General features: G+C 38.0%; 1 protein-coding gene and 2 pseudogenes across 1 annotated transcript; all 3 read left to right on the top strand.

Moving 5' to 3' along the window:
- The first annotated feature begins 37,894 nt into the window (after positions 1-37,894).
- On the top strand, positions 37,895-38,818 carry LOC109680961 (melanoma-associated antigen 10-like). Its single transcript, XM_074063615.1, has one exon. It carries the CDS (start codon positions 37,895-37,897, stop codon positions 38,816-38,818), a length of 924 nt encoding a protein of 307 aa, XP_073919716.1.
- A 2,329-nt stretch (positions 38,819-41,147) lies between these two features.
- LOC109680959 (SH3 and PX domain-containing protein 2A pseudogene) lies at positions 41,148-43,256 on the top strand (annotated as a pseudogene).
- A 17,667-nt stretch (positions 43,257-60,923) lies between these two features.
- Positions 60,924-61,961, top strand: LOC109680960 (magnesium transporter NIPA2 pseudogene; annotated as a pseudogene).
- Positions 61,962-72,089: the final 10,128 nt, after the last annotated feature.

The following is a 72,089-nucleotide window of genomic DNA, read 5'->3' as shown; positions in this document are numbered from 1 at the left end:
CCATAATTCATGGGGTAGGTAAATAATAACAGAATGACAGAAATCTCTAATAGTTTTGGAAACCAAAGATGAGAATATATCCATATGCCTGAGAAGTGAAAGTGGAAAAAATACTTCTAGCTCAAAGAAGTGAGAGATTGAAAGAAATGTCCAAATCTAAATACAGTTGATCACATGGAAGTAGAGAGTAAAACTGTGGTTATTTGGCTTGTTGTCAAAGGACATGAAATTTCAATTCATTGTACAACATAGTGACTATAACTAATGTGAAGTCTAGATGCTGAGTGTTCTCACTACAAAAATGGTAACTTTGAGGGTCATGCATATGTTAATTAGCTAAATTTAGCCATTCTACAATGCATAAATTCTTTAAGCATTGTGTTAGGTATGATAAATACACATAATTTTATCTGTCAAAAAAATTAAACAAAAAGAAAAGAATATCCAAGTGGTCTGGAAAGATGGACCAGAGAGTCTTAAATAATTACCATGCTCTATGTTTTTGTGCCAGGATAGTGAATGAAAGCAATTAAATGTTTCCCATGCTTTTAAGAGGGACAAGGTAGTATCTTGAAAAGAGTTGGCATTAGAAAAGCCCAGAGGTTGGGATTCAGGGATGATATAGAAGTGTTCTGCATGAATCAACCACACTAAGGTCCAGATAGGATGCATGTCTCAGGAGACGTCAGATGGACACAGCATGGGGAATATAACAAAGGTCTTAAATTGATTAACTTCATGCCACATGCAAATGAAGTGCAGTTACAGAAAGTTAGTACTTCACTTTTTACTCAGTCTAGCACTAAGAACAGACATTCATATACCAGCTGTACCAATAAAAATGTTGCTCTGTCATACCAATTTGCATTCCAAAATGCTTTTTGAATGGAAGAGGAAAGAGTGGAGTTATAGCCAAAATGGTAAGAAATAAGCATCCCTGGAGACCAATCTTCTCTGTTCTGCAGAAAGGCCTTTATAGTACATGTGAGAACATAATTTTCTTCAAGGCCAATAAAAGTTGAAAATCATTGATAAAGGGCATTGTTCCACTTGAGAGCCAGAGTATGTAAATACTTTGTCATTAATTGAAATATAGTCCTAGAGACTGACCTCTATAACCCATTCTACAATAATGCTGAGTTCAGCTTAAGACCACTTCTGTTTCTCGATCATTCATTGCAGGTTGTCATGCTTTTGAATTCTTGAAACAACAGGGAACTTGAACTCATTTCAAACATCAAGTCTGGCTCTGTATTATTCTATCCTCCAGGATTAATCTTAAAAAAGAATATGAAAGGAAGACTACAAGAAAGGAAGGAAGGAAAGAAGAGGGTGAAGGAAGGAAGGTAGCCAGGGAAGGAGAGAAGTAGAGGAGTGGAGAAAAGGAGGATAGGAGAAGAGAGGAGAGAAGAGGGGGAAGAAACTAACCCTAAACCTAAATTGTTAGGAATCATTGCATGTCTGAAGATTGCCAACTATTAAAAAATGTTACTAGAAGGTCAAGTAGCTAAAACTGTTTCTGAAAATCATCTGGACAAATGGAAAATTATTCTGGAAAATATTTATTAAAACAATAATGACAATACAGTGTTTCTTCTACCCTTGATCTCCCACACTGTATTTAAGTCAGATCATGTTTTTCCGTTGAGGAAAACTTGGAAAGCTTTAAAAAAGACAAATAATGAAGACATTAAATGGTATGTGCATTTCTGTCCAGAAATGTGATCCTTTTTTAAAAATCAGGTTTATCTTAGTACAGTGCCTGGAACATGTAAACATTACAGAAATATTTGGTAAATGAATGTATGTTATTCTGAAGTTAGTATTGCAGCCTTCATTATTAGAGAGCATTTACATGTGGAGAGAAGAAGGCTGAACTGCCAGGGAGTAACACTGGGAAGTGATATATAAAGTAGATATGATGCTATCCAAACTACTTGTTTGCCAAGCTGTGATAAGGTTTATTAAATATCCAACTGTAGTACAGCTCAATTTACGTTAATGGTATAGTCATTAATATTTCTCCTGTTAACATTCATTAGAGGAAATCGCATGTAAAGGTAAGATCATAGTCCTGGTTCAAATTTGGATTCTGTTACTTCCTAGTCGTGTGACCTAGGTCGAATTTATTAACCTCTCTGAGCCTTAGATTCTTCATCTAAAAATATAGGAAAAATAGTTGGACCTATTTACAAAGGTTGTCATGGGAAACAAATAAGTTAATACATATAAATATTTTAGAACAGTGCTTAGAGTATAGTGTGTACTCAATGATTACTATTGCTGGTAGAAATTCATGGAATTGAACATCTAGGATCAAATTTTAGACTTTCCAATAGAGAAAACATTGGACTTTACTGAAGCTAATACATTTTTAGCATAGACTATTAAAGGTGAAAGAGACCTTAGACTCATGGAACCCAATATCCTTGTTTTTAAAAAGAAAACATTGATACATAAAAAGGCAAAATACCCTTTACAGAATCATTCAAGTACACAGATGCAATTTTAAGGCAAAAATCCAGGTCCTCACAATCAGAAATATGCTTAATTGATCTTTCCTTTAGCTACATATTAACCGTGGTGTAACTTCTGTGACCAGTTTTGGTGGCAATGCATTTGGAGCAAGGTAGTCAAGGACACCCTAATATTCATTAGAATCCCCAATAGATGACTCCTGGATAAATATACACAGGTTAGAAACTGAGATTGTTATGTAAATTCAGCCCAGGACAAGTATGTTAGCGCTTCTGTCCCCTCTCCTAAACCAATTGCTGATAACAAACCCTTCTGATAAAAAATTTCTAGAACTGCAACTGACTACTGCTGTCACTGACTTGCATGGAATGGAGATTTCAATCTAATTTCAAGAGTAAATCATTTATAAATTTTTCCTTTTCTGGGTCACACACGATTTTAAAATATTGACTAGATATGAAATATTAGTATGCATTCTTATGAGTGGGGAAATGGTGTTATGACTGAAGACTGATTTACATGTCATTTTCTCCTCTAAGTGATAGAAGTGAGATTACAGCTGGGATGAGCAAACATTCTAATTCAAGTATCAGGTCCCCGGAGAAAGAAGATTAGTGTTAGTATCAGTTAATTCCAGAACTTTGGCATATTAAGCATGCATACAACAGTGTTTATAATAAAAGCATTCACTTTCATCACTATCTCTAGTCCTATTGATTGAATGACCACTTCCTTCCTATGGAGGAAATTGCCACTCCGGTTCCCTGTGGAGATGAGCTGTAATTTACTCAGTGGAGTGGCTTTACAAAATTTATCAGCACTGCCAATGTGGCTATCTTACACATTGGGAATAACTTCTTTTTGTTAAAATCTCACTGAGTAGATGATATCTATAGCCTTTTCAGTTCCAGTATCAAGTCATATCATTTAATTATATATACAGCTAATCTTTCTTTATTTCCCTTCAATGACAATGATTTCTTCTTGTGCTTAAAATAATACTGCTTCTTGATTTTGATTTTTGACCCAGGAACACATGGACTGTACCTCAGCCAGAATGGTCTGCCAATGGAGACTTTTGAGAAGATAGCACAAAAGATTATTACTTAACTTGATCCTTTTAGGATTAGTAGGAGAGAGAATATCCCCAGCACATGTACAGACGCATAAAAGCAAAAGGGGAAAACATCTTTCAGAAATGTAGAGTTCACTATATGTATCTATTTAAATGTAAGCTGTAAGAACTGAGCTGGGGTGAGATCTTGGAACCTTTTGAAATTTGTTAAAAAAAAACTTGAATGCTATCCTGGAAGGTTATGGGAACCTTTCAAGAATTTTGAATAAGAAAGTTATCATGGATAATCTTTTTTGAGGGACAGATCAGGAAAGAGAAGGAGGTGGATATAAGTAAGTTTCATGCTTTTAAAACAAAGCCTTTCAAGGTAAAAAGTATCATTACAAAGTCAAGTGAATGTAAGTTTTCTGTCACAAAATGAAAACTTTATCAGTGGTAGAACATATGCTCATTAAAAAGAGCTAGAAAAATTCTTATTTCTTATTATCCTTATTTTTGACACTTTTATATCACACGTAAAGAGATCACCATTTTTCCATGGCTTATTTTACATTTTCGTAATGAATACTATGCCCTGTATGAATTGTGCATCATCCTTCATATTTTAACTTACATCTCTTTTGGCTCAGGGCTGACTATACTTATTCAGCTCAGGTAGTATCTGTATCTTTATCTTGCTTCTCATTATTTAAGAATACAAAAAAGGTACAATATGTGTAATTAAAGAAAACCATTTTCTTTGCTGCTGTTATAGCCAAAGGAAACTGAGAGAGATCAGGATTTTAAATAGCAGCATTCCAATTGCATTGTTACTGTGGAAAGACTGGCCTGTACTTGTAGTGTAAAAACAGCCTCTGAGGACATTTTCTACCAAATAGATCAGTGAGTAAATTTCTTAGTATAGGCCACAATATCACCTAAATTTCTTTATATCATTTGAATAGTTGTACAATGTTCCCATAGGAAGACATTTGAAACCAGAATTAAACCTTGGCTTGGTGGAGACATTTCATTATTCAAATGAAAGGTGAACTGATGATATCAAGATATAGTTCATATTAATTTGGTTTCATCACAAGGTTATAATATAACCCAATGTTTCAATATTTCTCTCATAAAAAGAAATAATCATCAAGTTCAATACTTATGCTACTTGTATATGTAGAGGAAGTTAATTAAAATATCAAATATGAATCTTCACTTTAGGTTAGAAATAACAATAGAAATTTCCCTAATGTTTATAAGAATATTAAAAATTATACATCTTTAATTGTATTTTGATTTATTTTAACTTATTCAACAATATTTATTTATTATCAATATGTGGTACTCATTATACTAGAAACTATTCATACAATTTTGACATATATGGTTTTCATGGATCTTTTATTGTACTTAATAAGTGAAATAACTACTCATAAAAATTTCACAAAGAAGTATCTCACTCTGTTTGAGGTCAATTTTATTAAGGTAAAAAAAATGGTTACATGGCACGTTAGAACAAAGCCTCATCTAGATGAAGGGGAAAGGCTGGCCCAGGAAAGCTTAATGAAGGAATGTTACTTACTCTGAGACCCACATCACTAGTCCCTGATTCAGTAAAGGGCATTGAAGATGAAGGGAACAAGATGTATAATATCCTCATGGCAAGAAAGAAAGGCACTAAAATCAGAATAGAGTGACAAGTACAGTGGGTGAGGAGAACTATGAGAGAGGGGTATGGGCATACCATATAATGCCTCTTGGGTCACGTTAAGAATGTTTGTCTTGTGTAAGGGGGATGAACCACTGATGATTTTAAGCAAGCAGTTGTTCTGTCCAGTTTTGAGATACTGTAGTTGCAGTGGGAAAAGTGGATTTAAGGGTCCAGAGCAGAAGGTAGATCAGTTACGAGATTATTTCAGGTGACTAAGGGAAAAATAATGGTAGCTTAGGCTAGAAGTGTGACAGTGGAGACTAAGAGGAAGGCAGACTCAAAAGATATTAATAAAAGATGTTAATAAAGTTATTGACATAACTTCATAATGAGTAGGAAATGTTGTGGTCAAGCAAAGTGTGCAGAAAGACTCTGAAGTTTGGAGTGGAACTACTGAATGCACGTAATATGGGTGCTTCAAAGACTCCTGGATAGAATGCTTCCATAAAAAAAGGATCAGGGTTCATTTGGAAATAGAAGTTATAGTATATAGAAATCAAGATTGGTACAAATTTTTTGTAAATTATAGCCCATATAGCCACACTACATATTAAAATTAAAATGTCACTTGCAAATGCCATACATAAACATATAATTTTTTGTTATAAGCAAAAATGATTAATTATTAACCAATTCATTGATATATCGCATTGATTGTACCATCTGTTACTTTTCTATCCATCTCTTCCAGTATTTCCCTCCATCGTCCTTCCTTTGCTTCTTCTATTTCTTCCTTCCTTTCCTCCCTCTCTCTGCACATCTATGGAGCATGTATTTCCTATTGTGAGAACAGGAATTTTCCTAATAATTTGTCTATTAGGAATCATGCCTTATTCTAGGCACTGGGTATCCAATGGTAATTTGCTCTTTCCGTGGACCTTAAAGTCTATGAGGGTAGATGCTTTAAAGCAAAGACTAAGAAAGAAGTAAATAAATATTTGATTATATCTGTGATAAGTAGCCTAAGGAAATTGTATTAGGTGCAATAAGAGCCAGAACCAGCATGTTTAGTCACTTGGCATACAGAGGATATACTTAACCATGTGGTGAAATTGCCCATTATCTTCTGAACTGTGTTTCCTGGAGATAGAACAAAGTGGATTATTGTTATTATTTCTACAACAGACATTAACATGCAAGAAATAGTCATTTCCTGTATCTTCCTTTTCCTAGAATGAGTAATTATAATTCTGGATAAAAACATAGATAGCCTCAGCCACCCTGGGTTTAGCTTCCCCTTTGTCTGTAATCCTTCATCCTGTTGATCACTCTCTCTCCTTGGCCCCAGCCCCATCCTCAGGCTTGGCCTCCTAGACAGTGTGGACAGTAGTCACCCCAAGAGAAGGGAAGGACCCAATACATGTTTTTGAAGTCAAGGAGAGAGGACAAAGACAAAGAAAGGAAACATTTAATATATTATGTTTTGGACTGATGTACTATTGTTTTTTTCAATGCAGTCATTTGTGAGACTGAACCTTAGGTCACCAGCTGGCCTTCAAACAAGTTATATGGTTTATGTCCAGGATGAGAGGGAATCACAGTGTGTTAGGGAAAGATATTTCAATCATTTCATGCTGCATACTGTCTTATAGTCCAACAGCATTTCTCATCTCCATTGACACAGTTCTCCTCATAGCAGTTTGAAAGGAATATAATGGTACTAGGAAAATATCTTCCACCAGATATAAGATGAAAGAAGTGTTCACTGGAAGTGCACTACTCCTTCTGTGTTGCTCATCTGCCATGTTCTATTTGCAACCCTTTGTAAGCTTAATGGATGCCTGTTGTATCTTTTGAATTGCGTTGAAGATTTTAAAAACCCTTGCTGAACTTTACCTTTATGCATATAAAAATCCCTTAAATGACAAACCTCTGTTCCTTTTCCAGAGATAGAAATATTTTTTCACAAAACTACCCATTTTCTAAAAGATTAAAAATCCTATTAACTTTCTAGAAAATATACTCAGTTCTTCAAATTGCACTACAATATTTGACTGTACAAATACAGATGCCAAGGACAAAGCTGATTGACATGGGAGCAGGAGTGAAAATAGCAATCATGCTTCCCTAGGCATCCTGATGATATTATTATTCAATACAGAACTGCATGTGCAGGGGGGTTCAAAAGTCCCAATATTGCATGCTTTCATTCCTGTTCAAGAGGTGAGGTATTTCATACTTTTGCATTATTTTGTACTCTTATATCCCTGCATTTATGCAATAACCTTTAAGCTAACTTGATGTATCCTGGAAGTTTCCAGTGGTCCCACTGGCCAACATTGTAATGAATCCTGTGATAAGGCTCCTTTTCTAAGGACAACTACTTTACACTCACTCTCCTCCATCTGACCTGGAAGGCCTGCAAGTTACATTTTCAAACCTCTGGTTCAATTCAGTCAGTTAATATGCACTATTATTTGCCTTTTAAATTCAACTCAATGTTAAATTACTACCAAAGATTTTATATTCTGCCAAATAATATTTTTATGTTACCAACCTAATCAGAAAGTCCCAGTTCAATCAGACTTTCTCAGAGCTGAGCTACAAAATGTCCTCTTATTCCAATTTTTAATCTCAACTTTGAGAGAAATATGCAGAAAGGCTCTATAGGAAACAGTTAACCTAGCAGTGATTTTTACAACAAAAATTAGTTTCCAAAAATTTTTTCTAAATTTTAAAAATTCACCTCAGGTAATAAGAATGCAACAGTATTTGTAGATAGATTTTTGCATAAGGGGAGTCTCTTCAGATCATGTTTTTCCCCTGGGAAAGAAAAAAGGAAACTGACAGACTGAGCACTGAGTATGCAAGTGATGGGCTGGACATTTTCACTGACCTTAGTAATTTAACCTCATTTGATTTTCATAGCAGCCCCTTGAGTTAGTTATTATGCCCCTCTTTTACAGTGTAAGAGCATATACTCAGAAAAGTTTAGTGGCTTTCCTAAGATCACACAGGCTGCAAATGACAGAGTTGTGTTTTGAATCTATGTCTGATTCCATGTCTATGTTCCTTCCACAGCATAGCAATGCCTCTTTATTTCTTGAGCAGGTTGCTTTCTTGCTCCTAGTTAACTTTATAATTTAACTAAATGTCAGCTTTCCAGACTCATGTTGTTTCTTTCTCAAGTCATTCTTCTTATTGTTCAGTTGCTATCTACATTCGTTTGAACAATGGAAGAAGATTAAGACCAGGTTCACCAACCTTGAACATTCATCTGTTCTGTGATTCCCTGCATTTTGTCTGCTTTTTTGTTAGTCCAAGAAAACAGCTCTAAACCTATTCATTATACTGCAAAATCTTTCTCTATCCCTCAATTGCTTAAGCAATTGTAAAGGAAGTGACTCAATGAAATTGCAGGAGAAAATCCATTCTTGTCAATTCAATTATTATTTTTTAATTTTTTAAAAATAAATATGCATTGCTATGTTGCCTGGGCTGACCCTGAACTCCTGGGCTCAAGAAATCTTTTTGTTGCAGCCTCCTGAGTACCTGGGAGAGTGCCTGGGTAAGTCTGTTTTTAAATTGCTGGAACAGAAATCATTAAATGAGAAAAGCACAGAAACATAAGTCCTTTGAACTAGAAGGCAGTTTAGAGATAATTTCCAAGGAAGAGGAATAAGGTTCACCTTGACATGTTGACTGTGAAGATCTGGAAGTGGCTGCCTGGATTGCTGAGGTAAGGATTGTGAGGCTTTATCTGGGTTTAGGTGAAAAGGTGCAGTGAACAATTATGAGCATCTGTCATGGCTGGAAGAGTAGCTAGTAGAAATATGTTTTCTCCAAATGTAACTTTTCTCAATTTATTTTAACCCTCTTTGATTTCAAGGTGCATAAACTGAGACCCAGAGAGAGAAAATGATTTATTGCCAATTCCATAGCCACTCAGTGGCAGTGTTAGAATTGGAACCTAGGTCTCCTGCTTCATAGCTTGATGCTGTTTTCACTAGGTTGTCCTGTTTTAAGTCGGGCTCATTACCTTGAACATGAATCTAAGCATAGTATGTTATTCCTTGGTCATTTTGAATGAGTTTATCACCAATAAGCAAACCAGATCTCTTAAGTTCTCATATCACTAGGGGTATAGCAAGATTTGCTTCCTCAATTGTAACACTGATTATCAATGCTATGAATAAATTAAGAATAAATATTTGCTTTCAGAGATTGTGACACAGTATCTATTCATGTTATGAGATTCATGTGCATGCATTTTCAAATTAATATCCTTTCCAATATTGTCTTGTATGTAACCTCCTTGCTTTTGGGGGGTGCTGGGGATTAGCCCCAGGACACCACATTTATTATAGTAAAATCATTGTTATTCCAGGGCTAAAGTATAATGGCTTCTCATAGATCTATAAAATTTGAATGGATTCATGTCTCAAAACTGTGTGTTGCTTTCCCTTTCTCCTTCTTTGGTGGTAATTATTTAATTTCTGCCTTGTCTGTGTCGGGTCACATCTGTAATAGCTATGATATTCTCCTTTTAACATATTGACATACTGTTCTTCCCTCCTCCATGAAAGTTTCTTTGCTACATATAAAGAGAAGTTTATTTCAGGTGTACCTCTATCTGAGCACATAACTACTTGTTTTTCTTTCCACCATTTCTTCATACTAAAATGGAACATGTTGAATTAGAGTTACAGCATGCTTAATTTTCATGCAATTATTTATGCAGTTTGAGCTGAATTCAGCTATTCTGAGCTATCACATAACTACTTGTTTTTCTTTCCACCATTTCTTCATACTAAAATGGAACATGTTGAATTAGAGTTACAGCATGCTTAATTTTCATGCAATTATTTATGCAGTTTGAGCTGAATTCAGCTATTCTGAGCTATCAGGCACACAATAATATATTATTGCCTCTACAAAAGCTCTTTCCCACAAATGCTTTCTTTTGCTTTTTCTGGAAAGTGTTCCATTCAATAAACTATTTAGGTGTAGATGAATTAAGGTCTCACCCTACTGTACTTCAAACCAATTTATTTTTTAATCCTACTCAGAAATAATGTTTTAGATGTTTTTCTTATCTGATGAGAAGGTTTACAATCTTCTCATAGCTTCATTGTCTCTTTTCAGTGCTTTAAATAGCATACCTTGTTAGTTGATAATTGTGTTATCTAGGACTTGTTAACAAAAACATGCACAGTATCATCTTCCTTCTTTTCTCTATTTCCCTTCTCCTTGAGAATCTAGGAGGAGCACTGCTTTAACTTCCTGTGACTAGTGCAAGAAAAGACCACAAATTCATAACTTAAAAAACAACTTCAATGTGTTATTATATATCTGTGAAGGTTAGAATTCCAAATGGTTATCAACTCCCCTAAAATAGGTATGTCTGCAGGTTTATGTATGTTTCTGAAGGCTCTAGGGAAGAATCTGTTTTCTTGCCTTTTCCCAGTTTCTATGGCTCCCCATATTCCTTGAGTTTTCACTCCTTTCCATATTGAAAACCTAGTGTAGTCTCTTTTATGATACCAGGTCTCTGGTTCTGACTCTTTTGCTTAAGGAGTCTTGTCCTTACCCTGATCCCAAGTGGAAAATTCAGGATAATGTCCCTACCTCAAGATCCCTAACTAAAACATGGATGCAAATCCCCTTTACTATGTAAGGTAATATACTTGTTATTTCTGAGAATCAGCCAGGCTATCTGGGAATTTTAAGAAATTGTGGGAATCTTTGTGCAGTCATTATTCTCTCTACTATACTGACTTATAGCAGGTTACGATACCATACCTGTGAAGTCACATGTCTATTTTACAACATTGAAAAATGTTATCAAGAATAGCTGAATTCAGAATAAACATAGGCTTTCAAGGAATCTCTTCACTATATACATACGGAATTAGACTTCCTTGACTATACATTTAATTAAGTTGAATGAAGAAATTCTTTCAACTGAAGCACATATATCATCCTTTTTAGCATTGCCATTAAGTAATTTTCAGAGCGTGGCAAAAAACATATTCCAATGACATTCACAAAATCAGTTTCCACCTACTTGCTTTATGCATGTCATTGTGCCAATGAACACATTAAATGTCATTAGAATCTTTGGAGATGGACTTTGGAATTGCTTATCAGAAAGTCCTGAATGAACAAAATATTTTTAATACATTCTATCACAGTAGGAAATTGCATTAAATCTTATCTGTAAATTCTTTCTAATTCAACTTTATTTTAACTAACTTACTGTGTATTTTGTTTCTCCAAATACATTATGAAAGAAATAATTTCTGAGTTTACATTGTAATTTACTTTATTAAGCTAAATGACTATGATGAGGAAAATACCTCTCTGTTTTTGTTGTTACTATTTTTAATTTCTTCTATATAATCAAAGAAACTTAGGTCTTAAGGATGACTACAGACATGAAAACAGAGAATTTTCCCATGATGGCAGGACCAGATCAAGCACTAGGTTAGTGGTTATTGATTGCTTCATTAACTGACTGATTCATTTATTCAAAATTTGTATTGATTGGTTATCAACTAACTGCCAAGCGCTATAAGGAAGGGACGATGAGAAAGAAAAAGACAAAATCATATAATACCTGTTTCTTTGTGAGGCTTATAATTCTCCAAGTAAGAGATTCAAGGATTTCTTTGGTGGTGTCTCTAATGAGCACAATCACCAGACAACTGACAAAGCACTTTATTTAGGCCCGTCCACTAAAAAAAAAAAAGAAGAAAAACCTAGAAAATAAATCACATTGAACATAGTTTGCGTTAATTTTCTTTTTTCATTTTTCTTTTATTATTCATATGTGCATACAAGGCTTGGGTGTACCCTTTACATGCATTATTCCATTTGATTATTCACAACATATTTTATGAGGGAATTATGTATTTCCCAACACACTTCCTCAAAATGGAAGGTTAATTCCAGAACTTGAGCTACATCTAGAGCTTTCCATCTCCTGCCTTGATGCTAAAACAAACTGTAAGCATTTGATGAAAGATGCTGAATCTTAGGATGGCATTGCCTTGCTTGTGGCTCACTCCCAGACATTTCAGTGGATAAACATTAAAAAGAAAACTACTTTGGCAAAACTCCCGAAATTCATTCTCTGGGGACACTGCTGATTTCCAGGAGAAAGGTGTAGACACAAAGCCCCTGAGGAAGGTTGATTGATGTTCTGCATTATGATTTATAATCATGGGGAATTGTTCTTTTAAAAGACAATGACAAAGAGAAACCTTTTAACGTGAGCCAGATGCAGCCATGATTTTGATTAAATGTTTGCTGGTAACCATACCTAGGTGGGAACATCTGCCTACGGACAAGCTTCCTGGAGTTTTAGCAGGTGGATTTATGTAGGAAACACAGCTCCAAGTGCTTTTCCTGAGGATAGAAGTTAGGAGGAAAAAAACTCACTTATTTTTCCTCCTTTTTTTTCATTCTTTCATTTAGGGTTTCTAAGTAAATGTTTTCCCCTTTTCCCTGCTTCCCCAGCTTTGGCTTTGCAGGTGACCAGTAAGTGTTGGGGCATGTATCTGAGTCACATGTATTTAGGCATGTTGGTTGGTATAAGACTAGATCATATGACTATGATAGCAACCCACTTCTAATCTTTTTCATAGATACTCATACACCTGAACACACACACTTCTCTCCTTTCAGAATTTCCTTATAAGGTGTCTTACAAGTTTATATTTAGAAGGATGGTTCATTATATGGTATTTGCAGGAAATTTTTCTGTTGGTTTTTCTGGATTCTTCTGGAGTCTAGGTCAAATGTAACTGAGCAGTCCTTGGGCAGGAGGTCTTTACTTGCTTCTCAGACTACCATATAATTACAAGGTATAGAAAAAAACAGCCCTAGGTATGTCTTATACTTCAGATAAATACTCTGGACTACAGTTTGAGCTGGATAATTCCTCAGGATTAATTTCATCTTGTTTCATCACTTTTACTTAAGTCACCATAATGCAGATTCTCCATCATTACTTGCACTTATCCACATATTGTCTACCCTTCACAAAATTAGATCAAATTTCTTATTATCATAAGCCTTTCTTCTTCGTCCTCTGTAACTCAGACTCATTAAGAGACTCCCCAGTAACTGCAAATGCTTTTCTCAATGTTCCCTTTATTTCCTTGTTCCAACTTTAAAATGGCTATGCTCAGAAAGGACCACTTCCTCTGTACCTCTCTTAAGTGAACACTAATTTTCCTCAAATACTGTAGAGGCTCCAATTATGTAGCTGCTTTGCTCCTCATTAACACTTTAAAACCATTTCTGTTTCTTTCACCTTCAAAATCCAGAGTTTATTTGAAGTTCATGCTATTGGACTATACCTTTCATCTGCTGTCCTCCCACTCAGTTGTCCTCATTCATTAAGCATTTTAACTCTGGAGTCACCATCTTCCTCTCCACTTTTACTACTGCCTGCCAGGATTGCAGAGGTTCTTGACCCAAAAGGGCTCAGGAACAGAATGAACAGACAAGACAGAAATGGAGAGAACTAGAAGGCTGATGATCAACTGGCAAATTTTTATTTTTGCATCAGGCTTATAAGCAGTACAAAGAAGGAAGTTATAAAATGCAAGAAGAACTTCTATGCCTGGGAAACAATGCCCTTGCTCTAACCTCCCTGGTTTCATAAACAAAACCTGGACCTCCCTAGTTTCATATACACAAAACTCAGACCTTAGTTACCAAGGACATGTTGCCCTGTTCCTAACCTTTCTGCCTTGCTCATACTAAACAAGTACCTACAGGTTATTAATGTCTCTATTCTCCAGACAAAGGAGGCCACTCCATGTTCCTTTAAAATCCCTACTGAGAGACATGGTGCACCTACAGTCTCCAACTTTGTCTGGATCCTGCTAAGTCACAACAACCTTGTCAGATTGTGGCTCATGGCTCCCAATACCTGCCACCATTTTGGCAACTTCAACACCTTTGTGAATATTCAGCAAACATTTATGGCTTTTTAAATCCTTCACGAACTCATCCCCAATGATATTCCTCCTCCACTCAATTTAATGCTCATGATCTAGACATTATAATTCTGAAAAATTGTACCAACTCTAAGGTACTGATTTTAAAGCATACTTATTTTTGTCTGCCACTACCTATCCTTCCTGCCAAAATATCGCCCTCACTCAAACACTCACACACCCCAATTTCAACAGTTTTCTTTGAATTATCCAATCTTTTAACTCTCCTATTTTTTCATTACCACCTGTCTTTCTCATACCTCACTTCCACATCAATTTAGAGTTCATGTTCATAGTTTTCATCAGTTACTTGCATAACATTCATCTCTCTGCACAGTCTTCCACTATAGTGCTTTACTAGTAAAACTGTGACCATTGTTAAACCTAACTATTTACCTGCTTTGGTCCTGTACATAAACAATGGATGTTGCTATAGAAATTTACAAGACTGAAAATTTGCTCATCATTCCTCTAGACAGAGTCATAATTTTTGATGGTAACAGTCTTTGTCTTTCTGCAGTTTCTTTGTTAAAGAGCAAACATAATTAGGGAGATGGTATTTGTTAGGTTGGGACGATCAATCAGTACAAACTCCCAGAATTCAAAGTAGCAAGCAATGAAGTATAGATGCATTCACTTTCCAAAAAAGGAACCAAAAGCCCTTGCAGAAGAGGAAAGATCCTGAGTGAGATGTTCACAGGGATTATGAGGAGACGAAAAGGGGGTGATCACACCCAGGGAAGAGTTTGAGGCAAAGGGTGTTGACTATAGAAGGGGCTTTTAATTTTCCCCAAATGCACTCTGTTATAATTGAATGTATGGGATACATTGAATAGTTAAGAGACAGAGAAGCATGGTGCTCAGAAGGTGCTGTAGCTAGTGTTGGTTCAATATGGAAGCAGTTGTTGAGAATCTGCACAATTTTAGTTCAGACACAGATGAACCAGTACAAGTGTCCAAGCCAAAACTACAAGTGGCCTGGGAAAGGGGAAGCAAAAGTCCAAGCATGAAGAGAAGATCACAGAAAGTAAAAAGTCAGATGATTGCACTTGTGGACCTCCTTTTCTTCCCCTTAAAGGCCAATCCCAGAATCTTTCCTTTTCCTTATCAGGCATAAATCCCTCTTTCAACAGACATTGATTATCATAATGTCCCTTCCATATATTCCCCATTTTCCCCAAAACCAATGTCTTACTGTAGTGTCCTGTGTCCTTGACAGATGAATAACTGATGAAGAAAGCAAACGCTGTTCTTCAAACAAATTCACAAAAATATAGGAACAGAAAGAAGCAAATGGTATTGGTGTTTATCTGCTGCAGATCACTTACTATCCTCACCTGCTACACCCCCATCCACCACACAGGTCAGATTAGCCTGGGATGGTCAGATCCGATTGGCATGAGGAACACTTGCCAGGGCCAGTTAAAGTTCATCTTCCAGGAGAAACACTTACTGGTCTTACTGCAGCCCTGATGCCAGGTAGCTTCCTCCGTACCTCTGATGCCACTTCTCTCTCTCTCTCTCTCTTTCTCTCACTCACTCATTGCTGCTTCTCCACTTCTTTTTTTATGATGTTAACATCTGAGAAAAGGAAGACCAGACCACTGGAAAGAAATTCTTTGTTGGGAACTGATAAGGGGGAACCAAAGGGGAGCACAGGAGAGCTTCTCCCAGCTGCTCAAAAAGTAAGCTGGCGACTCTGCTCTGTAGCAAGAAGGAGTAGGAGAGGAGGCTTTCTGCTCTAATCATGGCAGTCCCCTCAGGGTGGCAACCAATTATGATACAGTCAGTCCCTTATGCAAATGAAGGACTGGGTTGACACCAATCACAGGACTTCTGTTGCATCACAGGCTGCCTCTTACCTCTGTCCTGGGTAGAAGTGGCAGTCATGAGTCCAAAGTCCACTTGAAACTGCCTGCAAGCACATTGCCTTATGGAGGTGGACTGGTGCTTATGGTGTTGAAGTAAGGGCAGACTGTTTGTCTGATTCACAGTTCTAAGGCAAATAAAGTGTTACTTCCAACATAAGATGTGTTTGAACTTGGCTCAAGGAAATGAATCTTTCCTTGATACCACTGTTTGTGTACCAACCAGGTGTTTGTTCCCTTTCTATAGAGAACTCCAAGAATGATTGATAATCTTTCAGTATACAAGTCTTTTGGGTAATCTCTCATGGAGGAAGAGCAGTTGTGATGGAACATGCTGAGGACACATCCATAAAGGAATAAAACCACAAGAAATTTAATAAAATTCATCTACTCAAACTCTGAATCCTTTGTCATTGTAAATGAGGCTTGAGCTTATGAAGGGGAAGGATTTCACCACAGTACAATCTATGCATGTATAGAAATGCCACAGTGAAAGCCCTATGTACAATCTGTATATGTTATTATAAAAACTGGCAATTAAAAAAGAAAAGATCATTGCACTCAGAGGTTATTAGAGAAATCTCCATGATACTCTTGTGGTAAAGGCAAGGACTTATTTTATCCTGGCCAAAAGGGAGGACCTTAAACATAAGTATACAGACTTGATAAGGATTTATTAAAAAGAATCTTATAAATATGAATAGATTAGAGGTAAATTTGCTGGAAGTATACCTAGTAAATCCCAGAGCATACAGCGTTGAAAGTTTCCTGGTAGAGCTATGAATGTGGTGCAGTGATATGACTCACATTGGCAGTACAGGGAAAATACGGTCACATCAGCCTGAAAGGATTTTAGAAAAGGCATCCAATAGGTACTTTTGAGGAACAGGACACAACATAATGAATTGGTTTACTATGGGTAAAGGCTTTGTTGAAATTAATCTACCATATGACATACCGTAAATGAAAGAGAGAACAGGAAGTAGTGTGAGAGCACACTTTGGGAGTTGTTCATAAATGTTGAGGAAATTCTCCCTTTCTCTACCAGGAGCAGTTAAAACTGCCCTTCCTTGAAGTTGCACCGTCTCCCTGTGGAATTGTGAGGTCAGGTGGCTTTGTGATGCCTAAGCCTCCTCAGAGCTACTATTGGCTAGAGGACGTTCCTGCTGGCCAATCAACGGGCAAGGGCGTGGCTGACCATTGTTAAGGAGGGTTATATAGAGAGAAGCCAGGTGCCCAGGAGGTGTTGTAGCTAGCGCTGGCTCAACATGGAAGAGGTTATTGAGAATCCGAAGAGTTCTAGCTCAGACTCGGATGAACCACATACTAGTGCCCAAGTCAACACTGCAAGCTTCATGGGAACGCAGAAGCAAAAGAACAAGCATGAAAAGAAGAAGACAGAAAGTAGAAAGGTCAGATGATCACACTTGTGAACCTCCTTTTCTTCCCCTTAAAACTCAACCCCAGAATTTGTCCTTGTCTTTGTCTGGCATAAACCCCTCTTTCAACTGACACTGATTAGCAGTGTCCCCCTTCCCATGTATTTCCCCCTTTCCCCCAAACCAATGTCTTACTGTGCATGTTCTGTGTCCTTGACAGGTGTCTAAGCTGCTGAAGAAGGCAAATGCTGTTCTTCGGTCTTGTTCACAAAAACGTAGGAATGGAAAGAAGCCAATGATATTGGTGCTTTATTACAGGATGGATAAAAAGAATAGTAAAAATCAGGAAGAGGAGGACCAGACTGAGATAATCTAAGTAGGCCTTAGGTTTCCCAAGCCTAATGTAGACCAAGAGCTAGGAAAACATGTTTCATGTTCAATTACAGCCTTGGAAAAGTTTTGTTGCATATTGATGATTAAAATGTAATTAACAACCTGTGAAAGAAGTTGTGTTTACCTATGCGGCATTTTTTGATGGTGGCAGAGGATGGGAAGGGCCAGGTATGGGAGAATGGAGAGAAATGGGGGCTCCCAGAGGTGGGGGTTGACACCCAGGTTGACAGTCAGTACAAGAGGAGGCCTGAAAACTGAAGACAAATTCCCTCAAACTTTTATTCCACTGGTGAGGACAGAAAAGCCTGGTGTGTAATGAAAGGTTGATGGTTTGGGACAGTAAGTGGGGAGAGCTGTGACACCTGTGGTGTGGTAGGTCTATATCCATCCTGATTCCACTTGTGCTGTTCCACTGCTGCTGTAGCCTGTTTTCTGTTGCTAAAAGTGATCACCGTAGACTGGGTAATTTAGAAGGGAAAGAGGTGTATGGAGGCTGGCAGGTAAAGGGGCCATGCATTAGCATTGGATGAAGGCCTTCTTGCTGGTGGGGACTGTTCAGAATCCCATGCCATGCCCGTCGTCATGTGGTGAGAGAGGCATTAAACAAGAGTCAGGGCCAAGTTGTCTTTTATAGCAGGTAACCCATTAGCCACCAATTCTTTCAGTCCACATTCAAAGCACACAATTTACCTTTATCTGAGTATTCTATGGGTGGGATATTTTCCACTCCTGTCCTCTTACATGTTCTTCATAGACGAGATATTAAGGATATCTAGAATTTTCCAGCTGCCCTACTATGACATCACACTGATGACACCCTCTTCTGAGGAGATTGCTGTGACACATTTTCTCAGGACATAAAATTCTTCTTGCATGAGGTAAAATGTGGGATGGTTCACTGCCCCTATGCCCTGTGCATGGTGCCACTGCTTAATTAAATTTGTGAAAACTCTTTGGTTTACATAGTGGTACTTCAGTTGTGACCATGTCAACAAACAGCTTTTACATTCTTTAGCACTGGCATCATAAAAGCAAAGCCTATGTTTTTTAGACAATTTTTGGATTCTGGACTCAATGTTATTATATTCTTCACGCACAAATTTTATTTGAGTTCATTCCTTCTGTTCTATGCAGATTCGTTTGCATTGTATGGGGCTGACTTCACAAAAGACTATGAGATAGGGGTGATAACTAATGATTAATATAAACTATATGGCTTTATTAGGCAGAAAGTGGTGTCAGCTAAGCTTAAGAGAAGGGGTTAATGTGAAAATGGAGTAGCATATCTCGAAGTGTTCTAGTTAACATTTTCTTGAGGGGTAAAAGGAGAAAATTGAATAAAAATACACACATATACAACACTTCCCTGAAAAAATGATGATCTTACGATGTATTTACTTGCTAAAATATTGTTAATATCAAGGATTATGGGTGGGTTAAGCGTGACCTGTTTTACATAATATTGTTGTATTTGTACTGGGTCTATATTTCACATATGAGAGAAATCATGTGGCCTTTGGCCTTCTGAACCTGGCTAACTTCACTTAAGTTTATTTTCTCCAGTTCCATCCATTTGCCTACAAACAACAAAATTTCATTCTTTATGGATAAATAAAATTCCATTGTATATAAATACCACATTGTCTTAATTCATTCATCAGTAGTGGGGCATCTTGGCTGTTTCCATAGCTTAGCTATTGTGAGCAATGCTGCAATAAACATGGGTGTGCAGGTGTCTTTATTGTAACCTGAGTTACATTCCTGCAGGTATATCCCTAGGAGTGGAAGTGCTGGATCATATGGCCGTAATATTTTTAGATTTTTGAAGAGCCTCCATACTGCTTTCCATAGTGGTTATACTAATTTACATTCCCACCAGTATTGTATGAGGGTTCCTTTCTCCCACATCCTTGCCAACATGTGCTGTAATTTGTGTTCTTAATGGTAGCCATTCTAACAGGAGTGAGGTAGAATCTTAATGTGGCTTTGATTTTGTTCAGCATTTCTCCATGGGTTTTTTTGCACTTCTTCCTTTCAAAAAGCTCTGTTAAGTTCATTTGCCCATTTCTCATGTTTAAAAAAAAATCATTGAAAGAGTTGGGCATGGTTTGGCATGCCTATCAACCAAGCACTCAGGAGGCTGAAGCAGGAGGATAATGAATTTGAAACCAGCCTGAACTACAATAGTGAGTTCCATGCCAGCTTGAGCTTATCGCAAAGTAAATTAACTAAAAAGTAATGAAAATACGTAAATAGTTAGGAGAGTCACTATACCCAATAGAATATATAGATCACCAAAATGCCCAACATCATCTACTAAGGAAATGCAAAATGAAAACCAGAAGATCACAACACACAGTGTTTACAGTGATTAAAATCCAAAACTCTGAAAGTATCCAATGCAAGATAAGATATGGAGACCGGGGATATTTATTCTTTGTTGGTTTTATTTGTTTATTTATTTATTTATATTAATATTGGGGTTTGAATTCAAGGCCTCATGCTTGCTAGGCAGGTGTTCTACCACTTGAGTCACTCTACCAGCCCTTCATTGTAGGTTTTAACAAAAAAAATGTTCCAATCTCTTCAGAAGATAGCATTATCCTATTTATAGGCCATTCTGAAAAAAGTACAACTATAAAACAGAAAAAAGTCTTCACTACTAAAGGTTTCAGAGGGAGTGTTGTAGCTGAGTAAAAAGGGATCACAGGATGTATTTGAGACCGATCAAACAGTTTTGCATTTTCTTTGGGTCATGCTCTTACTAAAACTCAAGCTTATATTATAGTAAACTTTAATGTATGTACAATTTAACAAGTAAACCAGAAATTTTAATTTTAAATGAATCATTGGATCTCAAGAGAATAATATTTTTTACAGGGACAGCATGTAGAGAAAGACTTTGACATAGTCTGTATGAGAGGTGATGATAGTCTCATTCACAGAGTGGTAATGGGATAAATGGATCTATACTAGATAGTATGTTGAGGGTACAGAACTACTGTTTTATTAAATGAGGGCTGCAGGTTAGAGACATGATGCATCTCAGTAAAAATTTTACCACATTTGGTATTAACAACAACAAAAATTAAGCCATGATTTCTATTTGCTCACAAATTATTATCAGACTTCAAGCATATTTTATAACTTCCAATTCCAAGATAGATTTATGGTAGTTTATCTTCTGGAAAAGGAGGACTTCTTCTTGGCATCACTGGAAGTTCCAAGCCAAGTATGGTGAAGTACGCCTTTATTTCCAACACATGGGGACAATCTAGCACTGCTTCCCAGTCAGGGCCTAGTCAGGCCTGTTCAGATTGTCTGTAGTCAGTACAGCAAAGTCCTGTCATAAATTTCTGGAATACTACTGTCAAGTTTATATGTATTGTAGTCTTAAAAATGAAGATATTCACAGTAGGAGGTGGAAAACCAGATCACTAGTGCAGGTAACTTTGCCCCAAGCTAGTATTAAGTTTCTAGTCCTGCTTTTTGGAAGTGAAGGACCATGTTGCCTTTTCTTCTCTTCCTCCTCCCACTCAAAATATCTCCAATTCCCCTGTATCTGACTTGACCAATGCCCCAGATGATATCAATCCTTTCTTTCTCAGCCTTCTTGATCCCTTAATTGGCCCATATTGCTGGCTTTCTTCATGATAAAATATTAGAAGATCCACTTTGCTTTTTTGTATAATTTTTCTATGTTTAAAAAATTTTAAATAGGTATATTTAAAAGAGTTACTAATGATCCTGGAACAGATTTGTTTATCTAGTGTGAGGGAGGGTTCCAGTTTCAGTTCATTTTCTACATGAATATAGACTTATTCTATGGTAATTTAAAAATCTTTCCTTTCCACACTGCTTTGCACTTGCACATTTTTCATAAATCAAGGATAGGTATACAAGTGACGTAATTTTGTGATTCTCTATTAAATTCTAGTCATTTATTTGTCACTCTCTACTGAAAAATCACAAACTGATTATTTAACTTTTTGACAAGTTTATTACTTGGTAGGGTTACTATCTTTAGCTTCCATTTTCTCAAGAATATCTTCGCCCCATTTGATCCAGCAATACCACTCCTGGGGATATACCCAAAAGACTGTTACTCCAGAGGCACCTGCACATCCATGTTTATTGCGGCACTATTCACAATAGCCAAGTTATGGAAACAGCCAAGATGTCCCAGCACTGACGAATGGATTAAGAAAATGTGGTATCTATACACAATGGAATTTTATGCAGCCATGAAGAAGAACGAAATGTTATCATTCGCTGGTAAATGGATGGAATTGGAGAACATCATTCTGAGTGAGGTTAGCCTGGCTCAAAAGACCAAAAATCGTATGTTCTCCCTCATATGTGGACATTAGATCAAGGGCAAACACAACAAGGGGATTGGACTATGAGCACATGATAAAAGCGAGAGCACACAAGGGAGGGGTGAGGATAGGTAAGACACCTAAAAAACTAGCTAGCATTTGTTGCCCTTAACGCAGAGAAACTAAAGCAGATACCTTAAAAGCAACTGAGGCCAATAGGAAAAGGGGACCAGGAACTAGAGAAAAGGTTAGATCAAAAAGAATTAACCTAGAAGGTAACACCCACACACAGGAAATCAATGTGAGTCAATGCCCTGTATAGCTATCCTTATCTCAACCAGCAAAACCCCTTGTTCCTTCCTATTATTGCTTATACTCTCTCTACAACAAAATTAGAGATAAGGGCAAAATAGTTTCTGCGTTTCTGCTGGGTATTGAGGGGGGAGCGGGAGGGGGTGGAGTGGGTGGTAAGGGAGGGGGTGGGGGCAGGGGGGAGAAATGAACCAAGCCTTGTATGCACATATGAATAATAAAAGAAAAATGAAAAAAAAAAAAAAAAAGAATATCTTCGCTATGTTTGTTCATATGTATAAGTATAAATTTAAGAATCCTCCTATGAACTTTACACACATTCACATGTAAAACCTCTTGGCTTTTTTAAATTGGGATTGAAGTTAAACTATAGATTAATTTTGGGGATAAACATGTTTATAATAATAGATCTTTATAGTAATAAAATATGATATTTAATATTTTATAGGGTTTAATAATATTTCTAAGCAACACTTCTATATTTTTCTGTAAATGCTTTAACAACTTTATGTGAATTTGATATTTTGATATGATAGGTTATATGTTATATTTTCCTTTTCTTTTCATTATCTTTCTTTCTGCAAGAAAACCAAGTTCAGTTTTGGTGTATTGATTTTGTACCTGGAAATCTTATATGATCATTATGAATTAAATAGCTTAACTTTACTTCTTTTGGATTTTCTTTATACCCAGCCTAATCATCTGTTATTCACAGAAGCATTGTTTCTTACTTTCTGATCCTTATCCGTTTTATTATTTTTTGCTTTGCAATATTACACTGGCTACTCTCTGTATTAGAATGTTGAATAGAAATTGTGATAGCAGGATTTCTAGTTTGGTTACTATTTTCAAAATAAAGGGCTTGATTTTTTCCCATATCAACATGACTTGTAACTGATGGTGTCAACTTGATCACTTTGCTGAAGTAATGTTCCTAAAATTTCTCTACAATAGTCATTATATTTTCCCTGTGTCATGCAATAATCTTTGAAAGGAGAGAGAGACACAGAACCTGTCAGTCATCAAAATGAATACTCTAAGAGAGATCTACAGAGATCCCCTCACCACATATAATGAATGTCGCACAGTATCCAAATTCTCACCTGCTGTCATTCCTGGGAGGCCCTGAGACATGGCGACCCACTCTGGCATCTGATTTCTAGTTAGGGCAGGGACAAGAGAAGTGAAGAACTTGCTTCCAGTTGTCCTACTGTAGATCAGGAGAGGTGAGGAGACTTTATCAGTAGAACATAAAGGAAGAACATGTGAGACATCCTATCCCAGAAACAAGAGGAGCCTTCTAAAACCCAGCCCTGCAGACAGCCTTGGAGATGCCAGGCAAGGTGGTCAGGCAGATGTTCTAGCTGCTTTATTTCCTTTTCAGGAGTTTCAAGGAAATAAGAACTTTAGTCTGAGGGAAGGAGACCTCCCAGGGCTGACAACCAGGACAGGCAAGGATAGAGCCTCTTATATGTGTAGTGGTCTCCTTCTAGGTCCTCTCCCTGAAGATTGGCCAAACCTAGGACAACTTCCTCCTCTGCATCTTCAGATCAGGAAAAGGAGATGTTTCAGGTCATGGAGTGCTGTGATTACTTTGAGGAAGACAGAAGGCCCCACTCATCTCAGATATAGGGTGCCAGAGTCCTTTCCTGTCTCTGGGGAGCCCCATTGCTGCATAATAGATGGATGTGATGCTCCCTCTCTTCCACTTGAATCATCTCAGGGAGAGAAGAATCCTTTTCTGTGAGGAAAGGATTTACATACACAGAGAGAAGTAAAGACAAAAACCATGCAAACAGTTGGAAACTGAATAACTCATTGCTTAATGAACAATGGGTCATTGATGAAATAAAAGAGGAAATTTAAAAGTTCCTGGAAGTCAATGAAAATGAAAACACAACCTACCGGAACCTATGGGACTCAGCAAAAGCAGTCCTGAGAGGAAAGTTTATAGCCATGAGTGCATATATTAAAAAGACTGAAAGATCCCAAATCAATGACCTAACGATACATCTCAAACTCCTAGAAAAACAAGAACAAGCAAATCCTAAAACAAGTAAAAGGAGAGAAATAATAAGAATAAGAGCCGAAATCAATGAAATAGGAAAAAAAACCCAAACAATTAATGAAACAAAAAGTTTGTTCTTTGAAAAAATAAACAAGATCGATAGACCCCTGGCAAACCTGACTAAAATGAGGAGAGAAAAAAACCAAATTAGTAGAATCAGGAATGCAAAAGGGGAGATAACAACAAACACCATGGAAGTCCAGGAAATCATCAGAGACTACTTTGAGAACCTATATTCAAATAAATTCAAAAATCTTAAAGATTTTCAGGCATTGCCAGTAGTTAAGGTTAGGACTCTCAGGAAGGATGAAAGTTATCTCTGAGGGTTGATAGAGTTCCTCCTCCTTATGGCATCCATACTCTGCCAATGCTGTCAGCTCTGGGAGGCTGGAACCAGTGTCCCAGGATATGATTTATTCTCACATGCTATTTCCCAACTTCCATCTGGGGATTCTAAGGGGTGTGACTTCACATCAACAGAGGGAGGAGTCCTTGGTCTGTATACTCATCAAGGGAAGAACCAGAGGAAAGCATGTTATACCCTACCTTCACAAATATAGGGGTCACCAGCTCCACAAAGCTATGGAAATCTTCTCAAATAAGTGCAAGAACCATAGTGACTTCTTTTTTCATTTCCCGAGGTCCATGTCCAGAGTTTGACAGAGAGGAGTTTTTGTAAGCAGACTGGACTCCCCCCATTGCAGGGTAGATGGCCCAGCTGTGCCTTGGAGAAATAATAAAGGGAAGGACAGTGAGGGAGGACTAAGGGTCCCCCCACTACAGATTTTGGGGAATGCTAGCCCAGTCATGCTCTAGCTCTTGTCTCAGGGAGGCTCCAGGCAGGGTAGCTTCTTCCACTGGTCCATGTTGGGGGTCTGAGGTAGGAGAGATTTTCTGTGAGGGACTGGACTCAGGGCCACAGGGATGCAGGCCTCACTTTGGGAATCATCATGTGGAGGATGCCTGGAGAGGTCAGTGAGCCTCTGCCACCACAGATGCAGAGGAAGCCATTCCCACCATGCCCCAGTCCTTGTCCCAGTTTGTGTGTTTCCCGAGGTACATGTTTGGAGCCTGAAGGATGGGAAGTTTTTGTGGGGGAGCTGGACTTAGGTCCACAGGTGCGTAGTCCCTACTGTGTCGAATCTTCACGGGGAAGACACTGAGAAAGAACTGGGAATTTTCCCTTATTTAGAAAGAGCAAGCACAAGCCTTGCTTACAACAGGGATGTGCTGTTTCCTGACTTGTATCTGGGAATTGTAAGGGGCGTGGCTTCACATAAGCGGTCAGAGGAGTCCTAGGCCTGGCCAATAATCCAGTGTTGGATCCTAGAGAGGCATGGTATCCCCTCCGTGTACATGTAAAGCACACTCCAGTTCCAACCTAAACCTGGTCGTAGTCTCTGAGAAGCTGTGGAGGTAGGGTTGCATCACATGTTGTTTTTGGAGTCTGAGGGAGGTGAGGCTTTCTGGGAGGGGCTGGACTTGGAGCTGCAGGGGACAAATCCTGGCCTTCGAGAATTATCAAAGTGAGAACTTTGAGGGAGGTTGGAAAACCACTTGTCCCAATAGATGTTGTGTGAGTCAATATCATCATGATCCGGACCTTGTCCAGGGCTCTAGACCTTCCTGTCGTCCTGAGGGAGGGGAGGCTTTCTGTGAGAGGTCTCAGGAGAGGAGTACCGGCCTTGAAGAATCATCAAAGGGAAGACACTAAAGAAGAATTGGGAGCTTTCTCCACATCAAATACAAGGAACGCTAGCTCAACCATGCTCCAGTACTCCTCTCGTAAGGTTCTAGACACTTGGTCATTTCCTGTGCCATTTCCCTAGATCCATATCAGAAGTCTGAGGGAAGGGGATCTTTTCTGAGGGAGCTGGATTTGGGTCACAGGGGAGGAGACCTGGCAATGGGGAGTCATCAAGTGAGAATGCGCAGCTTTCCCCTCCTTAGATATAGCAGGTTGCAGCCCTGCTGTATTCTGCTTGTCAACTCACAAATCTTCAGGGTCCCAGGTTGTGCTTTTAACGGACTTCTGTGTGAGGATTCTGAGGGGCGTACTTCACACCAGTAGAGGGAGGAGTCCAAGGCCTGGCCAATTATCAAGGGGAGGATGGTAAGGGAGGATGCAGAACCCCTCCCCCCACATATATAGGGGCGCCATCTCAACAGTGCTCCAACAGTCCTCTCAAGAAGGTTCTTGAGGCACAGTTGCTCCTTATTACCATTTCCTGAGGTCCATGTCAGGAGTCACAGGGAGGTGAGGCCTTGAAGGGGTAGGCTCAGGGCCATGGGGTGGGAGGTCCTTGACTTGGGGAATGAAAATGGGGAGAACGGTAAGACAGGATTGGGAGCTTTCCCTGTGTCTTCATATAGGTAGAGCCAGCCGGGCCATGAGCCAGCCCTTGGTGGGTGGGGGTTTCCAAGCAGGGTGGCTTCTTTCCCTGGTTCACTTTGTGAGTCTCAGGGAGGGGAGGCTTTTGGAAGAGACTGAGCTCTGGGTCACAGGAGAGGAGGCCAGGCCTTGGAGAATCACCATGGGCAGGACATTGAGCAAGGACAGAAAGCACCCCCCATTCCCTGTAGATATAGGTGACGCCATCCTGCCACGCATCCACCCTTCTCCTGGGTGTGGGGGGGTGAGGGTCCAGGCAGGGTAACTTCCTCTTGTGGTCCATGTTCTGAGTCCGAGAGACAGGAGATTTTTGTAAGGGGCTGGACTAGGTGCTGCAGGGGAGGGAAGACAGAGAGCCTCTATCCCTACATATTGTAGGGGGCGCCATACCGCCATGTACTGGCCCTTGTCAACCAGGGGGCTCCAGGCAGGGTGGCTTCTTCCCCTGGCCCATTTTGGGAGTCTCAGGGAGGGGAGGCCTTTTTAAGGGCCTGGGTTCTGGAACACAAGGAAGAAGGCCATGGCCTTGGGGAATCAACATGGGAAGGATGGAGAGCCCCTTCCACCACACATGTAGGGGGCACCATGCCACCATTTGCTGGTTCTTGTGTTGGGGAGGGGTGCTCAGGACAGGTTTGCTTCTTCCCCTAGTCCATGTACAGAGTCTTAGGGAGAGGAGACTTTTGTAAGGTACTGGGCTCTGGGATGTAGAAAACAGGCCCGGCCTTGAGAAATTATCAAGGGAAGGATGTTAGGGGAGGTTGGTGAATCCCTCCCTCCCAGAAATAGGGGCTCCATATGGCCATGTGCTGGCCTTTGTCCAGGTTGGGAGGATGGAGGATCCCAAGCAGAATGGCTTATTCCCCTGGTCTATGTCAGGAGTCTAAGGGAAGAGGGGTTTTTCCATGGGGGCTGGGCTCGGGCAGCAATGGAGGAGGCCCAGTCTTGGTGAATCACCCTGGGGAGGACACTTGGGGTGGTGAGTGAGTCCCTCCCTCCTAGATATAGGGGACACCATTCAGCCATTCGCCACTGCTTGTTGGGACATGAGAGGGAGGGGTACTCAGGCAGGGTGATTGCTTCCAGTGATCCATGCATGTTTGGAGGTTAAAGGAGAGGCTTTTCTGATAGGACTGGGCTCAGGGCTACAGGTCAGGAGGCCAGGCTTTGGGGAATCTTCCTGGTAAGGATGGTGAAAGAAGATCGATAACTCCTCCCCCCATAGATATAGGAGGTGCCACACCACTATGGGCCAGCCCTTATGGGGAGAGGGAAGGAAGGCTTCCAGGCAGGGTGGCTAGTGTGGCTTCTTTCCCTGGTTGACTTTGGAGTCTGAGGGAGGAGAGGCATTTGTAAGGGACTGGGCTCTGGGCTGCAGGGGAGGAGGCCTGGCCTTGGGGAATCATCATGGGGAGGATAGTAAGGGAGGATAGAGAGTACCCCTCCAACAGATATAGGTGGCACTATTCCAGCCAGGCTCAAGTGCCAGGATCGCAGAGGTCCTTGACCTGAAAGGGGTCAAGAAAGGAATGAACAAGACAGGACATAGGAAAGGACAAACTTACTCAGGAAGGGAATGACAAAACACATATCAAGAGGGCCAGAAGACTGATGACCAACTGGCAAAATTTTATTTTCTTCAGTCAGCTTTATACAAAAGAGGAAGAGACTTAAACATCAAAAACACTGAGACCTAGTTACAACTTTTCTGTGTTTTCCACCCTGCATTCTTACTGCCAGTGTCCTTGACTAAGTATAAACTTCTTTTTAGTCAAGGCAAACTATTTAGTGTTCCTTCCCACCGTGATAGAGGCATGGTGCAACTGCAGATTCCAACCTTGTCAGAATGCTGCTAAGCCACAGTGACCTTGTCATCTGCCAATTTAGCAGATGACTTCTTTACTGGATGAGGGGGCAATCTCTGAGTTATTTTTATCCTTTCTACTCCTTGGTTGATTTCGTCTACCACTTTGGGCATCACCGGAGAACTCATGATATCTTACCAATCTTTCTGGAATCCAACTAGGAGAATCAGCTTCCCTGGGGAAAATACAAAGAAAGCTTCTACCCAACCTTAACACAGGGTTGGGGTCCATCCTGTGGATATTTCCACATGAGCAGAGGATGAGTCTGTTTAGAAAGGCCCCAAAATCTTTCTGCTGCTGACTGTCCCTGTTTATCTACATTTAAAAATTTAAAACAAAAAGAGTGTGATTAAGTCTATTAGCAGGAGTGGCATACTCTATTTCCCCTTTTTGTTTCAATAATTCAACTTTAAGGGTCTGGTGTGTACGTTTAACAGTACCTTGACCTAACTGACACATCTATATACATGTTTATATCTATATACATATCTATATAGAACAATGAATACAACAAAGATAGAAATGGCATTTTTTTCAAGTGAACAGTTAAAGCAACAATTTTTTTGAGTTATTGTCTCAACAAATATCAAAGAATATATCAGAGGATATATTTTTTGACAATAATGATATTAGGATAGAAATCACTGGTTAAAAAATGAAGGTCTTTAGCTACCTGAAATTATATAAAAATAATTTAAATTATTTGTATGTGAAAAAAGAAACAATAGAAATTTAAAATCTTTTAAAATAAAATACAGTACAATATGACAACACTTGATAAGGCAATTGATAATCTTGCTATACATGAGAAAAGAAGAAAGGGTGAAAAATAACTGTCTAAATATTAAAATTAAAAAATGCACACCTGGTTAAAGAAAGTGTAATTAATAAATTAATAATATTAATTAAAAAACAAAGCGAAAATCAAGTTAAAAGTTGGTTTACAAAAAATGTAATAAAATTAGTAAAATTCAGCAAGTATGGTTAAGAATAAAAGAGAAAAGATACAGAATACTAATACCAGGAACAAAATAAAGTGACCCCATAATATATTTTACAAAAATAAAAAGACATCATAACTTGATGCCTATGAATTTTAAAATGATCATGAAATAGCACATTCCTTGAAAACAACAATTTACCAAAGCTGGTACATTTAGAAAAGGAAATTTTGAATTGATCTGTATCTTTTAGAAACATTTTTAGGCAATAGAAAGAGAAATAGCACATTAAATACAAAGTTATTTTATTTTATTTTTTGGAGATAAAGGGCAGATTTATTTCTATTTCCTCCATTTTTTCTTTTATTATTCATATGTGCATACAAGGCTTGGGTCATTTCTCCCCCCTGCCCCCATCCCCTCCCTTACCACCCACCCTGCCCCCTCCCTCTCCCCCCCACCCCCTCAATACCCAGCAGAAACTATTTTGCCCTTATTTCTAATTTTGTTGTAGAGAGAGTATAAGCAATAATAGGAAGGAACAAGGGTTTTTGCTAGTTGAGATAAGGATAGCTATACAGGGAGTTAACTCACATTAATTTCCTGTGCGTGTGTGTTACCTTCTAGGTTAATTCTTTTTGATCTCACCTTTTCTCTAGTTCCTGGTCAAAATTGATCTGTATCTTTTAGAAACATTTTTAGGCAATAGAAAGAGAAATAGCATATTAAATACAAAGTAATTTTATGACGTCTACAAAATCTTAAAACTAAAACTTGACGAAGTCCTGTAATTGGCAGAATGCAGGAAACAGTTGCTCTCATAAAGCTTTTAAAACACAGCTGCCAACCTCTGGATTTCTGTCCGGTAAAACTGTACTGACTTTTTTTTTCTCGGTTTTATTGATAGTATTTACAAGAAAAATCGTATATACCTAAGGCATATAAGGTAATCATTTATTGTATTACCACAATGTTTACCAAGGTCAATTTAATTAAGTAATTAATGCAACTATCACCTCACATAGTTGTGGTTGTGTGTGTGTATGTGTGTGTGTTTAAAACACTGATAGTTACTCTCTTCAGCAACACTAATTACATAATACAGTATTAACCATAGTCACCATGCTACACATCTGATTACCAGAGTTTACCACTTTTATAACTGAAAATATTTACCCATTAACCAGCATCTCTTTATTTATTTATTTATTTACTTTTACTTTAACTCAAGCCCTGGCAAGTACTTACCATTTTTTTTATGATTTGACTTTGACTTTAAAATTTCTCATACAAGTCATATGACACAGCAGTTGAGTGTGTGGGACTAATTTTATCTAGCATAATAAATTACATGTTTACTTATGTGATCAAAAATGGGAAGATTTTTTTCTGAATAATATGTCATACACATATATATTTATTTATCTATTTTTTGTTTGTTTATTTATTTATGGTACTGGGGACCAAATTCAGGTCTCCAATATGTCAGGCAAACACTATCATTGAGCTGTACCCCAGACCTTAAGATTTTAAATTTTAAACAAGAATCCTATATTACTGATTTGTGAGAAGCAATAAACTACACATTAACCATCTATCTTTACTTTCATATACATTTGCAAGTGACATTGTAGTTAAATGTAATGTTAATGTTTAATATTTATTTACATTTTTTGAGTTTATATACATGTATTTTATGAAATAGTCCATTAAATTTCTCAAACTATCTTATAAATATCATTATTATTTTTATTTTACAGATGATAAAACTACAGTTTATAGTGATTTGCTTATGGTTATAGTATGCAATGGATGTTTTTTCTCCATCTCATGTTCCTAATAGACTTGTTAACAATGAGAGCCATTGGCCTGGGGTAAACAGAAGAGTGGAGCATTGTAGAAGAATTCATGATCTTAAAAGTGAAATAGAGAGATAAGAGGTGTGTTATGGTTTTGTCTCACTTGCATTTAGAGTCCAGGCTTAAAAATGACTGTCCATTTTTGGTTTTTTAAATATGAGGAAAATAGGAGACTCAATCAGGGTTTCGTATTTATTTGCCTCTTGGGTTTTCCCAAGAGTAGTGAAGGAAAATGTAGTTCCTCTGATAACTATATCACATCTAAGATACATGCCAGTTCTAACATTCTGTAGTTCACTTTTTAGAAATGGCCTAAGTGTGAGAGTTGTTCTAACATTTTTTAAAGCAAGAGAGCAAACAAGCACTCCTACGAGAATGTTAAATTCAATATTTTTAGAAGTTTCCCCTGCAGTGAAAAAATGATACACTTTAAATGGTAAAATAGTTTTAGGGCTGAGTCTTTTATGCTGACTCGACTTCAAGTTTCAAGAGTATACACATGCTGATTTATAGATGTTTTTGTTAGGGAATTTGTAGCTATAATATGAACTTGGAACACATCCATAAGACAATGGTATGAAATAAGACTGTGGAAAAATGAATTGTCATTTCTTTTTTAATATAGTAAGTCCTTAATATCATAGGGTGCTGGAATCCAGATTTTATAAAATCCTGTAACTCCCAAGAAAGCTCTAAGCTGCTTTATGGTATGGGGGAGTGGAAAATGGAGGATTGGGTAGATTTGCTCATGACTCAGAGAGTGAGCCTGTCTCTTTAAGGCCATACCTAGGTAAGTGACTGAGGGAGTGAGCCTGTCTGTTTAAGACCATACTTAGGTAGGTGATCTGCAGGAGGCATAGTTAAGCTTTATTCTTAGAGATTTTGTATCCCTGGGAGGCCGGAAAGCTTAAAAGGGACTCAGTCGCCCTGCTAATGAGGGGCTCTTTGGCTCTGCACAGAAGTAAGTCATCAACATATTGAAAAAAGGTGGCCCCTGGGTAGTGTCAATCTAATAAGTCTCTGATTAGGGCTTGTCCAAAAAGATGAGGGCTGTCTCTGAACCCTTGTGGTAAAACTGTCCAAGTTTGTTGCTGTGAAGTGTTTGTGGATTTTTGAAGGCAAATGGGCTGACTGTCAGGATGCAGGTAAAATGTAACACTTTTCGATAAAAGAGCCTTAGCTCATCATTTTATATAAACTGACACTTTTAACTTTGTAAACATTTGTACCATATTTAGATAAAGTATAGACACAGAACACAGTTATAAAGTGGTCGTTTAAGACACATGAGCAAATATGTAAATGAACTTTGATTTAGTAGTACTTAAAGCTTAACAAGATCAACAGAAAATACAAGTAATTTCTTTGATAAAATCTTTTTTTATAATAGTTTTTTTGTAGATGTTACTCAGAGCAGAACAATATTAATATAGCCTTGTTATTTTATGGACATAACCTATAAAGACACCATTTGTTAATAGATATAATAATAAATATAATATTTATTGTATATACTATATATACATATATTCTCTATATTTATATAAATATTTATAGGTCTAATAATAAAGGAATTGAATATAAATTACTTATGACTAAATGAAACAGACCAAGGTTATTGTCTATAAAATAATGCCTATAATGTAGTCAGACCTGATTGATATAACCTTTAAAAAATTGGTTTTTCTTAAAAGTAGCAGCTGAAGACATGGGGGAGAGAAGAGAACAGAAGCCTTGTATTTTTTTACATTAATTTTATAATAAGAACCATCCTAAAGATGTTTAAATATATGCATATGTAATAAAGTTTAAATTAGGCATGCCATAAATGTCAATTGAAGCACACAAAGATTCAAGAGCTCAAGAACATGTATGTAAAAGTTAACTAAGTGGCCACAAATACACTGCTAAGTTATTTTTTTAAAACTTTAACGAGTAGATTTAGAAGTGTCTCTTTTTTTTTAAGGACTCATTTTGGGTGGATTGATAGCTGAAGTAAGAGTCAAATTTAGGAACAGTGTTTTGAGTCAGACCCAGTTTTTATAAGACTGTTATCATAGCTATTAGATTTTTTTGTCTCTAATAAATTAATCATATCATAGATATACACAAAACTTACACAATGAAACATAAAACAATTATAACAATTTCAAGTGCACTCTTGGACATAAGACAAAAAACATTTAAGCTGACTTTAAGACATTTTACAACCTCTACTACACAACATTGAACACAAAATTTCTCTAAAGAGAACCTGCTCCATACTTACTTGTTGGCCCATTTCTCTCTCGACTTTGCTTCGTATCCTTGAACTGAAACTAAAATTATGTTTGCGTGAACCTCCAGAGCCTTCCTTACCTTAAGCCTCTGTTCAGGTCCCTGTTTGGGAGCACCACCTGCCAGGATCGCAGAAGTCCTTGACCTGAAAGGGGTCAAGAAAGGAATGAACAAGACAGGACATACGAAAGGACTCACTCACTCAGGAAGGGAATGACAAAACACATATCGAGAGGGCCAGAAGACTGATGACCAACTGGCAAAATTTTGTTTTCCTCAGCCAGCTTTATGCAAAAGAGGAAGAGGAAGAGACTTAAACATCAAAAACACTCTGACCTAGTTACAACTTTTCTGTGTTTTCCACCCTGCATTCTTACTGCCAGTGTCCTTGACTAAGTATAAACTTCTTTTTAGTCAAGGGAAACCATTTAATGTTTCCCACCATGACAGAGGCATGGTGCACCTGCAGATTCCAACCTTGTCAGAATGCTGCTAAGCCATAGCGACCTTGTCACATTGTGGCTTTTCGTTCCCAACACTCAAGTCCTTGTCCCCTGGAGGCTCCAACCAAGATGGTCCATGTCAGAGTCTGAGGGAGGGGAGATTTGTAAGGGGCTAAGGTGGGCACCTTAGGGGAGGGGTCCCGAACTTGGGGAATCATTGTGAGAAGGATGCTTGGGGAGGTTGGTGAGTACCTCTTCCCTCAGATATGGGGGTACCACCCCACCTTGCACTGGTCTTTGTTCCCATGGGCTCCAGGAAGAGTGGCTTCTTTCCCTGGTCCACTTTGGGTGTCTCAAGGAGGGGTGGCTTTTATAAGGGCTTGAGTTTGGGGTTGCAGCTCCCAGAGTCAAGGGGAGGACACTGTGGGGTGGTATAGAAGCCCCTTCTTCCACAAATATAGGGGAGCCATCTGGCCATGTACAGGCCCTTGTCCCCAGGAGGCCCCAGGCAGGGTGGCTTATTCCTGTGGTTCATGTCTGGAATCTAGGAAGGGGAGAGTTTTGTAAGGGACTGGGCTCAGGGCCCCAGGGGAAGTGTCCCGACCTTGGGAAATCATTATGGGGCAGACAGTGGGGAGAAGGGAGAGTCCCTACTCCTACAGATACAGGTAGGTGCCAACCCTACCATGCTCTATCACTTGTCCCTGGGGAGGCTCCAGGCAGCATGGCTTCTTTCCCTGGTCCACATTTGGAGTCTGAGAGAGGGTAGGATTTTGTAAGGGGACTGGACTCTGATGGCAGGGGAAGAAATCTGACCTTAGGGAATTATCAAGAGGAGGATGCTGAGATAAGGTTGGTGAGTGCCTTCCCCAACTGATGTAAGTGATGCCAGCCCAGCGATGTCTAGACACTTGTCCCAGCTTGTGTTTCCCAAGGGCCATATTTGGAGTCTGAGGGAGGAGAAACATTTGTGATGGAACTGGACCCTGGTGCACAGGAGAGGAGGCCCTATTGAAAGACTGAAGGACAGACTGCAGGAGGTCCCAAAAGGTGATAAGTGGTCAAGGAGACACTTCTCCTCCCTAGGAAACACCCTTTTGCAACTGAAAGGCATCTCTGCCATCAGGCAATGCAAAAAAGGCTATAAAACCCAATCCCCAACCCAACCCAGAGGATCACCAGTTTCCGGGTCCCCCTGCATTCTCCACTATGCAGTCTTTCTCTTCTCTTCTCTACAAATAAAATCTTTCCGACCTCTACTGTTGGAGTCCTCCTGTGCTTTCATCCTCAGAGCGGGCTCCAGAACCCTGAGCACCTGAAATTCTTGCGCATGTCATCTGTGCATCATATTTGGCGACGAACGAAGGGACCAGCCATCACCTGTGGTTGGTATAGGTTGTGCCAAACTGGAAAGACTACCTAGGAATGTGACCATGAGCATCTGGCACTCTGGTGGGGTCTATGGCAAGGAAGGTGTCCCAAATGACTCTCCATCACCCATGATAGGAGGCTCCAGCCTGAACATTCACTTTTTTTTGGAGAAGCTCCAGGCAGGGTGGTTTCTTCCTAAGGTCCATGTTGGGAGTCTGAGGGGAGGCTTTTTGAGAGACCTGGACTTGGGCCACACCAGGAATCATCAAAGGAAAGACACTAAGGGAAGACAGATACTCCCTTCTATGTACCTGTCTTTGTCCCAACTTGAGTGTTTTTCTGGATCTATATTGGGAGTCTGAGGGAGGGGAGGCTTTCTATGAGAAACCAGACTTAGGGTTTCATAGGATGATACCCGGGATTGGGGAACCAGCAAGGGGGAAGACACCTAAGGAGGATTGGGAGCATTCCCCACCTCAGATATAGGAGGCACCAGCTCTACCATGCTCCCGCCTTTGTCTGGGGAGGTTCTAAGCAGGGTTGCTTCTTTCCATGGTCCAGAGATGTGTCTGAAAGAGATGAGGATTTTGGGGTAGAGCTAAACTTGGCTCAGAGGTGAATAATTCCAGACTTGGCCAATCATCAATGTGAGAATCTTGAGGGAGGGATAAGTGAACTATAACTTCAGGGAGCTGAGGACCCAGTCTGGCACTGCTCCTTCCTTGGTACTGCTCGGTTCCAGGAAGAACCATTAGATTTGCTTTGGAATGTCTCAGAAAGATGAGAGGCTTGACCTGAGGGAAGCATCTTTAATTCACAGAAAAGAGGAGGTGAAGGGCGTGTTAGTACTATGTAGGTGTATTTTGAGAAAGATAGAGATAACTTCTGCCTCAGCACAGAGGAAGTTCCACAGTTGTCCATTATGCTCTTCTTGTAATCCCTGGTAGAATTTATTCAGTCCTGTCAGGCTGAGCTACCTCCCTCTTACTTCTAGGTCAGAGGTGTTGGGGAGAGGGCTGTAATTTGAGGGGCTGAGGGCAAGTCAGCAGAAGAAGCTGTATCATTATCAGAGAGAAGATTTCCATGCCTTGCTGGACATCATTGTTAAGACTATGGGAACTAAAGTGGCACAAATGCAGTAGAACAGATGTGACAATAGCCTTAACTTGCCCTTGCTGCCAGCCCTGGAAAGACTCATTAAGTGGTCTGATCTTTTATCACCTTACTTCCTCCTATTGAACTCAAAGATGTTAACTCCTCTTCATATTTGCTTCAGGCCACTAAGGGGTTGAAACCTGTTCCTGTCTGAGAAAAGGTGAACACCCTGAATGAACCCTGATGAAACCATCCACCCCCCAAGCTGCGAGGGCCTCACAGAATCTTGGGAGGCCCATGGCTTTGCTTGTAACCTGTAACTGGAAGGGACCCCTCCATTTCCCTTATAAGGTCTCCAGGACCTGGATGGTGAAAATCTTAGTCTGATGTACATGCCCTATGGACAACAGAACAGAGGAGGATTAGGCAGTGCCAAAAGGTAAGGTGGTTTGCACGCTCCAAATGAGTACCAAGGGTCTTACCCCCAAACAGAGGAGCCTTTACTTACCCTACTGTCAGCCCTGGACAGTCCTGCTAGTTTACTGGACCTTGAAGAGTGTTCTCATGTCCTCCTGCAGGTTACTAAGAAGAGACTGACTTACCAGGACAGGAGACTTATGAAGCTGTAAGGCACCACTGAAAGAAAAAACTTGTAAATGACTTTTTAAAATTGTTTGAGATGGGTCTTACTATGTAGCACAGGCTAGCTGACTTTGAACTTGAGATCCTCCTGCTTCTGCATCTCAGGTGCTAGGATTACAGTCATATGCCACCATGCTCAGTCCACTGTTGTCAGACCCGTCATGGGTAAATTTTTCAGGTAAGGCTACTCTCACACTGTTCTTTTCTCTCCCAGGCCAGTGGGATCTCATTACTCACACTCCTTCCTGCTGCCTCCAACAAGAGACACTATGCCTCCAAAACCTTCATGCCTCCCTCGTGAGCAAGATTTCCAGGCCCCATCTGAGGCAAACAATTCGATGTTCTCACAGTTTCTAATGGCTGAGGAAGAGGAAGAAAGCACCTCCATTTCATCTTCCTCTTTTCGATTTTTCTTCCCTTTAACTTCCTCTCCCTCCTCCTCTCACTTTTCTCCTCTGGTCTCAAGCACCATGGAAGAAGAGGAGGTACCTGCTTCTGGGATACTTAATACTCCCCAGGTTCCTCTCCAGAGTCTTCAGAGCTCCTGCTCCTCCTCCACTCCACAGAGCAAGTTAGATGAAAAGCCCAGAAGCCAAGATGATGAGGATCCTGAGTCTTTGCTCAGACATGTGCTAGATAAAAAGGTAGCTGAGTTAGTGCAGTTTCTGCTTCTCAAATATCAATCAAATGAGCTAATCACAAAGGAAGAAGTGCTGAATATTGTCAAGGATTACAAGGATCACTTTCCTGCAGTCTTCGAGAAAGCTCATGATTTCACAGAGCTTGTCTTTGGCATTGCTGTGACAAGAGTGGATCCCAACAACCACTCCTACATCATCTACAACACACTAGAGTTCACCTACTATGAAATGCTGAGTGATGACCAGGACACACCCAAGAGTGGCCTCCTGATACTTATTCTGAGCATTATTTTCATGGAAGAAAACTGTGCCCCAGAAGAGAAGATCTGGGAAGTACTTAATGCAATGGAGGTGTATGCTGGAAGAGAGCATTTCATCTATGGAGATCCCAGAAAGCTTATCACCGAAGACTGGGTACAAAAAAAATACCTGGAGTGCCAGGAGGTGCCCAATAGTGATCTTGCATGCTACAGGTTTCTGTGGGGCCCAAGAGCACATGTTGAAATCAACAAGAAAAAAATCCTGGAGTTTTTGGCCAAACTAAAAGATGTCGTTTCTCGTTATTTTCCAGCCTGGTACAAGAATGCTTTGAAAGATGTGGAAGAGAGAAGCCAGGCCATCCTTGATGCTGCAGATAATGCTGAAGCCATGTCTGGTGCATTCTCCAGTGTTGTGCTCCCTTGCCTAGAGATTTTCCAGTCTCTGAAGAGGGCAGTCAAGGTCCTAAGTAATGGAGGACTACAGTGGGGTTAGAGGGAACACAATGTTCTTTGTGATTTAGTTCTGTATGGATAATTAATGATTTATCTTTATAGAAGGGAATTTTTCAATTGAAATTCCTTGTAATAGCAGATTTAATTTGAGAATCTCAATTTTTGAATACTAGTTATACATTTATTACTGTTTATCTGGTTTGATAGTAAGAGTACAGTGATTTGTAAAAGAAGTTGAGAAACCTTCCATATTATTTTGTGGTCTAGAAAGGATAACATGACATTGGAATAGAAATTTTCTTGAAAATGTGAAAGTTCTCATGAGTAAAATAGTGGAAAAATAATACTTAAGATAAGCATTCCATTATCCTCTTAGCTTGCTGTTTTGTAAAATTAAAAATATATACCTGGGTTTGCTTAACTTATTCAAGAAAGCAGAAGGAAATAAATCTTAATAACCAAAAGCTACACTGACACCTTTTATTTATAAGACAGTTTTTGAGACATTGCTGTTGGAAGGCACTATGTTAATAGTAGAAATACTAGGATAACCATGATGCACTTTTACACATAAAATGGCAGAGACCAGAAACAAGTCATATCAGGAAGATGGTGAGATGTCCTCTTTGACCAAAAGAACAAATAAGGAGTGAGAGGTGAGTTTCCAAAACTCACTTTGTGAGTTTCACAAAGAGAAATTTAAATTCTCTGAGCCTTAGGGATTTGAGATGCTACAATTCCTTCTGTGAGACTTAACTTTAGGCTAAACTGGGTAGTGTCAGGGGCTACAATCACAGGTTAAAAAAAAAAGCCTAGCATAGAAAACTGCTCTCACAGGTTCCTGGAGTTTTTTGTTTTGTTTTGCTTTGTTTTGTTTTGTTTGCAGTACTGAGTTTGAAGTCAGGGCCTCATGATTACTAGGCAGTCACTCTACCACTTAAGCCATTCTACCAGCCTTTTCTTCTATTGGATATTTTCAAGATAGGGTCTTGGGCTGGCTTTGAGCCACAATCCCCCGATCTCTGCCTCCTGAGTAGTTAAGATTACAGGCATGAGCCTCTGGCACCTGCCACCAGTTCCTTTTGGATCCTGGCTGAAACAAATATCCACCTGCAGTGGCCATAGAAGGCATACTATGCTCTTGCCTTGCTGCAGTTGAACTCAGTGCACAAAGTCTTGTGTACACAATACCTGCAAGAATTTCCTGGGATAGAGGATGGTAATCCTTTGAAGTGATGCCCAGAAGCTTTTAGTTTAGTCCTCATTTCCCTGGCCTTTGAGAGCCAGAACCCAATCTACTGCAAGGCCATTCAATTATGTTATTTTGATTATAATTTGCCAACTTTAATCAATGGGTAGAATTTTAGTGGAGTGGAGCAAGCTTTTGTCTCTTGCTCCATTGTTATTACTGAACTGGAGATTTAGAAAAGACACAGAACAGACAGACAGTGGGATCAGGTGTGTTGGGCACTTGGGTGAAGATGCACAACCCTCATTGCTTCTTTTCTTCATCTTTATTCTTTAAGGACTTACTCCTTTACAGTTCTTTAAAATCTTGCTTCTAAAGTCCTCTTTAAAACCTTGCTTAAAACCTCTTTCCTTAGACTCGCTCTGTCCCATGTTTTCTCTTAGCTGTTCTTTAGCATAATCTCTCAAAGTCTTTGCCCCCATAGTTGCCATGTCTCTTTAGCTTTCTTAAAGCCTCAGTGCTCAGACTTGCAAACAACAACAGCTGTGCCTAAAATCTTCATATGCATAACTCTTAAAGTCCCTGTCCTAGACTTGCACTGTTCTCTTTAGCTTTTCTTTAGCTTTGCTTTTCTAAAACCTATGTATAAACTTCTTGGTGCAGACTTGAACTGTCCCATGTTCTCTCTTTAGCTTTCTTAAAGTCTCAGCCCTCAGGCTTGCTAGCAATTCCCCTTTAGCAATTTTCCTTTGGCAATTCTTTTCCCCTTCAACAATATTTTTCCCTTCAGCAATCCTTTTCCCTTCCAAATCCTCCCACATCCAAAAAGCCATCCCCATCAGAAAGCCAAATGCAAAAAGCCTCAAAGCAAAGTAAAAAAGCCACAAAGCAAAAGCCTGGGGTCCTCCTTCAGTGAGTCTTTTCTAGCCAGTGGTAAGCAGGGTGGAGCAGGGGTTCTCAGAGAGGGGCATGACATTGTAACAGGAGATACCTGCATTCCTGCTTCTCTGAACATAAACAACTTAGAAGCAGCAGTTCTGCATTTCCCTCTTCCATGGCTGGGGCTGTGCTTATCTTGGCCTACAGATAATCTTAGGAAAAACAGTTGAGCTGCATCTTACCTTGCTTATGTCCAGTTCTCATAGGCTTCTCATAATCTGCTCTCCACAGTGGAAGATAAATGAGTGAAAATAATTTTTCAGATGGAGAAGCAAATAGGAAGATGAAGGGAGTAAATCCTTGATGCAAATTCTAGAATCTTTGAGTTTCATTCAACTGGAGAAGACTTTCACAACAAATTATACAATATGCTTGAATGAAAATTAACTGAGGTGGAATACTACACCATTGCAGAGTTTCGGTCATGCATTTCTGACAGAATCAGCTTCTCAGGTGGACAGAAGGCAGGGTAGTTACCAATAAGAAATCTGGTAGCTGGTGGTAGGTGCAGTTCAGTAAGATGCAGGGCTAGGCCCCTGTATCTTACATCAATAAGCACAAGAAAACCATCCTGAGGCCTGGTACCAGCACACTGACTTGGCCCAAGGTATCACCATCTGTGCTGCTCAGCAAGCCCAAGGAGGCCTAGAAGGTTCCTACAGTTGCCAGTGAAAGCCAGGCCTCTGGGTTGAAACTCAAGTTTCAGGAGGCTGAGTATGACATCCTTGCCTTTGGCTTTGTATCTAAACTCAAGCTGAGTGAAGAGTCTGAATAGCACAGAGGCTCAGAGGACAGGAGGCCTGCCCAGGCCCTCAGTCCCTCGCCTGCCTCCTCCCTGCAGCAGGTCACTTCAAGGTGGGTGAGTCTTTTGAGGGCATGGCCCTGGAAGAGGAGACCATCTATGAGAATGAGGACTTCAGGCCATGCGCAAAGGATGCCCTGTAGGCCAGAAACTTCTCTGGGGACAGTGACAAAGGTAGTTGCTGTCTCATGCCAAGAAAGTCTCCCCAAAATCCAACTCTCCCAAGTCATCACTGCTAAAGCTCAAGGCAGAGAAAAATACCCATGCAGAACAGGGCAAGGACCACTTCTTGGCCTCCTTTTCCTCGTTCATTGTGATTAACACCACCTGCTCCTCTTCTTTCTTTTCCTCCTCTTCCCTGTTCAAGAACAGTGGTGACCTAAAGCCCTGTTCAGCCTCAGACATAGGCATCCTGGGCACTCCCAAGGTCAGGGCAAAGAAGGAAGCTGCCGTGAAGGCAGTACTGACCTCTTGTGTCTGGGTCAAGCCATCTGTCTAGCACCAGTCATTCTTGAACTGAGCCAAATTGCAAAGCAAAGAGAAGATGAATATCGGCACTTTAAAGGTCCAGCTAAGACCCAAGGTTCAGCTCCAGGATAGCCTTAAAGGGCTCTAAGAGTGAGGATTCAGAGCTTTCCCCCAATGACCTACAAGGGGCCCCACAAGGGTCCACGAGGGTCTCAACAGAAATCATTAATCTCCCAGCCACCACTCCCCTATGTCCTCCTAAGGATTGGGAATGGCAGGACCCTCCTATGTTACATGTAGTGCCTATTTCAAGGTCCAGGACTCAGGGATTAGCTTTTCCACAGGCACAGAAATAATGTGCTGGAGATGCTGGAATGCAAGTGGTGGTATATGAGGTTTGGGGACCTAGAGGGCTGGGCCCCATCCTCATATTTAGTGTCCAATGAGAACCATTTTGCCCAATGCCCTCTGGCAAAGTGGCAGCAGCAGAAAAGAGCCAGCAGAATGAGGGCAAGTCAGACAGTTTGGAAAAGATCGAAAAGTGGGTGCAAGCACTGAACACCATGAACTAGAGCAAGAAGGCCATGCCTCCAGTCTCCTTCAAGCACCTGGGAACTCTGGCAAGACTTCAGGCACCACCGCAGCAGTGAAGATGAGTAACGAAGTATGACAGGTGGCAGTCAGGTCCCAGTTTGTGTTCCTTTCCTCACCACCCAAGGAAAACAATCTGTCCTGCACACTACAGAGGAACGATTCACAGCCACTGACAGCCTGCAAAGTGTTCACTAGAACTCTTTTAGCACTGCACTCTCGGTAGCCACCAATGCCTATGGCTTCCTGGCAGAGTGGGATGCCAGCCAGGCCTCAGATTCACCCCTACTGCCCATTCAGCCCAACAGTGTCTCCATGTCCCCCATGCTAAGCCCATTGAGAAGTCCCAGTTCATTCACAATAACCTCAAAGATGTTTAAGTGTCTACCAGGACTATAAGGGGGATGAGGAGACAATAGCTTCCAGGACGGGGTGTCCATGGAGTTGCTGGAGAGAAATCCCAATGTATGATGGTACTGCCAGTCGTAAATGAGATGAAGCCCTTCAAATGAGATGAGAGCCTTCCTACTACCTTGAGAAGAACCAACAGAAAGCTAGGGTTCCTTCCAGCTTCTGTGTGCCATCATGGCCATCACTAAACACAAGGGGAAGGACATAATGGGAAGTGGTAGGGAAGGACAACGTTGAACCATGGAGAATGTGTGAACTTAAAGATGCTCCCCAGCAGGAAGGGAGGATCTGATAGAGACTCACATTGAGTTGGAAATAACAAGGAAGTCATGGGTCTGGGACTCATGTGTGCACCTTGGTGACTTCACTGATAGACTGTGTGCCATTTGGGACAGACTATATAGGAAACCCCAATCTTGCCTTTGTTGCAAGTCTGGAAAAGTCATCATGGTGGCCTTTAGTGTCCTGTCCCTTCTTGGCCATTGTGGTGACTGCCTTCCTGCCATGAAAGGTAGCCCTTTTATGGCACTGTGTGTTGTGCTGTTTCCAGGAATTGCCACTGCCCACCATTGGTGGGTATGATAGAAGTCACTACTGGCTCAGGGACTGGATGGTATCTCATGGGCCAGGCCAGTATCCATGTCTGGTAAAGAAAATGTAGGTGTTGCCAGCAATCACCATCTTTCTTTATTGTCACTGTCCTGGCCTTCAGAAGAGATTCCATCCTCCTCAGGGCCCTATAGAGGGCAGAGTTCACAGAGAGGGTGGGGGACACCATTGGATTCCTCACGATCTGCACAGACTACCTTAGGTGGGCTGTTCCTTTAAATATTTTGGAAGAAGTTTATTGGTTTGGGAGTTATACCTTAGGGTTTTGGCTTATCTTTGGAGTTGTTTGGGGACCAAAGGTGGCTGGCCTTACACGGGAAAGGTGGCTTTTCTGTTGTATTCCGTGGAGAGGTGCTTTGTTTTGATTTGGCTTTCAAATTCTTGCCCTTTCATAAGCCAAGTCATTTAATTTGCTTTCCACTGTATCAACAGTGCTTGAGCAAGGCACTTACCAGGGTGATTTGGGGGCTGGTAAGTAATTCCAGGTCCTGAGCACAGTGAAACAGAGAAACTGTTCTGGCTTCTACCCAACTTTGGTGAGACAAAAACTTCCCCAGGAGGGAGGAGGGTGTTGTAAGGAATCAGATCTCTGGAGAGAAGGCAGCTCCAAGGCAGCTGGGTGACCCCATTCTGAATATGTTCCTCACCCGGGTGGGGTTAAGGGACAGCCTTACATAGGAAATGTGGAGAAGTAGCCACGGCACTGCTCTGGATCATACTGGAACAGACACAATCTGCCATCCCCTTTGGTCTGCCACAAGGACCCGAGAAGATGGAGGACATTGGTGCCAGAAGCTGGTTCGCTTCTCACAAGAGACCATGCCCCAGAGAAGAAAGAAGTGAGAGAATGAAGTTTCTTGCCTCTGTCAACTTTGGGTTGTGTTTTTCAGTGGTTGATATTTCAGAGGGGACCTTCCAAAAAGAAGCCTTGCAGCTTCCCCAAACACTCACCCTCGGCTGGGAGTGAATTTCCACATGTACGTTTGATTTCAAAAACATTCGGCCTTGAAACCACTAACTCATCAAGCTACCAGAACCACTGGACTGAGGATGGCTGCTTTCCACCAAAGAGGAAGGGCCTCCCCAGCCTGGCTCCTCTCCAGGCAGGTCTGTTAGGACCCCATATCTTGGAGCCTTCAAATCCCTTGTCTCTTGGATCTCAAAGGCTTTGCCTGGATCCCCAAGCCCGGTCCTTTGCCACACACCAATGCCTGCCAGCTATAGCAAACTGCTTGCCTTCTTTGTCAAAAGGCCATGGTGAGATTGGTTTCCTTTTCTTTGTTCACAAGTTTGTTTTAAAATTGAACTTAGTCATTTTCCTCTGCTACACAGTATTGAATAGAGCAAGATGTTGAGTTTTTTACTGCTAGATTGCAGTAAAAAAGAATTTTTTAGATGGATTTCTGTGACCTACTCGGTTACATAATCTCTGAGATTTTCTATATAAAAAACAAGAAATGAATTTTCTTTATGAGCCAGTATTAGGTTCTGGGGTTGAAATTATATTGCAGAGAACTATCATTAAACTTCTAATATATTCCAGGTATTATGCTGGGTACTTTACTTACAGTACATACATTCCAGCAGTCCCCCAAGGCAGGTGTTCTCAAACCTGTTTCAAAGGTGAAAAATCTAAGGTTCACAATGCTTGGTAATTTCCCTAAGATGATATAGATAGAAAGTTATTATGCTAGGAATTGACTCTTGGCCTGAATTCATCAAGGCACACACAGTGCCTCTCCTCCCAACCTCAGGCAAACTTTCTCCCTGTTAGTTCATTTCTCATACTGTCTCTTGGGTAAGAAAAAGAAGGCTTTTTATCCAAGTTATTAAATTATATCTAAAAAAGAAAAGGAATTGTTATGGTTTGTATCTTAAATGTCCCCCAAAAGCTTGTGAAGTTGAGGATGGTCCAAAATGCAACAGTGTTCAGAGCTTTTCTTTGTGAGGTGATTGAATTATGAGGGCTCTGATTTCATAAATTAATTAATCCATTTATCAAGTCATAACTTAATGAGCCAAGGGGGATAGGCCTTCTAAGAGTTTGGGCCTAGCTAGAGGAGCTAGGTAATTGTGGGCATGCCTTTGAAAGGTGTATTTTGTCTCCAGCCCCTGCTCTCTCTCTTTGTTGCCCAGCCACCATGAGATTAGCAGCTATGTTCTACCATCTATTTTCTACCAAGTTTCTGTCTCACCACAGGCCCATAGAGAAAGGGCAAGTGACCATGGACTAAAACTTCTGAAACTGTGAAACAAAATAAGTATTACCTCTTTATAAGATAATTACTTCAGGTATTTTGTCACAGTGGAAGAAAACTGGCTAACACAGTAACAATGAAAATAAAACACAATTCAGGAATTGTCTATATGCTTTATTTACCTAAAATTCTCTTGTCTTGATCCCTAGGTTGCCTTGGGAGTTAACTCTGCCCAGGGGCCAGCAGAGTTTTTGTTCAGCTGAGGTACATTCTTTCATTATAGCATTCTTCTTCTAATCTGCTCCTGCATGCTCTTTTATCCAGTTCTGGAATATGACTTGCTGCCCTGCTCATCTCCGTGGCCACCTATGAAGGCTGTAACCTGCTCTGTATAGAACAGACTAGAACCATCTTCCCTTCCTCTGAATAGAGTTGCTTGCAGAGGTCCTCTAAATGTCCGAACACTCATTCTTGTTCATCAGTGATAGAAAAATCCCATTTGATGTAAATGTTCTCTCTGAACAATAACTTTTACATACATCTTCCACACATTTTGAAAGTGTTTTCTAAATAGGCTGGTTCATAGATCCTGATTTGCCACAGAATCTGAATTTGGGGATATAATTCTAAAGTCATAGACAGGGCTTTTGAGAGCTTGATTTGTAGTAGGTTTTTAATAAGTAGATTATTTAAAATAAACCAAATACAAAGATGAATGAGCTTACCTAAATAATCAAAATTTAAAGCTTCCTTCATAACCCTTGTAGATGAGAAAATATCTTAGACATCACTGTTTAAATAAATATCTCCAAGAGGCTGAATTTCTTTATTGAAAAAAAAAAAACCTTGCAGTACTCCTGGGAATTAAACATCTCCTTGGTGGACATGCTAGCTCTGAGGAAAAAAAGAAACATTAGTTAATTATTCTTCTACTGCCTCTTTTCTCTGTAACTTTTCTGAAGGAATCCTTGGTTTCAGTATATCTAAAGCACCTGTACAGGTTTTTAGGAATGTTCAGTCATGTGGAGGGTAGCAGAGGCTCTCAGGTTAAGATATTTATCATACATCAAAATGAAAGAGAAAATTCTCAGCCTATGGGGATTATATAAATCATTGAAGGACATTACAGAAAAGTGACATTGAAGGAAAAATATTGAACCTTCCCTATTAAATTGGCAGTATTCCTTTAAAATGAGATGTGATCCTACATTAAAAAAAAAAAAAACCAAAAACCAAAAACAGCCTGGCGCTGGTGGTGCATACCTATAATCCTAGCTACTTCAAAGGCAAATATCAGGAGGATCATAGTTTGAAGCCAACCCAGCCAAATACTTTGCAGGACCCTTTCTCCAAAATAACAACAAAAAACAGGGCTAGTGGAGTGGCTCAAGTAGTAAAGTGCCTGCCTAGCAAGCAGGTAAGCCCTGAACTTAAACCCCAGTACCACAAAAAAAAAAAAAAAAAAGAAAGAAAAAGAAATCACCAGTCACATAGCAAGCACTAAGAAAAGTTGAATGATTTTGAGGCAATGTTGGGCTCCTCAGAAACTCCTCCAATACATGAAGAGAGTTATTCTTGTAACAAATTGTAAGTTGTTAAGTTTTAATTAAGAAGCTAATATGTAACAACTTATGGGAAAGACTATAAGTGCTCATCCCACTTGTGTACTTGTTCCTGATAGATTCTTTGTAGTTAGACAGGAACTGGTTTGCCATTCTCAAGCTTCCTCCTGATAAGCAATAAACATGGTGTCCCTGTGTTGAAACGTTGGAATTAAAAGAAGGAAGCAGCTTGGATCCCTATGTCACCTAAAAGCTGAGATGTATTATGTGCTAGTTTACTACACGATAACAAAATATCATAGACTAAGTGACTTAAACAAGGGTAATGTATAATCTCACAATTCTGCAGGATGAAAGTCCAAGATCATATTTATATCTTTTGTTTATTCTATGACTTCTCTCCTTGGCTTTCAAGTTCTTACATGGTTATCAATCAGTTTTATGTGTCTATATCCTAAACTCCTCTTCTCATAAGGACACTAGACACATTGAAAGAGCTCCCATCCATGTGACCTCATTTTGCTGTAATTAGCCCCTTAAAGGCCCTTTCTCCATATAAAATTATATTTGGAAGTACTGGATGTTATCACTTAAACATGCATATCAGGTAATGGGGGTGAGACAATTCAACCTATAACACTCAGACAACTCAAATCACAAGAAATGTGCACAAAACCTAAGCTCATATTAAGCCATTTAAATTTCAGGTTTTTTTCCTGTTCCTTTGACTTACTATTACTTTTTTTAATGATAAACAGCTAATGTTTCTGACATAAGGTTTATTTAAACATTTTACTTATAAAGAAAATAGTGCATATATTCTTTTTGCAAAAAATTCTAAAACTACATGCAATTATCAAAATTCCTTGAAAGTTTAACCCTAAGTCCAAAATAACCACAATTAATGACAAAATAAAATGAAAAAATAACCAAAATTAACAATGTAGTATGTATAACTTAAAGGATTACTTCAGGCTTCAAGAATGATAAATGTGCTGTGAAACATCATTTTTAAGTATACCTAGATAATGATATACATATATATATATGCCTTCGCCACTGCTATGGGTTCATTTGCGTCCTCCCATAATTCCCACATTGTTGTCAAAAGTGCCATTACATAGAGATAAGATCTCTTCAGAGTCAATCAAATTGAAATGTTATTAACGTGGACTCTAATGCAATGTGACTCGACTCCATGTAGGAAGGGGAATTCTGACACAGACATATGCATAGTGGGCTTATAATGAGAAAAGATATGGGGGTAAGATAGCCATTTGCAAGCCAAGGAAAGATACCTGGAAGTCATTCTTCCTTCAGAACCCTCAGAAGAAATCAATCCTTTTAACAGCTTGATTTTGGACTACCAGTCTCCAGTGGAAATAAATTTTTGTTGTGGTACTTTGTTATGTCATCCCTAACAAATGAAAATAACCAATTGCTAAAATGGATGTGGGATCTTTCCATAACAGCACATGTATACACACCTTACTTTTGTAATTACACTCTAGAATTATAAAGCATATATTTGCAATAACAAATTGAACTAATCTGAAGGATACTGTGGTGATTAATCTTGACCATCAACTTGATTGGATTTGTAAGTGCCAAGGAGATTGGAAACGCATGCATGTGATAGTGTTTCCAAAGAGAATTAATTAAGGAGGGAAGACCCATCCTGGATGTAGGTGGCACCATCCTATGGGCTACAGCCCTGAATAGAATAAAATGAGAAAAGGAAAAAGCCTGCTAGCACAGGCAATTTTTCTGCTTCTTGGACACCATGAGGTGAGATGCTCTGCTCTGCCACACCGTTCCTGTGTGATAAACTGAAACCTTGAGACAAAATAAATTTTTCCCCCTTTTATTTGTGTATTGTGTCACAGTAATGGAACAGTAACTAACACAAGTACAAGAGTTTTTTTCTCATATATTACTATGATCAGTAGAACATAAATTCTTGGGAAAATGGATAGTATTTGTTATAAGAAAGGCACATTAATGCAAAAATAGTGTCAAACAGTATATTTTATATTTTTAAATATATTTCTGACAGTTTTTCAAAAACAATTTTCCAATTTATTTTCCTACAAAGCAATGTATCTGATATCTAATATTTTCATAGCCATTATATTTTAGCATACTTTTAAATTTTGGTCAAATGTATGGGAACAAAACATAGGTAAACTTCATGATTCTTTTTTTGGTTTTTATTTTTTGATTTTCTGGAGGTTTTTGGTAATGACTTCTTAAAATGCAACATCAAAAGTACCAACTCTCTAAGTAAAAAATGTAAAGTTATACTTCCTTAAAATTAAAAACTTCCAATCAGTGAAAGACGTTGGGATAATAGCTTTGAAAACAAATATATGTTTATATATATGCAAATATATTAGTTGTCAGATAAGCATATAAAAAGATGTTCAATGTCATCTGTTATCAGTGAATTGCAGGTTAAAAATGTCTACAAGACAGCACTGTTTATATGTTGGAATGGCTGAAATTCAAAACACTGAAAACACCAAATATTAACAAGTATATGGAGCAATTGCAGCTCTCAGTAACTATAGATGGGATAGTCAATGGGGAAAACTTGAAAGCATATCACTAAGTTAAAGACAATCTGAAAGGCTACATAATGTATGATTCTAACCACGTGATCACCTGGTACAGGCAATGCTTGGGAGATAGAAATAGATTAGTACTTATCAGGTGTTCCAGAGGTGAAGAGGGTGTGCTGGTTAAGTAGATGGGAGACAACTGCCATTATACATCTGTGATTACCTATAACAGTTATAACATTAAGTATGACCCTTAATGTAAACTGGGTTTCAGTTAATAATGAGTATCAAGATAGCTCCACTTAGTATAAGAAATGTGCCATAACATAAAATGCAAATAGCAGCAACACTGTATGGGGAGGGAAATGTCAAAGCAAAATTTTCTGATAAGATTTTATTATATATTTTCTTGGCAGCAAAACTCCACAAATAATGTCTATTAATATAAAGAATATACAAATGATTTTAACAGGCACTTCATAGAAAAAGATGTGCATAACAATAAGGCACATATGAAAATATCATCATCATTTATCATTAGAGAAATTCAAGTAAAAACAAAACAGAGATTCCACTACACACTTATTAGAGTGGCTGAAATCCAAAAATCTAGAAATACCCATTGTTGACTATAGGAAACAGCACAAACTCTCATTCCTTACTTTTTTAATGAAAAGTGATATAACCACTCGTTTAGCAAACAGTGTCACATGAATCTTTTCACATGGCATTAAGGAAACATTATAATTGTAAGAGCTGGAAACAGATCATAGTGGCTAGAGGTTTGGGAGGCAGATAGTTGTCAACTTCAAAGATGATACACAAGGGAATTTTAGGCTGATGGAACCGTTTTGTACAATACTTTGATAGGTGATTGGACTTTTTGCATTTTTAAAAATACACATGACATTACATAATAGTGAACACAGATGCATACATTATTTTGAAAAATTAAACAGAGATTGGGTTTTTAAATGGATCCCTGGCTGTTGAGAGAGGAATGGGTGTGTGAGGAAATAGAGGCACCAGTAAAGAAACCAATGTCATAAGTTTTTATGAGACATAATGGTAGCTTTATTCAGAGTAGCAATGAAGATTGACTGAAGTGAATAGATTTGCATTGGATACTAGAAATTGAAGGTATACAGCAGCTAGTGTATTTGATGAAGGTTATAGAATTGAAATGCAGGAAGCATGTCTATAAAAATCTTCCCATTATTAGTATTCAACAACAAAAATTAAGCCATGATTTCTACTTTTTACAAAATATTGTCAGACTTCGTGAATATTTTAGAACCTTCAATTCCAAGACAGTTTTATGGTAGTACATATGCTAGAAAAGGAGGACTCCTACCTGGTATTACTGGAAGTTCCCTGCCAAATATAGGGAAGAAAGCCAGTCTCTATTTCTAACATACAAGGCAATCTAGCACTGCTTCTCAGTCAATTAGGAATTATTGGGACTGTTTAGGATGTCCATAACCAAGCACACATTTTCTTACGATTTTCCTGGAAGTGTATGATCCAGTTTTTATTTCTTAAACCCGTAGAACTCTAGAGGTCAGCTGCAAAGATAAATGGTACTAGAGAATAATATTAAAAGATAATTGATTAAGGTAGCATTCTACTCATCCACTGGTAATTTCTATGCTCTGATCTTTCAAAGTGAAGTACCATTAATGAAGCAAGGCCATCTATGACTCAGTTCAGGGACTACAAAGAGTTGCCATTTCCTTCCTCTACTGATATCATCTCCATCCCTTCAACAATGCCCCTAGCCTCTCATAGTCCTTTCTCTTCCAGCCTTACAGAGACATTAATCATCTCATACTGCTGAATCTAATTATCTCTCTACACAAAGATTCATTGGTGATAATGTGTACTTTTGCTTATATTGGAATAATTTTGTAGTTAAAACATTTAAAAATATGCCTTGTATCTCCCTGTAATTATTTTTTTTAATAAAATGTATGAGAGAATTTCCCTTTCAATGGGTTCATGTATGGATACTCAGTTTTTTCACTGTCATTTATTTTTAAAAATGACTGTTCTGCTCTGAAATGTTTTCATAAATTAAGGGAATGAATATATACAGTATTTTCAGTACTCCCAATTCAATTACATTGGTCTATTTATAAAGTCTACATCTAATCTCATAGTTTTTACCATTTGTAAAACAATTGCATTTCTCTCAATCTACATTCTCAATGGTGTTTTCTCTATACCTGGCAATTTGCATGTCCTTATATTCTAGAGTCATCACTTTTACACATACATTCACACCCAAAACTTTTGTTTGTTTTGATTTGAGGTTGTAATCAGATATTTTGGGATGATAGAGTAGAAGTTATATTTTATTAACTTTCATTTTATTCTCTTTGCTGCTTACAGGAACTCAAGATAGTATTTTTTGTATACCAATGTCATATACTTAGCACAGTTATATATTTTTCACATATTGAATAACTTATCATTAGCTATTTTGAATTTTGTTTATGCACAGTCTAATAACCATTAATTATTGAAGATTTGTTTCTTACTTGGCTATTGATGTCCAATTTATATCTTCTTCTTTGCGTTACTACTTCTATTACAATAAACCACGGGAATATTGAGAGAAGAAACTCTATCTTAGGTCCCAGGTTCAAAGTAAAAGCTTTCCACTTTCCCTCAAAAGGTATGAGGTATGTTGTATGTTTTTCATACATTTACTTTGAATAGTTTGATAATTATTTTCATTATATAAACTTTATTCAAGAATTTTGTATTTATAGAAAAATTATAATAGTCATGAAAGTTCCAACACGACCCTCACTTATTTCCTCTGAATATTAACATCTTATCTTGTATGTTTTTTCAAAAACAATGAGAAATTTTTGATGCATTAGAATTAAGAAATGTCCACAATTTATTCTTATTTCCCTTTCTTTGACCAAATTTATTTTTATATCGCAAGATCTCCTGAGACTGCTTTGCTATTTTTACTGATCATGTCTATTTATACCTTCTTTGGCTAGGCCACTATCTGAGACTTTCCTTGATATAAATAACATCACAATTTTGAACAATACTGGTCAGGTATTTTGTAGATGGCCCTAAATTGACATTTGGCTAAAGTTTTTATTCTTCATATGAGATGTGAATTATGGTTTTGGTGGAGGAAATAAAGTATCATCCTCATCACATTATGTCATGTGACTTATCACTGAATATGGCAACTTGATCACCTTCTGAGGTGATCAGGTTTTGTGGCTTCCATCAAAGAAGTTTTGAGCAGACAACTCCCTAAGGAATGCAGCCTCAGAGTGCAGCCTTTTGCAGAGGGAAGAGTCCCAGACATGGCCATTTGTCAAGGTGAGGACTTGAGGGACTATTGAGATAATATCTAACAACAGATAATGTCCAACTCTGCCATTCCCAAGATTAGCTTTTTGTATCCCTAGGTGATTCCCTTCTTGGGAATCCGAGGGTGTTGAAGCTTTTTTTGAGTGCTCCATTCTCAAGAACAAAGAATAAAGTCCTATTCTCTGCTAGAATGAAAGGCGAGGACTTAAAGGGAGGACAAGAGGGGACCTCCCACCACAGTCAGAATGTTCTTCATAGAAACCCACCCTGAGTGCCCACAAAAACTGTAGGTACAAATAATAGGCAAAAGTTGCTTCTATCTCCTGACTGCCTTCTCTGGCATTTCAGGAAGATGAAAGTCTTTACCTGAGAGAGACTCCCTTCAAATTAGCAGAAGGGAGGTCTTGAATGCCCTGTCAGGAGTAAATATGAGGACCTCAAGGAGGACTGAGGAGACATCCTATTCCAGACATAGGGACCTTTCCAAAATCTGACTTTGCCCTTGCTATCAGCAGTATATAGACATATGGTGGACATATGTGGTATTATTTCACTTCTTCCACAGAATGGTATGTGGTGTCTCAAAGAGATAAGGACTGGTTCTAAGAGGGCTACATTAAGTAAGTAGAAAATGAGGCAGCTGGGTCTCTACCAGGTCCTCTCTCTTGAAGGAGAATATCTCCACCACAGAACAATGATGGCCCCATAGACTACAGCCTGTCTAGCCAAGTCAACTCTGGGATGCTGAGGACATTGTGGCCATAAGTGACATCCTTTTATCCCCCACAGGCATCAGGGGTAGGCAAGAAGGCAAATATTGTAGAAGAAGCCAAGGCAGGTCAATGGAAAGAGGAGTCCCATGTTGAACCATGTATTGAGAAGAGGATCATGAGGGAAGGTGGAGTTGACTTCTCATCCCATTCAGAAAACACTTACAGAAACTATTCCTGATTGTCAGTCTAGGAAAGACCTTTAGGCTAAGGCACTTGCTTCTTTATATATTCATTGAGATCTCAAAAAGAAGTGGGGATCTTAGACTGAGTATACTTCCAAATCTACAATTCAGGAGCTGTGCTTGCAGTCTACAGCTTGAGACTCAACACTCTTATAGGATATTTGGGAACTGGAAGCTGGAGACATGTTATAAAGTTAGCACAACAAAGGAGGCTTAGGCAACTACCAGTAGTTAAGGTGAGGTGCTTGCCCTCAAAAAAGCAGGAGAGGGATATTTACTCCCATTTCCTACATGGAGAGTAGGAAATATTTCTCTCCTTTTGCCCATTTCTCCACACTTTTATCCCATTATAGTAATTCCTTTTCTAATAAACTTTACTATTACCTTCATTAAAAAAAAACAGGAGAATAATTAATAAATCTTCACAAATGAAAGCCTCTATTCACTGGCTCCTCTATTATCCAGACATGAGTTGGGCCTTTGCTGTATATGGACCTGTAGCAGAAGTTATCAGATGAACAACATATCCTTTTATTCATAGAATGGAAGAGCCTAGAAGTAGCAACAAAGAAAATGGTGAAAGCATTGGATTGCATACTTTATATAAGTGAATTGTGTAATATATGAATTATATCTCAACATTATTTACAATAAATGAATAAACTTTCACCAACTTAAGAAATAAACAATTCAAAAATAAAATCAAGAAAATAATTTGATTCATGACCATCAACAATAATAAAATACTGACAGAGTTAGAGACCTGGTGAAATTCAGAGTCCCCCAGCATCTGTCACCTGGAACTGTGGTTCCCAGATGGAGCCTTTACTGAGCCCTCTAAGGGAATAAAGGTGAAAGAGACAGTCCCAGCTTTTCACAGAAGCCTGAAACTTGCATAGATACAGCCTAAGTAAATAAATGTCCTGCACAACATGTTAGTTATAGAGAAGGAATTTACTTCATCTACCAGCAAACTCTCAGAGAGATATAGCCAGAATCCATCTTAAGAAGGGCCCATTGTCATATTCACATCTATTGAATCCCATGGTCACTCTGCTTTATTACTAGGGCAGGTGTTGATTTTAAGAGACAGTTTATGGCCTGGGAGTGAGTGACTCTAATACAAACCCACTGAAATTCTATGCTTTGTAGAACACAAACCACAACACAGATGGGAGCAGAGGACACCACACTCTGGATTTCATGAATCAGTGAATTTGCCTTCTGGAAACAGAGGTGAGAGGAGTATCATGTAGTTTTGCACAGGGGTCAGGACTGAAGATTACAAGATTATGGACAACCAACTTTATGATTCCCACAGCCTTTTCAGGGCAGAAATTTTTGTTACACAGGACCCACCCTTGTACTCAAATTCATCCATGGAATCATCATAGCTATGACCTTTGTCCCACATCTTTGCCTCACCCCCAGTGTGACTGCTTAAGTAATTCAGGGTGTGCCTAGCACAGCCCACATTTTCAGCTAACTGGATCAGATATGAAATTTAATAGGGTGGAATTTCCAGTAGCTAAAGCCATATTCTACTCCTGCCTATGAGGCAGTTACCACTTAATGAAAGAGCCAGGGTGTGAGAAGGCCAGGTCAATTCTCTGTCTCTGGGTTACATGGTGTAAGAAGACCCAAAGAGAAGCTTAAATTGGCATAGTTCTAGATCAGCTGCCCTTACTTGTATTTCTGAGTACCTGAGCTATGAAGAATATTTTTCTTTCTTTATGTTTTATAATTTTCTCCTTTCTACATATTTTTTAATTTTTATTTTTCATTTTATAACTCTGATTTTTATTTTTGCTTTATACTTCTATCTTTCTTCTTTCTTTTTATTTTTGAAAAGTGTTTATTTATGTATTAATTAATTCATTCATTTTAGTGTTAGTGATCAAGTCCAAGGCCTCATATACTTTGTGCAGCTTCTATATCTCTGAGCTATACTGATAGCCTAGCTGAACAGAATTATGTTCTAGCTCCAGGCACAACCTTGTCCTACTCAAACCATAGCAAACACTTCTACTTAAAAATAGGCAAACATAAGCTCAAAATAATCAACAGATCTCCAGGAGAATAGAGCTGGTAGGGCTATGAGGTCCTGCTCTTGGTCAGACACCACAAAAATAACAGCAGAGACAAACATAATAGTTGCTGACACCACATTACACAGGTCCCCTACAATGATCATGGATACATCTTGTCAAATCACACAGTTGTGAAAAAACTAAAGTGACCTTTATAGAGGGCAAGCTGTGATTCTGGCCCCTGCTTCTCTTGAACCAAGTTTCAGGAGCTTTGTGTCTTTCACTATTACTGAAGCGATAGCATCAGTATTGCTTTCAAGTAACAAAGCTATATCCACAGTGCCTGGAGAAACCTCTATCACCTGATTGAGGTTACCAAACCCACTGTGGTAGAAACCAAAAATGGTGCATCCTACATACTCTGCAGCTCACATCTACCTAAATTCTAGCAGTGTCCCCACTTTTACAAGACCTGCAGAGGCAGTGTGCCTCTCTGACTCTGGCATACTATTGTTGTGCCAAAACCCATGAATCAGAAACAAAACAGCAATAGGGATGTTACAATATGGTGACCAGTTGGAAATATACTCATGATTACACAACAAACTGACACCCCAAAACACATTCCCAGGAGAAAGCCACATAATAAGAAAGCCAGTACATAAAAGCAGAAGAAATATCTATCCAAAGAGATATACAAATCTTAACACAGAAATTCAAAGAAATGTGAAAAACAAGGAAATGTGATACCTAAAGTTCACAATTCTCTAGAAACAGATTCTAAAGATATCAAAGTGGATGGGAAGGCCTGATAAAAAATTCAAAACAATGCTTTTTTAAAAAAAGCAGCACTGTCTAAGAAAATTCAGCTAAATAGTTGATATGAATAAGGAAGACAGTGAAATACATGAAAGAGAAGCTCAGTAAAGACACAGTCTAAAAAATAACCAAACAGAATTCATGGAAAAGAAAAGATGAATAACTCAGATTAAACTCCATTGAGAGAAACATCAATAACAGATTAGAACAAGCAAAAGAACAAATATCAGCACTTGAGTACATGTCTTTTCAAGTATTACATTCAGACAAAAATAAAAAAAGAAAACATAAAGAGAACATACAAGAAGTCTAAGACACCACTAAAAGATCAAATATGTGGCTTGCTGACATACCCAAGGGAGAAAAATTAAAGCATGAATGTATAGCAAATCTAGTCAGTGAAATAATCATGAAAAATCTCAAATCTTGGGAAATACATGGACATCCAATCACAGGAGTCATTTATACCCCCCAAAAGGCATGACCAGAAAAGAACCTTTCAAGAACATATTATAGTTAAGTGTTCAAAGTAAAAGTCAAAGAAAGAATATTTAAATCTGCAAGAGAGAAGCACCAAGTCACATTAAAGGAAAACTCCATTAGACTAATGGCAGATTTCACAACAGAAACCTTAAAGGTTTTGAGGCATTGAATGGTGTATTTCAAGTCATGAAATAAAAATAGCTATAAATTAAGATTACTACACTCAGCTATACTATCCTTCAGAATGAAAATATAGACTTTCTAATATAAGCATAAACTTTTTCATATGCCACCACTGCCAACCTGTTTGGAAATGGGATTTTTAAAAATTCTTTTCATGATTTACAAGGAAGTCTCAGTGGAAAAAAAAAACAAAACATAAACTGAAGGAATTCATGACCATTAAACTAAAAAAGGAAAAAAAGATAGTCATCCTCAAGAGAATACATGAAAGAATAAATCCCACTAGAAGAGTAGATACACAAATGTGGAATAGGGAAGACTCAAACTTTATCAACACAGAAAACCACCAAGTTTCAAAGAAGACAGAAGGGAATAAACAAAGAATGGTCAAAACAATTACAATAAAATCACTAAAATGACAGGCACAAATCCATGCTTTTCAGTAATAACTCCAAATGGAAATGGTCTTAATTCTCCATTTAAAGGCACAGACTGACTGAATAGTTTTTAAAATGCTGCTCACAAGAAAGTCATTTCACCTGTAATGGCATAACCAGAAAGTAAAAAGATGGAAAATGATTATCAAATGAGATGGAATCCAAACCCAAGCAGGAGTTACTATATTTATATTCAACAAATAGAATCTAAGACAAAATCACTTAGATGAGACAAAGAAAATCATTGTAAATTTATTTATCAGGGGAACTCACCAAGAAGATACAATGATTATAAATGTATATGTACTGAACATCAGAGTACACAATTTCGTAAAACAAACACTGCTAGACATAAAGGAAGAAATAGACTCTATTCCAATAATATAGGGTGACTTTAATATGCCAACTCTCATGAATAGATAATCCATACCAAAAAATAAATAAAAACAAAAAATTGATTATAGTATAGATCAAATAGATTTAACATTTACAGAATTTTTCCATTTAACAAATGCACTTTCTTTTCATCAGTACAGAGAACTTTTAGTAGAATATTCCATATATTAGTCACAAAGCAAGTCTTAACATATATAAAAATAATGAAATAATTTCTTGCTTTTTCTCTGATCATAATGGAATGAAAATAGAAATCAATAGTAAGAGAAACTGTAGAAATTGAAGAAGCACATGGCAATTGAGCAACATACTTTTAGACTAACAGTGGGTCAAATGAATTAATCAGTGTGGAAGTTTAAAAATTCCTCAAATCAAAACAAAATGGAAACAGAACATTCAATGCCTGTGGATTATATCAAAAACAGAATGAAGAGAAAATTCATACCAGTGAATACCAATTTCAAATACATAATCTAAAGATGAATTTTAAGTTCTTAGACTACAAAGAACAAACCAAAGCCCAAATCAGTAGAAGGAAAAGAATAAAGACCAGAGCAGAAATAAATGAAACAGAAACTAAAAGAATAATATAATGCATCATTGAAAGAGCCAGTTATTTGGAAAGATAAACAATTTTGTTTATCTTTAGCTAAACTAACCAAAAGAAAGAGAAAAAAGATGCAAATAAATAAAAGTAGAGTTGAAAAAGAATACAGTACAACTGATATTACATAAATTCAAAAAACCATTGTGGAATATTTTTGAAAAACCATATGCCATTAAATTAAAAAATGTGTAAGAAATGCATAAATTGTTGACACCTATAAACTACCAAAATTGAGCCAACGGGATATAAACAAAACTAAAAAGAGGTCATGGAAAATATGGCAGAGTAGAAGCTTTCTCTGACTGACTCCATGAATGAGAATAGTCAAGGAAACAAAGAGGAGAGAGAGAAAGAGAGGAAGAGCACTAGGAACCATGAAAGGTCCAGGACAGCTGAAAAGCACAGAGAAATAGAAAGGTGAAAAAGTAAATTATGAAACTGTTTGCAGCTCCAGCCCTGGTTCTGCTGGGGGAGGGGAAGCTGAAGCCACTCCAGGATGAGTTAGATGGCCATGACAACAAACTGGTAAGACCTAGCTATAGGACAAGCATACTTCTCCCACATGTCTTTAACCCAGTACATGAATTTGGTAGGACAGTGACTCCCCTGGCACCACAGGCTAGTATTCGGCAAGCTGCAGAATATATTCTTTTCTCAGTTGGTCATGGAATTGTCTCAAAAATAGATCATATTTTAGGACATAAGGTAAATTTTAATTCATATAAGAACATTGAAATTGACTCCTGTATTTTATCACACCACAATGGAATACAACTAGAAATCAGTAACAAGATAGCTACAAAAAATGTTCAAACACATAGAGACTGAAAAATTCACTTTTGAGTGATCAGTGACCCACTGAAGAAATAAGGGGAAATTTAAAAATTTCTAGAGTTAAATGAAAATGAAAAACAGAAAACTTACCAGAAACTTTGAAACACAACAAAGCCAGTGTTAACAGGAACCTTCCTATCTATGAATACCTTCTATGAATACCTTCATTAAAAAAAATCAGAGCAGAATTTTTGGCAGTGGCCTTGGGTTCCTGGTTCACCCAACAGCAGTGGCAAGTCAGAATCATCCCATGCAGGAAAGGGCATCCTCCACCCATAGCAACCCTGGATGCAAGCACTTCCCACTGGAGGGAGACACTGAGTGCAGGAAGGAGTGGCCTGAATGGGGGTGTGCATAGAAGAGCTCGGAGATTTGTGGGACTACTAATTAGAGGTGGAGTACTTTGCCAGGGTTTAGCACTTTAAGTGGGAATTGGGAATAAAGGGTAGCATTTGTGAGGAAATGAGAACAAATAAATCATCTCTGTTTTCAAAAGAGAGACCATATTGAGTTTACATGCTCTCTTGCCTGATTTTGAACTTTACCTACAGAGAGTAGGAGCAGAACATTACCAGGTTGGTGAATGGTGAAGCAATTCATTCCCTTCAGGGCATTCACACTGATGTCATACGTTCAAACTATTTGAAGACTGCATCATCCTGCCTCCAGTAGCAGCAGTTCCTCTGACCAATGTGATTCACAGGAAGTTTTTAACTAATAAAGGAAATGAGCCTGGGGCATGGAAAATATGACTTTTATATTGGTCTGGCATTGGCTATGATCGCCAGCATTTTTATTGGAGGGAGTTTCATTTTTGAAAAAAAAAGGCCTTTTGCATGCCTTTCAGAAAGGTTTCCATGAGAGCATCAGGTGGCCATGCACTAAAAGAGTAGTTGTTTTGGGCTGGACTACTGTGAATGGAAGCTGGTGAGGTGGCCAACTTCCCTGTCACACTAGTGACTCTGTTAGGAGCTCTTAGCATGTCATTCTTTTTTCATGCTTTCTAAATGGCTTAGTCTTCATGCAAAAATTGGATGTTTGCTAAAGCATTCTAGGACCAAAAGTAATGGTCATACGTGCTCCAAAAGAAGAGGAAATTGGGGCCTTAAATGCCACATAAGTTTTTTGATGCAAGATTTGGTCTTTGAAACATTTGTGGTCATTGTATCATTGACACTAATCTTCATGTTTGGACCTCCTCATGGACAGACAAACATTCTTATGTACATACAATCTGCTCTGTGATTGGAGTATTTTCAGCCTCCTGTATGAAAGGTTTGGGCATCTCCATCAAAGAGCTGTTGGAGGCAAAGCCCATGCTGTGGCACCCCCCAAGCCTCGATTCTGATGCTGAGCCTTGTGGTCTGTGTGAACATACAGATTAATTACCTAACTGGGGCCCTGGACATATTCAACACATCCATCAGGACTCCAATATATTATATATTCTTTACAACTTCGGTTTTAATTTGTTCAGCTATTATTTTTAAGGAGTGGCAAGGTATGCCTGTTGATGATATCACTGAGATTCTGAGGGACTTCTGGGGATATTCTTGTTGTTGCCTTTAGATAATAGCTTTAGTCTAGCAAGTCTGTTTGTGTCTTTTTGAAAAGATGAAAAGCAACGAATGACAATCTCTCTAACATGTATGAAGTTCTTAATAATAATGAAGAAAGCCTACCTGTGGAGTTGAACAACACAACGGTAAAAATATCTCCCAGAGAAATGGAAATCTGGCAGCTTTTAAAGAACAATGTGATTAAAAGGTTAATCTATAAAACAAAATCAGCTCAAGACAAGGCATCAACTCTCTGCACTCTTATTCAATATAGTGCTAGAAATCTTAGCCAGATCCATAAAGCAAGAGAAAGAAATAAGAGTGAGGCAATTAAGAAAGTAATAAATCACATTATCCCTATTTGCAAGTGATATACTATAGTTAAAATATCCTAACCTCTGCCAAAAAACTCTTAGTTCAGATAAACACTTTTGGCAGGTAGCAGGATACAAAATCAACATATAAAAATCAGTAGTTTATTTATATCAACAATAAACAAGCAGAGAAAGAAATCAGGGAAACCATCCCATTCACAATAGCTTCAAAAAATAATACCTAGGAATAAACATAAGTGTGTGAAAGTCCTCTACAATAAAAATTATAAAACCTTGAGGCACCTTGTATACATGTATGAATAAAACATTGAAACATGTCAACGTCATTTTAAGAAGGAAGAGAATAAGTCAGGGCATAAAGCAAACCAGGGTACACCATATGTATATATGGAAATGTCACAATGAAATCCTATGTATAACTATCATATACTAATAAAAACATTTTTAAAAAACCTTGAAGAAATAAATTGAAGATGACACTAGAAGATGGAAAGACCTCCCATGTTCATGAGTTATCAGAATTAATAATTCTAAAATGGCTGTATTAGTGAAAGCAATTTACAGGTTCAATGCAGTCTCCATCCCCAAATCCCTATGTCATTCTTCATATAAGTAGACAAACCAATCCCAAAATTTATTTTAAAGCACAAAAGTCCAGGGATAGCCCAAGCAATCCTGAGAAAAGAGTGATCCTGGAGGTATCCATTTCCTAACTTCAAATTATAGTGCAGAGCCATAATAGCAAAAACAGCATGTTACTGGCCCCAAAACAGAGAAGCAGACCAATGGAATAGAATAGAAGATTCAGAAGTAAGCCCATGTAGCTCCAGGCGTCTGATTCTTCATAGAAGCACCAAAAACATACATTGAAGAAAAAAAAAGTCTCTTCAACAAATGTTGAGAAACTTTATCCACATGTTGAAAACTGAAACTAGACCCATAGCTCTCATGGTGCACCAAAATCAATTCAAATGGATCAAACATCTTAATATAAGATCTTAAACTATGAAACTGCTAGAGAAAAACAGCAGTAACTCTTGAAGATAATGATGGCATAAGTGACAACTCTCAGAATAGGACCTCAATTGCAAAGGAAATAAAAACAAGAATTGATAAATGAAATTCCATCAAATTAAAAAGCTCTGCACAGCAGAGTAAACAATTAGCAGAATCAAGAGGCAGCCTCCTTAACTGGAGAAATTCTTTGTCAGCTATGCATTAGACAATGGATTGATATCCAGAATATATAATGAGCTTCAAAATTTAAACACTGAAGGAATAATCCATTTAATAAATGGGCAAATAGATTGAACAGTCAGTTCTCAACAATGAGGTACAAATAGCTCATAAATGCATGAATAATTATTCAACATCCTTCTTAGCCATAAAGAAATGGAAATTAAAATGACACTGAGATTTTATTTCATCCAAGTCACAATGACAATCTACAAGAAAACAATGACAAACCCTAGTGAGGATAAAGGGAAAAATAAGTCCCTAAACATGGTTGGTGGGAATGTAAATTAGAGTAGCTACTATAAAAATCAGTATGGAGGCTCATAAAAACTAAAAACATAACTGCTATATTATCCTGATATACTGCTTCTCAGCATATATTCAAAAGAATGCATGTCAGCATACAATTGAGATGCATGTACACCCAATTTATAACAACACAATTCACAATAACCAAACTATGGAATAAACCCAGGTGCCCATCAACCAAGAAATGTATAAAGAAAAGGTGCTATGTATACATGATGGAGTAGTATTTAGTCATGAGGATGAAATTAAGTATTTGGAATAAAAAAGATGGAAGTAGAGATCACCATGTTAAGCAAAATAAGCCAGAAAGACAAATGTTGCACGTTCTCTCTCATATGCGGAATTTGAACCCTTAAAATTGAATGACAAGAATGTGAAAGCTGGGACTCTTTGGGAGTTGGGAATCATTGGAAGGGGAGAGGGTGAATGGAAGAGGCTAAAGGGAATGAATATTATCAAAGTGCTTTATATACATGTGTGAAAATGGAATAATGAAATCTGGTAAAATTGTTTAAAAGAGGGGAGAGAGAATTACAAAGAATAAGGAATAGTAGAGTGGTAAATTTGATAAAAATATATTATATACATGAATGGAATTATCACAATGAAACCCTTTTCTACAATTAATATACATTAATAAAAACACATTCAGAAAAAGCATTTAACAAATCAAACATACATTCCTGATAAAAGGGATTCCCTTATGGGACTTCCTTCATCTTTAAAAGGCATTTTTGAAAACACTACAACCTCATTATAACTCAGTGAAGAACTAAGTCTTCCCCTACAAGATAAGGAACAAGCCATGAATGCCCAGTGTCACATTGTTCTCATCAACATTGTTGTAGAAAATCTTACCAGTGAATTAACAAAAGAAGAAAACAGTTAAAGCATCCAGATTACACGAGTAGAAGAAATACTTACAAGCAACAAAACAGGTCGAAGATTTGTCTACTGAAACTTACAAAGTGCTTATGAAAGAAATCAAAGAAAAACCTAAAACATAGGTTCATAAGCACATCCATGTGTTTATGAATTGGAAATTTCAATATAGTAAATTCATCACTCTCAAGTTGAGCTATGGGTTTAATGCAGTCACTTCCAACATCCAGGCAGAGCTTTTTCATTGATACAGGTAGCTTATAAAACACAGACCCTAAAATAACTAAAGCCATCTTTTTTCCTTTCTTTTTTTATTGTTGGGCTGTCACATTGTGGCATTTACAAAAATTCTTACAATATATTAAGCATATAATACTTAAATTCATCCTCTTCATCATCCTCCTTTATCCCCCCTCTCCCCATAACTGGAATTAACTAAAGCCATCTTGGTAAGATGGTGCAGTCACTCTGTTATTAAGGCCTACTGTATAGCCAGAGTAATCCATGCAATGTGGTGTTGTTGGAGAGGTAGAACTATATATGAATGGAATAAAATTTAAAAACTCAGAAATAGAGCTATTTTAATATATGAAACTGATTTTGCTATGGTGAAAAAGTAATTCAAGGGAAGAAGAGACTTCAACAAATGATGGTGGAACAATTGGATATTCATAGGTAAAAAAGATGAACCTTGACTTAAATTTCACACCTTACACAAATATAACACAAAATGATTTCAAGATATAGGTAAGATATAGATAAAAATTATAAAATATGAAATTTAGGAGAAAATCTTTAAAACTTCTAGACAAAGTGTTCATAGATTTGAAACCAAGAGCACCATCAGTATAAAGACATTTTTGATAGGGTAGAGTTCATCAGAAGAACAAGAAGATCCTGTTAGGATGCTGTGAAAACTTGGAGAACATATTCACAAACCATGTATTTGACAAAGAACTATGTGTAGAATGTACAAAGAACTCTGACAACTGAAAACTGAACAGAAAAAAACTAGCACAATTAGAAAATAGGCTAAAGGCATGAAAAGAAATTTCACAAAAGAGGGCATTCAGATGACAAATAAACACATAAAAGATATTAAATATCATTTTGTATCATGGCATTAAAATTGAACTGCAGTAGAGCTGGGGATATACCTCAGTTGTAGAGCATTTGCTTAACATGTGTAAAATCCTGGATTTGATCACCAGCACTGACAAAACAAAACTCTACTGTTGCAGTTGGGAGATGGTAGCTTAGTGGTAGAACACTTACGTGGTATGTGCAAGACCATGTGCTCTATCTCTAGCACCATAAAAACATAAAAAATTAAATGGTAGTAGTGTATTACTAGACACCTATCAGAATAGCTAATAAAATTTAATATTAATATCAAATGCTTGGGAATGTGTGGAGAAACTGGATCAGTTATATAGTGTTCATGGTAGTAAAATGGTGCAAACATTCTTGAAAAATGGTGTGGAAGTTTCGTAAATAATTTGCAACTACCATTTGATCCAATAATTGTGCCTCAGGGCATTTTCCTAGAGAAGTGTTGACTTATGCTCCCACAGAAAAACATGTACATGAAAACACAAGATTATTTTTAATGCCTGAAAATTTAAATAACCAGGATTCCCTTTAGTGCATAAATAGTTTAAAAAGCTGACACATCCAGACTACAGAATCCTATTTGGCAATAAAAATAAATTATTCATACAAGTATTCAACAATTTCAATCAGTCTCTAGGATATTATGCCGAGTGAAAGTCAGCTTATAAGGCAGGTGCTCTACCACTTCACCCACACTCAATCTCTTTTATTGCTGGCAGCAAAGTCATTTTTTAGGTAGTATCTTACATTTTCACCTGGGGCAACCCTCCAACTGCCCTCCTCCTATCTACAGCCTCCTGCATAAACTGGGACCACAGGGACACTGCACCATGCTTTGTTTATGGTTCTACATGGGATCTCATTAAGTTTATTGTCCAGACTGGCATATAACTACAATCTTCCTGATGTCTTCCTCCCAAATCACTAAGATTTGCATGACATTCTTAAAATGACAACATTTTAGAAGTGGACGATGATTTAGTAAATTCCAGGGCTTTAGGAGGAGATGAATATAGGCAGGAAGAGTGTGACTATAAAAAGGTAACAGGCAGGATCCTTGTGATATTGAAACTATTCAGTAATTTGCCTATATCAAGTTAGTATCCTCTTTTTGACATTATGCTATAGTTTTGATACTTACTAACTTTGAAGAAAACTTAGTATACTCTGTCTCAGTAGTTTGTTTATAAATTTTATGGTATTTTTCTATATATTTTTATATAATCATATGCACCTAATTTTATCTTTGTTGAGTTTACGACCTTATCATTAGGAGATCATCCTCTCTTAGATGATATATATTAGTCTCATATGCTTTTTCTTCTAAAAAGTCATTAGTATAATTAGAATTCATTTATGGGAATTATTTAGTAAAGTGGTCTGATTTCTTTTTCCAAATGGATGTCAAGAAAGAATGACTTTATTAAATTAACCATTCTCTATGCCTTAAAATCCTTCTGTGTTATACTTTCCATGCCTAGAAAATTCTCAAATAAGTGTTAAACCGTTTCCTCCAACTGAAAATTTTATTTGGTTTAAAATTGAAATAATGTGCTGTAGTTATTTATTAATTTGGGGGCAATTAATACTTATGAAATTTATTTTTTATGTTTCTTTTGAATTTTAACTATTTTTTGTATTTTGCATCTGTGCAGTCTTAATGGTAACGCCTATGAGTCACATTTCAGAAAGAATAACATGAAACAAGAAAAACTATAAAATTGGATTGACTTTTTTCAGTTTGCCAGCATAAAAGTCTTCATTTTCTAAGAAATTTTTATTTAAACATATATTTTTATGTAAGATACAAAATTGAAGTTACATTTAATTTGAGTGAAGTTTTGCTTTGTCTAGTTCCTTCACTTGTGAGTTTAAAAGGGCTAAGGCACAAGACCCAGCCTTCTATTATAGTAATACATGTTCTGGGGCAATGGCATTTGCTGGTTAAAGGCACACAGTAGGCTTTCTGTTCAATAATAATAAAAACATAACAATAAAGCATTTCATTTAGGTTGAAATGGAAATTAACTCCATTTGCTTTCCCATATTACTAATGGAGGAACCCAGACAAGAGGGTCGGCATGAATCCATAGGTTTTCTCATATGTTCAGAGCCTGAACTATAATCTGATTCAACTGAGTCCCAGTGCAGTGCAATTTTCAGGCTTTATTCTGCTTTAATACACCAGTGCTTCACTAGGTCACTCTCTCCATCTTTCCCTTCTATTGTTTCCTCTAGATTCAGAAGAATTCTGGAATTTCTTTTCTACTAATTTTCATCTCTATTTTATTTTTAAATTATATGCATATTTATATATTTTTTTCTATGTGGACTTCCCCATCACATGTCTTCTTATCCATTATTGTGTCCTTTAGTCATTTTAATTTATTTTGCATGGCAATGAAAGCTTGTAAAATTTCAATCAAACTATATTTGAAAATGAATGGAGATTCCCTCTGTGTCTGTGTTTGAGGCTAATAAAATTGGAGGTTAATCATTCACAGATGAAAGGAGGAAAGAATGAATAACAATTCCAACAAAAAATTCCAAAAATTCTTTTAAAAACCGTATGTTTTTAATGTTAATTACTTCTTGTGAATGAAAAAATTGTCTCTAGGAACCATTTTACTCAGATGGAAAGGCACTGTAATCAATAGTTGAGATGTTGCAAGCTACTGTGGACTATGGCTCTTTATTCAGAAATCATGAGCCAGAGTTGTAGAAATAATTAAATTGTTGAGCTATTTAGTTTTCTTCCAATACTTTCTAAACAATCTGAGCTTTAAAAACTTCTTTCAGAAGATCATCTTTTTCCCTAGTCAATTATAATTAGGGTTGATTGACTGCCAGAGATTAAAGGAGCAGTGACTATTTTTGCAATTCTCAGAAGTGTGATAAGCATTAGAAGGCCAAGTCATTCCCGGGATAGCAGCAACATGTTTGCAGGTAGTTTAAAAGATATGAATAGTTGTACTAGCTTGAATTAAATGAAAATACTCTAACACCTCTGTGATTACCATCACGATAAATATGGTGGTTTTATCTAGTAGTGCTAACCATGGTTTTCATAAATGAAAAAGTATTTATTTTTAACCCAAAAGTCTATGTTTCCATCATACCATATGTATATCCATAGATAATCTTTTCATTATAAGAACACCTTGCTCTGCTATGTGTATGTTTTTTACATACAAATGTAAATACAACTTTCCATAGCAAAATTTTTGTAATTGCCCATAGTCACAATAGGCATTATTGGAAAGACTTCAGCCTCTGTAGAACAACTTCATGAAGTCTGTTTTTATCTATCTTCTGTGAAAATATCTCAATGATACTTTGGAAGATTAGTGGTCACCATTGCCTTAAGAAGAAAAACTCAATATATGAACATTCAGAATAGGGTGTTTTCCATGTACTATTTCCAGGATCCTTACGTATTGCATCATATCATATTATATATCATTTCATATGATTTAGAAATTTTTTTACTTTATTTTTCTTGAATGGTGTTCTTCAAAATATATAGTATGTAGATAAATCAAGAGGTCAAACATTTGTAAATCAAATTATGTGAATATTAAATAAATATCTCTTAGTGGAGCAAAGCTTCCCAATTAATCATCTATGTGCTCCATTTGTATCAATTCATCACTGTAGCAATCATATCAGTTTGTACCTTGGTAAATAATTATTTCTGCATCCAGTCTTCTGAAGGGCTTGGCAGGGTATCTTGTCACCTTGTTCACATTAATGAAAATACAGACTGCCTATTATTTGTGGCTATAGTTCATTCTCATTTAAGTGATATCACACTTATATACACAGTGATTATACTGTTTGAAGGTTCATTTTCATATGAAGGCTTTTTCAGTATACTTTGTGTAAAACTATATTTACTTTGTCAGGAATGACCTGCAGATTGCCAATCTAACAATCAAAGAAGTTACTTTTTATGTCTAAGGCTACTAATAGATGATTTGTCTGAATTATCACTTCTGGGTCACTGTATGCCTTGAGACTAATATTTATGTGCATGCTACAATCAAATATCATGACCAGATGCCAAGAAAGAAATCATTATATTTGTTTGGTGGCAAAAACTGTACTGTATCCACATATCCAGTAAAGTCATGTCAAAGAAAAATCAGGACTATTGTTCTCCACAACATTCTGTCAACATAGTCACTTACGATGTTAATGGAGTTATTTTCTAGAAAAATGTATGAACATGTAGCTACCTGATGTTACAATACTTTTATGTGAACACATGAACACATTTTTGATTGTTTTCAATGGAAAAATGAACTTGTATTATGTACTTTTAAAATGTAAATTATTGATTTGTTTGTTTTAGTTTTTCTTTATTCTTGAGCAGATTCTCCATACATAGCTCAGGCTGGACTTGAAATTATGATTCTCCTCCCTCAGTCTCCAGAGTGCTAGGATTGAAAACGTGTACTACCATGCTAAGCTGATTATTTGATTTTTTAAATGAGTTTAATATATGCCCATTAAATACCTAAAAAGCTATTATCATTTGTGAACACGACTTCTTGTTGTCTAAAATTGCCATCACTACTTCATTCTTGTACTGGTTGCGGGCAGAATGTTGGCAGTATAGTTGCCTCTAGCAGATCTTATTGGCTTTTCAGCCATATGATCTTGATTTGCTTTTGGATCTCCTGCAAATAGTTCCAATACAAGGAAATGGCTTGCCACATCTCTCAATCTGAGAGCATTGTCTGGGCACCATAGAGAGAGGTTGGAGAACCACAGAGTGTTGGGGAACTAATATCCCAGAACACCCTCGAAAATGAGTATAGAAGTTGGTAAATAAATTTCCCAGCTTCCTCGTTACTTGTTAAGATAATTCTGAAACATGATACACATGATCTCAATCTGGTGCAATTGAACCAAACTTGCTCACAGTGGCAAACCCTTCATCAATGCATATTTTATTGACTCACCTCCTTTTCTTCTTTCCTTTCCCACTGCTTTCAGGACTTCTGTGATGACCACTCAAGTAGAAACTTACCCTGATTCAGTGTATACCTTTGGTGGTAACTAAATTAAGATAAAGTAAAGAAGACAAATACCCATGGGAAAATTCTTATCCTAGATACCTGAAGTTAAGTATTTCCATTGTATTGTATTCAACAAGGATAACTAAATAATGATCCCTTCATTTAAACGATGAGGACAATTATAAAGATGAAGTGGGGATGTGGCTCAATGTGAGAACACTTGCCTAACATGTACAAGGCCCCAGGGTCCATCCCCAGTAAGGCAAAAATAATAAACCTGATGGCATTATTTTTGTTTAACCAGTTGATAATTCCCTTTTATTTATTTTAAACTGTCACCTCTATGCAAATAATTCCCAAGTTTATAGTTTTCCCATGCATTCTTCTTTTCCCCCACTCTTCACCTGACCTTTAGATAGGTCTAGTGACATTATGCTTTTGATTGCATAAAACAAATATTTCTAAGGCTTAATTCCTTGACCCCCTTCCCCATTCTGTAAACTAGATAAGGTTCCTAACTCACCAGTATTTTCTTACCCTCCAGTCTTTAATCTTCTGCTGCCAAATCCATTTCTCTGTTCTATCCAATCACCAATCAGGTGCAAACCACTTCATAATCCCCTTCTCATCTGTCTTTCTATTTCCTTTTACTCCCTTAGTACCAGCTTAGATTTTGATCATGATAATTGCTTTGTAACTCATTTTTCTGCCTATTTCCTGGTGCAGAACTTCTCATTTACCAGTATTGATTAATCTTCTTAAAATTTTCTCCAGTGAATATGAATAAAGTCCAAATTTCTTATCAAGCCATTTGAATTTATCCAGAAAGTGAATTTCATCTGCTTTGGTTCCTACTGTTTTTCCCCAGTTGAACAGTGGGTTTCAGCCAGTTAGATTTATTCACTCTTGCCTTGGTACATCTGGTATTTTCCATATTTAATAATTTTTTCTAACTTGTTGGTCTGATGACTGTTTATTAAAATCTGAATCTCTAACTCTGAAAAAACTCAAAATTTTTTTCTAGAAAAGTACAGTAATTTCATTTTATAGGTGGATGAAGCAAGACCAGGAGAAGTAGTGTGATTTGCTGTATGACACACATAATTTGTAACAGGTGCAAGAGAGATAGAGACAAAGTTTTCAAGACAGTATTCCCTCCTTATAATGTGCCAGAACAATGATTTTCCATGTAACTTGTGTGACAATTAATAGTACAGTTTCAATTTTATGATTGCTTTTACCATTGCAAATGTGTGCTAAAACTGCTACTTTACTTGAGCATAATTTCCTCCCAGCTAGATTCAAAACTTCCTAAGAACAGGAACAATATATTATACTTCTTTGTGAAATCTAAATAATAATAATGATAATGGAAAAATAATAATTTTTAGCATATTTTATATGTCAGACACTGATAAGTTCAATAGATACACA

This window comes from Castor canadensis, chromosome X (genome assembly GCF_047511655.1).
Source record: "Castor canadensis chromosome X, mCasCan1.hap1v2, whole genome shotgun sequence".
NCBI lineage: Eukaryota > Metazoa > Chordata > Mammalia > Rodentia > Castoridae > Castor > Castor canadensis.
The sequence above is the reverse complement of the archived record's forward strand: the minus strand, read 5'-3'. Positions and strand labels throughout refer to the sequence as shown.

What these genes read in the sequence shown, in the direction of transcription:
- LOC109680961 (XM_074063615.1), top strand. Translation starts at nt 37,895, where the DNA reads ATGGAAGAAGAGGAGGTACCTGCTTCTGGGATACTTAATACTCCCCAG.